The sequence below is a fragment of the Leptodactylus fuscus genome, chromosome 2 (assembly GCF_031893055.1).
Source record: "Leptodactylus fuscus isolate aLepFus1 chromosome 2, aLepFus1.hap2, whole genome shotgun sequence".
NCBI lineage: Eukaryota > Metazoa > Chordata > Amphibia > Anura > Leptodactylidae > Leptodactylus > Leptodactylus fuscus.
In genome coordinates this window covers 106,740,905-106,812,993 of record NC_134266.1, presented here as the reverse complement: position 1 = coordinate 106,812,993, position 72,089 = coordinate 106,740,905, and the positions used below count along the sequence as shown (strand labels likewise).

Below are 72,089 nucleotides of genomic sequence, written 5' to 3'. Positions count from 1 at the left end.
CACCTATGTCACTCACTAACGGGGAGTCCGGTAGAGGATTCCTTGTTAGTGAGTGATAGCTGCTTTCAGCAGTATGTACAAATGTACTTACCGCTGAAAGCTGTCAGCGTGGGCCGCGGTCACGCAGACCACAGCCAACACTGACTGTAGAGTGCAACAAAGTAGTTAAAGTGCCAGCTACACTCGTAAAGTCGATGGAAATGAAGGTCCGCGGAGTAAAATTTAACTTTTATTTTATCGTCAATAAAACAATGCCATCATAGCAGGAGTCTGGCCTGAGAATAGAGCAACGCGTTTCGGGACAGTACGTCCCTTCGTCTCGGCTGATAGCCTGGGGACTGTAGAGTAACCTCTGCCCAGACGCTGATGACTGATGTCATCAGCACTTGCAGCCAGAAGATGAAGGAGGACGCACTGCTGCTCTTCATGGGACGTGAGACTTAAGGTAAGTATAATACTCGGGGTGTGAGGGCCCCTACTGTGAAGCATATAATACTGTGTGTGGGGGCCCCTACTGTGCTGCATATATGCATATAATTCTGTGTGTGGGGGCCCTACTGTTATGCATATAATACTCTGTGGGGGCCCAAAATGGAGCATTTAATACTGCATGGGGGCCACTGTGAAGCATACAGTCCTATGAAAAAGTTTGGGCACCCCTATTAATCTTAATCATTTTTTGTTCTAAATATTTTGGTGTTTGCAACAGCCATTTCAATTTGATATATCTAATAACTGATGGACACAGTAATATTTCAGGATTGAAATGAGGTTTATTGTACTAACAGAAAATGTGCAATATGCATTAAACCAAAATTTGACCGGTGCGAAAGTATGGGCACCCTTATCATTTTATTGATTTGAATTCCCCTAACTACTTTTTACTGACTTACTGAAGCACAAAATTGGTTTTGTAACCTCAGTGAGCTTTGAACTTCATAGCCAGGTGTATCCAATCATATGAAAAGGTATTTAAGGTGGCCAATTGCAAGTTGATCTCCTATTTGAATCTCCTCTGAAGAGTGGCATCATGGGCTACTCAAAACAACTCTCAAATGATCTGAAAACAAAGATTGTTCAACATAGTTGTTCAGGGGAAGGATACAAAACGTTGTCTCAGAGATTTAACCTGTCAGTTTCCACTGTGAGGAACATAGTAAGGAAATGGAAGACCACAGGGACAGTTCTTGTTAAGCCCAGAAGTGGCAGGCCAAGAAAAATATCAGAAAGGCAGAGAAGAATGGTGAGAACAGTCAAGGACAATCCACAGACCACCTCCAAAGAGCTGCAGTATCATCTTGCTGCAGATGGTGTCACTGTGCATCGGTCAACTATACAGCGCACTTTGCACAAATAGAAGCTGTATGGGAGAGTGATGAGAAAGAAGCCGTTTCTGCACGTACGCCACAAATAGAGTTGCCTGAGGTATGAAAAAGCACATTTGGACAAGGCAGCTTCATTTTGGAAACAAAAATTGAGTTGTTTGGTTATAAAAAAAGGCGTTATGCATGGCGTCCAAAAAGAAACAGCATTCCAAGAAAAACACATGCTACCCACTGTAAAATTTGGTGGAGGTTCCATCATGCTTTGGGGCTGTGTGGCCAATGCCGGCATCGGGAATCTTGTTAAAGTTGAGGGTCGCATGGATTCCACTCAGTATCAGCAGATTCTTGAGAATAATGTTCAAGAATCAGTGACGAAGTTGAAGTTACGCCGGGGATGGATATTTCAGCAAGACAATGATCCAAAACACCGCTCCAAATCCTCAGGCATTCATGCAGAGGAACAATTACAATGTTCTGGAATGGCCATCCCAGTCTCCAGACCTGAATATCATTGAACATCTGTGGGATGATTTGAAGCGGGCTGTCCATGCTCGGCGGCCATCTAACTTAACTGAACTTGAATTGTTTGTCCAAAGTACCTTTATCCAGGATCCAGGAACTGATTAAAAGCTACAGGAAGCGACTAGAGGCTGTTATCTTTGCAAAAGGAGGATGTACTAAATATTAATGTCACTTTTCTGTTGAGGTGCCCATACTTTTGCACCGGTCAAATTTTGGTTTAATGCATATTGCGCATTTTCTGTTAGTACAATAAACCTCATTTCAATCCTGAAATATTACTGTGTCCATCAGTTATTAGATATATCAAACTGAAATGGCTGTTGCAAATACCAAAATATTTAGAACTAAAAAGGATTAAGATTAATAGGGGTGCCCAAACGTTTTCATAGGACTGTATAATACTGAAGGTGTGGGGGCATGAAACCGGGGGCAGAGATGGAGGGGTACATGAAACTGGGGGAAGAGATGGAGGGGGGTGGATGAAACAGGGAAGAGATGGAGGGGTACATGAAACTGGGGGAAGAGATGAAGGGGGCGGATGAAGGGGGTACTTAAACTGTGGGGACATTAAACTAGGGACAACTGAAAGGGAACATTAAACAATGGGGATCACTGGAGGAGGACATTAAACCGTGGAAGTAGCTGGAGGGGGACCTGTCCGCCTCTAGTTGCCCCCAGTTTAATGCCCTGCAGTGATGGAAGCCAATAGCCTGGGGAACATTAAAGGGGTTGTGCAGGTTAACATTTTTTTTTTTAATTACAGGTGAAAAAAAACCCCTAAACTTTCTCTCCTGTCCCCAGTGTTTCTCAGGACGGTTCGGTCATCCAACTCTCCTTTCTTCCAGCTGAAGTTCCCTCTGTACGTGACCCCTGAGGCTAATCAGCAGACTAAGGGAAGGGACCTGGCACGTCAAAGCCTTGTGAGGATTTCAAGAAGACAGCAGAGCTGCAGGACCGGACCATGCTGGGAGGACATTGGAGCACTGGAGCTATGCGAGAATGTTTAGTATGTTTTTTGAGGGGGTGGGATGGGTTCAACTCCCTTAGGCTAATTATAAAAAAAAAAAAGAAAAAGATAATACTGGACAACCTCTTTAAAGTGTCGCACATTATGAGGCTTATATTAAAGGGGTCATCCAGGCATAATTTGTTATGGTTTATCCTCAGGATAGGCCAGAGATACCTGATCTGTACGGGTCTGATACCCAGTCCTTGGACTGATAAGCTGTACAGAGCCACTTCTGGCACCAGTCCTATACACAAAACGGGGCCAGAAGCAGAAAGTTCTGTCCACTGTATATCAGCCAACACCTTCACTGCATCTCGGCACTTATTGAAGTCCGTGGGAACTGAGCTGCAGTGAAGGCGGTGGGTGACTAAACAGCGGATGGCGTTTTCTGCTTCTAGGCCTGCATTGTGTACAGAACAGGGGTCTCAAGTGGCTCTGTACAGCTTATGGGACCATGTGTCGGCCCCCTATTGATCAGGCATTTATGGCCTATACTGAGCAAAGTCCGTAAAAAAGATTAACATTAATTTGGACAACCCCTTTAAAATGCATTGCACAGTTTAATGTCCCCTTCACAGAATGTCAACCCTCATCACTGCTCCCACACACTATAATGGCCTCATCACTGTTCTCCTTGCGTGTATATAGCTGTATCAGTATAACTCACCTAAGAGTGGAGTGTCATGTAGTAATGTCCGTCCAGGGCATGTGGGAGGGTGGCATAGAGCCGTATTTAGTGTCTAGATAGGGGCGGAACGGTGGGAAAGTGGACAGTGGAACGCACCGTGCACTCTCCCACTGCTTCTAAGGGGAGGCGTGACCTGCAGGGGCATGGATGGAAGTAATAGTAATGCTATGGGTCTAATGCGGAGAGGATAGACCAGAGGTCTACTATATATACCTAATTTCCCCCTACCTATATGTTTACATATACAGTCCTATGAAAAAGTTTGGGCACCCCTATTAATCTTAATCATTTTTAGTTCTAAATATTTTGGTGTTTATAACAGCCATTTCAGTTTGATATATCTAATAACTGATGGACACAGTAATATTTCAGGATTGAAATGAGGTTTATTGTACTAACAGAAAATGTGCAATATGCATTAAACCAAAATTTGACCGATGCAAAAGTATGGGCACCTCAACAGAAAAGTGACATTAATATTTAGTAGATCCTCCTTTTGCAAAGATAACAGCCTCTAGTCGCTTCCTGTAGCTTTTAATCAGTTCCTGGATCCTGGATAAAGGTATTTTGGACAAACAATTCAAGTTCAGTTAAGTTAGATGGTCGCCGAGCATGGACAGCCCGCTTCAAATCATCCCACAGATGTTCAATGATATTCAGGTCTGGGGACTGGGATGGCCATTCCAGAACATTGTAATTGTTCCTCTGCATGAATGCCTGAGGATTTGGAGCGGTGTTTTGGATCATTGTCTTGCTGAAATATCCATCCCCGGCGTAACTTCAACTTCGTCACTGATTCTTGAACATTATTCTCAAGAATCTGCTGATACTGAGTGGAATCCATGCGACTCTCAACTTTAACAAGATTCCTGGTGCCGGCATTGGCCACACAGCCCCAAAGCATGATGGAACCTCCACCAAATTTTACAGTGGGTAGCATGTGTTTTTCTTGGAATGCTGTTTCTTTTTGGACGCCATGCATAACGCCTTTTTTTATAACCAAACAACTCAATTTTTGTTTCCAAAATGAAGCTGCCTTGTCCAAATGTGCTTTTTCATACCTCAGGCAACTCTATTTGTGGCGTACGTGCAGAAACGGCTTCTTTCTCATCACTCTCCCATACAGCTTCTATTTGTGCAAAGTGCGCTGTATAGTTGACCGATGCACAGTGACACCATCTGCAGCAAGATGATGCTGCAGCTCTTTGGAGGTGGTCTGTGGATTGTCCTTGACTGTTCTCACCATTCTTCTTCTCTGCCTTTCTGATATTTTTCTTGGCCTGCCACTTCTGGGCTTAACAAGAACTGTCCCTGTGGTCTTCCATTTCCTTACTATGTTCCTCACAGTGGAAACTGACAGGTTAAATCTCTGAGACAACTTTTTGTATCCTTCCCCTGAACAACTATGTTGAACAATCTTTGTTTTCAGATCATTTGAGAGTTGTTTTGAGTAGCCCATGATGCCACTCTTCAGAGGAGATTCAAATAGGAGATCAACTTGCAATTGGCCACCTTAAATACCTTTTCTTATGATTGGATACATCTGGCTATGAAGTTCAAAGCTCACTGAGGTTACAAAACCAATTTTGTGCTTCAGTAAGTCAGTAAAAAGTAGTTAGGGGAATTCAAATCAATAAAATGATAAGGGTGCCCATACTTTTGCACCGGTCAAATTTTGGTTTAATGCATATTGCACATTTTCTGTTAGTACAATAAACCTCATTTCAATCCTGAAATATTACTGTGTCCATCAGTTATTAGATATATCAAACTGAAATGGCTGTTGCAAACACCAAAATATTTAGAACAAAAAATGATTAAGATTAATAGGGGTGCCCAAACTTTTTCATAGGACTGTATGTATCCCATATTCATGTCCCACGTATGTCTCCACTGAGTCTCTTGCTACATTATCCTTTGCCACCATCTTCTCCGTTTTGGGGTACACATGACTTTTTGGTCACGTTATACAGCATATTACGTGAGGCTAGATGATGAAAAAAACATTATTTCCAAAGTTTTTTTCCCATTTTTGTTTTCTACTGATAACTGGTTGAGGCCTTTTTTTCCCCTCTTTATTGATACTGGGTTTTTTTTCTTACTTTTTTTTATATTATTCTGTTGTCCCACTAGGGGGGCACAAACCTAGTATACCAAAGTAGTATTCCCTACAATACACAGCATAGCCTGATTTCCTCTTGTATGGGCAGGATCAACCAGGTATGTGTCATAAGCAGAGTAGGGGGTCACTGATGGATATCAGAACATACTGTTCATAGGGGGGAGGATTATACTTACATAAACTTTTTAGGTGTTGCAACAACTAAGGGGATAACACTTATGAAAGGAGGTCAGCTCCAACCACAGGTGCGGGAGCAGGGAGTTGGTTGTAAAGGTAGCCCGCTCGGAGTCTGAGTGGTTGGTATGCTTTCAACCATAATAGTACTGTGGTTTCCTCAAAACCTAGATGGCACCGCTGTTCTATTGTGGCTCATATTTCCAAGGGGTTACAGCAGCAACTTGTTTTATCACTAGTACATATGTTTTAAAATCTTTTAAATACTGTCTTATACAGATCAGGGTCTTTTAAAAAATTTTTAATATATTTTAAAATGCTAATTCTCATGTGTTTTAGTTTTCAACAATCCATAGCTTCAGTGATAGATTGTATTTTTTTTTTTTTGTTCTCCAGCACATTCTTTGTGTTTTAGGCTGAGGCCCCATGTTGCGGAAATGCTGATTTTGCTACGTTTTTTTGAGCCACAGTGAGGAGTGAATTTATAGAAGGGAGAAATATAAGAACTTTCTAGTAAAATTTGGCCTATCCAACGTAACCAGTCATTTTCTTTTTCTGTTAAAGGGGTTGTCTCATCTCAGCAAAGGTATAAAGGTATTCACATATTGCACGAGGGTGGGTTCAGATTTATGGGGCCCATTCCTGCATTTTGGCTAGGATACAATTGTATTGCTTTGACAAATCCATTGCTCTGTAGAGGAGGAAAGTTTAGCCATATTGCTGCAAGTCATACATGCATGCGAACAGAAGTTGACTGTTATCCTCCAGAGTAGCAGAAATGAAGGTAAATCAATAACTGTTAAAACAGTCAGAGATGGTCAAAATCTTGGAATAGAAGGGTAACACCGGTGTTACACAGTAATGTAATTTACTGCACATAGGTCATGTTCTAGAACTCTTCCGTTTTCTTAACTGGAAATAAATGACCTATGCTTTCATTTTTAATTATTTTCTGATCCATGTCACAAGACTATAGTTGGGATTTAGTCAGTGGTTTAGTCTCTGTTACTTTTACCTTTACTAGAGCAACAGACAACAATATAACATACAAGATGTCAGGTATAGCAAAATAATGTTCAATCCTGTCAATCAACCCAGAATTTAAGTTCTTTTACTCAGTCAAATTCATAACCTCCCCTCCAGGAAAATTCTTCTTTAACGTTCAGGGAAACCCAGTGATTCCTTGGTTGGTGCAAGAATTTGGTGACCAAGTCTACATCAGAACTGGTTCACATAGACCAACAAGGGAAAGGAGTTTACTCCTGTATATTTCCCATCTTAAAATCCAGCAAAACTGAAAACTTGTCATAAACCACACTTATGTCAACAACCCCTTAGAGAAGACTAAGTTCAAAATGGAATTCATAAAATCAGTTCTAACATAATGCAACAAAGCAAGTATTTGGCAACAATAGATTTTTTTTTAAACTCGTTTTATTGAAAAGTGCATACCAGACACGGTAATAAGGCACAAATAAGTAACATATTGTACAAGCAAAGGAATTAGGTATCTGTACACAAAAGCATACTCAAAGGAAAAAAAAAAAAGGAAAGAAGAGATGCCACACTACCACTCTCCTCCGTCCGTAGTAAGCTTGCAGTGTAGCCCGTTTACCACAAACTGTCCAACAGGACCTCAAAATCAGATACATGCACAGAGAGTAAGTGATACAGCATATTGTAAACATCAATAGGCAAGACACAACATTAAAACAGTATGATGTGTGAGAACACAACAGATCAGATTAAAGGGATTGTGTCTCCCTAACCCTGAGGCATAAATGAATGTAGAGCTGTGTGCAAAGATGGGGCTGCATACTGAATTACAGGAGAACTGCACCATGACTTCCACACTTTATGGAACCTCTGAGGACACTCTCTCCCCTTGTATACAATCTTGTTAAAGGGAAGAACAGAGTTGATAAGTTGCCTCCTTATCAACACTGCCAGGTCACGGTGCCATCCATCGCAGTGTGATAGCCTTCTAAGCATAGAAAAAGGACTCGCTTGGGAAATTTCTGATGTGATGCTGCCAGATCTCCTCATAAAGTATGCCAAATAGGCACATCCCTGGGACCAAAGGTACAGGCATAGAAAACACCTCTGCCAAAAGATCCAAAACCCCCTTCCAGAAATTTTGAATAGTTGGGTAAACCCAAATCATGTGACAAAAGTCTGACTATAGACTGGTACACCTAAGGCATCCTGGATGAGATAGTTTTCCATTTTAAAGAGACAATAGGGGGTCAAATAGCATTGATATAAAATGTAGATTTATATAATTTTTTTTAGCTGAGGGTGATACATGTTGGGGAGATTCCAGAACCTCCCAAAACATCTCATCCGTAATGGCAACGATAGTAGAACGCCAACGTGTCAGAGACGGGGCTTCCAGGAAGGACACCTTTGCCTGAATCAAGTGTGCATACAAGATAGAGATTAGCCCCCTAGATCCCTGTGAGCGAAGCACCCCAATAAGTGAGTAGCAGAAATCCTTCTGATCTGCCCACGAAAAATGGAGGACAGTGCATGTCAGATCTGAAGATATATAAAGAGTTATACTCTGGGGATATCATGTGAAGTGCCCAATAAGTCAAAAGTTCTAAAAACGCCCTGGGCGTACAGGCCAAGAGAAACCACTCCGTATTGAGACCAGGCCTGGGCTCCTGGCAGAGCAAAGAATTCTGCCAGCCCTGGATTGTGCCATAGTGTAGTCTCAAAAGGTATATCAGAGTATGTTGCCACCTTTTTGGCCTGACACCAGACCTGTCCCGCTAGTGCATGGAAGGGCAACATCCTCCCTGGTACATATTTGTATGCTCTAGTATCAGCCACAGTGTGCGTAGACCCAGGTGGTGATCCAGGTGAGCCTCTAATCCTGGCAGGGGGCTGGAAGTGAGCCACAGTTGGATAAACCGGAGCTGACCCGCCAGGTAGTAAAGGAAAAAAATCAGGGAGTGACGTCCCCCCTCCCCCAACTGTTTGACAGTCTAAGCTTAGACCTAGAACTACCCCACACAAAGGAAACAAGAGAATTCATCTACTAAAAAAATCAAAGCGGTACAGACACAGCTGAATGACTCAAAGCATATAGCCATTTAGGCAATACCACCATTTTTACCAGCTTCGACCTGCTACAGATAAGAGCATGGCAGTCCATACATGAAATTTGGCCCTGAAGTGGGAAAGCAGAGGAAAGATATTCTGTTCCAAAAAGCATGTTGAGACAACAGTCAACCCACCAATAACGTCACCGTTTTGAGTACCCAACCCATGGCAATGTGCATGTACGAGGACTTGGCCCAGTTGGTTCGCAAGCCAGAGTAATCTCCAAATTTGTCAAAAAGTGCAGTTTATGTACTCCTCATAGGAACCTATAACTATACCTCTTTAAACTGGGTCAATTCTAATTAGCAGTGCAAGGGACTCCACTGCTAAGGCAAACAGTAGCGGTGACGGTGGGCAGGCAACAATAGGTTTAAAAGATGTATATCTGCATATAATGGTTCTCAAAACCCATAGAAGATTTCCCACAACTGCAGTGAAGCAATGATCAATAATTCATCATTAGCAGTTCACATAGTTCCCCTTTGATCTTTCCTTTACTAAAGTAGAAAGGATGTTAACAGCACCTCTCAGGGTAAAGCTACATTTACATGATATAGGTACAAAATGGCATCTGGCACCCAATGCACACCAGTTTATGAAGTGTATGAAGGGATGCGTGAAAACAGCCAAAAATAGGACATGACCTATATTTTGATGGTCTGTGACAATGGACCATCAAAATAACAGTCGTGTGACTAGACCCCACTCACTGACATTGATTATAATACCGCTAAAAAAAAAAATTGACGTCACATGGCCAGTTTTCACTGTTATGTAAATGTATCCTGATTGGAGTATTATTCATACCCTGTCTAGCTGACTGCTACTGAAAGCAAGTTCAGAAACTCTCAACGGTCTTCTTCTGACTTTGACTCTTCAAATTCATCCAAGACCTGGATTACTAATCCAACATTTCCCATCTGACCCCGCATCAAGAGGATCCAAGATCTACAAAATGCTAACAAAAATATTTTGAAGCTATCAGAGGACAAAGTGCGCAAACTGAAGTTGTCTGTCAAAGAAATCTCATCTTTAAATCACCAAGGCCATGAGGGTTCTGGGTATGGCGTCCCTTGGTAAAAATCTCACATTGAGAAACTTCAAACTGACATTTTAACACAGTTTCATAAACCAAAAGGTTAGGATTATACATCACTCACCTGCAGAAATTTAGGATTTCTTCAGTTGGTTGAAGGTCACATTCCAGGGGAAGGATCTGGGGAAAAACACCATTGGGGCTAGTTCACATGTAAATTACGTGTGGCTTATTTTGGTCCTGAAAAAAAAAATCGCTATGACTAAGATACAGTAGTTTCGAAACGCGTCAGCTGCTTTTTGTGTAACTTGCTACTGAGGTATACCATCAGGGTTTATGTCTGTACCATCTGTATATCTGCATTTACCCCTTCCCGCCGATGGCATTTTTTGATTTTCGTTTTTGACTCCCCTCCTTCTAAACCCCATAACTTTTTTATTTCTCCGCTCCCAGAGCCATATGAGGTCTTAATTTTTGCGGGACAAATTTTTCTTCATGATGCTACCATTAATTATTCTATATAATGTACTGGGAAGCAGGAAAAAAATTCAGAATGGGGTGGATTTGAAGAAAAAATGCATTTCTGCGACTTTCTTACGGGCTTTGGTTTTACGGCGTTCACTGTGCAGCCAAAATGACATGTCCCCTATATTCTGTGTTTCGGTACGGTTCCAGGGATACCAAATTTATATGGTTTTATTTACATTTTGACCCCTTAAAAAAAAATCCAAAACTGTGTTAAAAAATTTTTTTTCTAAAAGTCGCCATATTCCGACGGCCGTAACTTTTTTATATGTAAGTGTACGGGGATGCATAGGGCGTCTTTTTTTGCGGGGCCAGGTGTACTTTTTAGTTCTACCATTTTCGGGAAATGTTATTGCTTTGATCACTTTTTATTCAAATTTTTATCAGAATCAAAACAGTGAAAAAAACGGCGGTTTGGCACTTTTGACTATTTTTACCGCTACAGCGTTTACCGAACAGGAAAAATATTTTTATAGATTTGTAGAGCGGGCGATTTCGGACATGGGGATATGTAACATGTATATGTTTCACAGTTTTTAACTACTTTTATACGTGTTCTAGGGAAAGGGGGGCGATTTGAACTTTTAATACTTTTTATGTATTTTTTTTAATTTATTTTTTTGCATTTATTAGACCCCCTAGGGGTGTTGAACCCCAGGGGGTCTGATCACTAATGCAATGCATTACAATGCTAATGCATTGCAATGCATTGGAAAAAAATCATCCTCTCTTTTGCAGGCTGCATACACCAGCCTGCAAAAGAGTGGATTTGCAGACAAGCCTGGGAGCCTTGTACAGGCTCCCGGCTGTCATGGCAACATGACGTCGGCCCTGGAACATGCTCCAGGAGCCGGCGATCCCGGGCAAAATGGCAGCACCCATGCGCCGCCCTGAAAATGGCACCTCCGGCGCCTTTGACCCTGGCGCCGGAGGGGTTAATGCCTCCGATCAGTCCGGGGACCGATCGGAGGCATTAGAGCTGGTTGTCTACTGCTTAAAGCAGTAGACACCCGGCGGCTATGGGCGGTCGCCATAGTTACAGACCCGACATGCGCCGTACTATTATGGCGCATGTTGGGAAGGGGTTAATTGGATGACTAAATAAATATTCAAGCTTTTTAATCAAGTGGATCTCGCTGAACTTCACTCTTACCGCAAGTCCATATGTGTATTCACGTTCCGAGCTGGAGGAATCCTTGAGAGCTCGTGCTTTGGATCCCACACATTGTGAAGTGAGTGTTACAATATTATATGCTTGCATTTAAGTGTTATGCAGTGAAGATTGGATTTTCTTTATTATATGCTGGAGGGCTGTGTTTCTTTTCCTGCGAGTACAGCCATTGTATGGAGGCGGATTTTGAGGCGAAATCCGCCATCAAAATCAGCCTCTTTGCCCTGTGTGAACTAGCCCTGAATCACCCTTATACCAGTTGCCTCCCCTGTAGTTGGGGAGCTCAGGAACAGGAAAGATTTCTTTAGGGGAAGTGGATTCCACAGAAGTTACCTATGTTCTTGAGTTTATCAAGCACCAAGCTGAAAGCAAACTGAAGCATATTTTAGACATTCACATCAGTAGGAACCATGAATCTAAAAGTAGACTGGTTAAGTAGGAATGATCTGTGTACAAACTAGTTTTCAATTGCATAATAGTAAGACAGGTGGGGACGTCCGATGCTGGATGTGCTAAAAAAGCAATGAGAAAATTGCAGTTTTTTTCCTATTTCTTCCCAGAAAGAGTTAAAAGACAGGCTAGGTTCAGACTTGTGCCTGATATACATTCGCAGTTTCCATACCCCAATCCACTTTAAAAAATAATGCATAGAGAAAAGTCCTACAAGTAGGACATTCTCTCCAATTTTTTGGGGTGGAAACTGGACAGACACCATTATAGTCTATAGTTTCCGCAGGATTCTATGGGTAACTGCTTTTTTTTTTTTTTTTTTTTTTTTTTTTTTTTTTAAATCTGACTGGGTTTAAGATTTTTGGGTCCCCAAGTGGACTTGAATGCAGGCGTGAATCTAGCGTTCGTCAATGAGATCTTGTCCTCAAAATAGTGCCATGAAACACTACGACTTGCCCCACAAAAAAGAGATGAGCGAGTAGTACTCGATCGAGTAGGTATTCGATCGAATACTACGGTATTTGAAATACTCGTACTCGATCGAGTACCACTCGCTGTTCGAATGTAAAAGTTCGATGCAGAACAAGCATTGATTGGCCGAATGCTATACAGTCGGCCAATCAGCGCTGGTTCTTCTCCTACCTTTAGAAGTCTTCTCCGTGCAGCTTCCCCGCGGCATCTTCCGGCTCTTCATTCACTTTGCCAGGCATCGGGCCCGGGCAGAGTCAACTGCGCATGTCCGCTTGTAGTGCGGGCATGCGCAGTCGGCTCTGCCCAGGCCCGATGCCTGGCAGAGTGAATGAAGAGCCGGAAGATGCCGCGGGGACGCGGCAAGGAGAAGACTTCTCGGAGGATCCAGCCCGACCCTCACTCGTGGACTTGGTAAGTATAATTTGATCAAACGTTGCCTACCCCTGAAATGAGCATTTTCCCCCATAGACTATAATAGAGTTCGATATTCGATTCGAGTAGTCGAATATTGAGGGGCTACTCGAAACGAATATCGAATCTCGAACATTTTACTGTTCGCTCATCTCTAGTAGCTAGACTATATTGTATTCAGTATGTTATTTTTCTTCACAACAGCTACATATAAAATAGCACACTAGATATTAACAGAATTCATTGATTTTTAATTTCTAAACATCATATTCCAGTGAGTTTTTGTTTTTGCAGTGGCTGATCATGTGCATACTTCCACTCCAACAGCCACAATTCAGCAAAGTGAATAAAACTCTGCTGCTCACTAGGCTTGTGTATGTTGTAATTAGACAACCAGACATTACTCTGCATATTGATGAAACATACAAAGAGAATGAACAGGATCTTGAGGTTTATCTGTAGAAACAGAAGATGCCATGTGTAATTTGAAGTTCTGTCCCCTCCTGCCTTCATAAATACTCAGGAAAGCACATTTGATGTGGTTCACCGATTCTGCCTTTAAAAGATATTTGCCTGGAGGATGCATCATATGGAAGGAAATGGACCGAGCAAAGATGCACAAAAGACTCTGCTTTTATCCAACACTAACTTTGTTGCATATATACTCAGCTCTTTTAATGCAGCACAGCATGTCCATTTTCAGTCTTTGATCAATATAAAAAGCAACATTTAGCACCAGATTCATTGACATACAGTATAGTTTCAGAACTACTCCTTAAAGGTTTATTCCCATCTCAAGGATCCTATCTGCTAGCTTATGTAAATTGAAGACTTTTCCTATTCTCTATATGGCTTTTGTAATGCTGCTTTTGTTTTGTAATCCTGTTACGTAGAATTATTCCTCCCATTGTTTACACAGCATTTCCATAACGCCAAACCTGTGTGATAGGGCAAGTGACATTACTCACTGCTCTCACTGTTATCTACAGCTCTGTAGCAGGACAATCAGTTCAGCTAATGCAGTTTACTGATAAATCCCTGTCTTATCTCTCTATGTAAACAACAGATAACATGGAGTCCATTCTCAACAAGAGTGTACATATCATCTGATCTGCATACATATTGTGATATTTCAAAGTAGGGCCGGCTCCAGGTTTGTGTGGGCCCCTTTTGGAGCAACCCATGAGTACTGCAGCAAAAAAAAAAAAAAAAAAATCCCCAAAAATGGGTGATTTTTTTTTTTTTGGCTGAGGCAGCCCTATTGGAGTGGCCTGTAATACAGTACATTCCATACAAGTAGATACAACCTTTTCAGACATCAGAAAGTAAAAAGAAATTTTAGACAGACATCTGCCCAGATTTCTCTTTATTTTCTTCCCACGGCTCATGGTGGTGGATAAAGAGCTTCAGCAGGCTCTTGCGGCTTTCCACCACTGATTAGGCCCAAATAAATGGATTTAATCAGTGCGCAGTCTCAAGCTACAGCTTCCGAATCAGCTGCAGAATCCGCAGCAAGATCCAGCAGGACACTTTTTTTTTCAGGGTCCTGCACTAATTGTTTTCAATGGGAGTCAGAATGATGGACGAATCAGCTGTTTGAATGAGCCGTGGTATCTTTGTAAGTGCCGTGACCCCTTTTCTGTTTATATAGTGTCAAATATCTCATAGTGACCATGTAATGTAACTAAAGCCTGGTCCTTTACATGTCTATGTGACAAGACTGGAATTATATCACAAGGTAACTATAAATAGACAACATGTAATCAAGGCGCCATAGACCCTTCATACATCTGATCAGTGGGTCACTTATCTCTTATTGATGATCTATTCTGAGGATAGATCAATAAAAATGAGATAGAAAACTCCTTAAGGGTGCATTCACACTGAGTAAACGCTAGCTTATTTTGTAGAGTAAAATTACACTTGTAAATTTAGCTATCCCATTGACTTCAATGATATTTTTTTACAAGTGTAAAAATACGCCTGTAAAAAATACGCCTGTAAAAAATACGCCTGTAAAAATACGCCTGTAAAATGTCATTGAAGTCAATGGGATAGCAAAATTTACAAGTGTAATTTTACTCTACAAAATAAGCTAGCGTTTACTCAGTGTGAATGCACCCTAAAGCTGAGGCCCCACGTTGCGGAAACGCAGCTTTGTTTGTTGCAGATTTTGTTGCATTTTTTTGAGCCAAAGTCAAGAATGTCTACAAAAGCAATGGGAACAATATAGGAAGTTCTTATACTTCTACCTTCTGTTCAATCCACTCCTGACTTTGACTCAAAAAACTGCCCCACGTGGCATCCTGCAGCAAAAAAGCGCTGCGGGAAAGAAAACATGGCTGTGACGCATCACATTTCTTCCTGAAGCCCTTTGCACAGATAGTTTGCAGAGCTTTCCTCTGCATACTTTCTGCTTCAATTATATCTAAACTGCCCACATTTCCACTGTTTTGGAAATTACAGCATGTATCTTATTTTACCGCAAAGATGGCGCTTCTCATGGCGAAAATACCACGGGAAAACCCAACATTTTACAGTTCCTGCAAAGTGAATGGGATTCTAGCAAACCCCATTCACATATTGTGGAAAAATATGCGGGTTAGGTTTTTGGAAATTGCAGCATATCAATTAAACCTACAATAAGCACCGGCAGTTTTCCTATAGGTATAATGGAAGCAGAAAGTGAAAAGCGCTGCAGACACCAGTCTAGTTAAAAAGTAAGATATATTAATGGCGGCGCCTGGGTGTGCCAAGGGCTAAAGTCTTGTGGACCCAGGTGAAAACTTTTGTCTGGGGCCCCCTATCCTCTTCCTAGAGCGAATTCTTGATAGTGGCGGTTAGGGGTGCTGAAGCGATCTCTCAGATATTTGAAAGGGGTACAGCTTTAGGACCCACAACGGCAGTTATCAAGAATACAGTGAGTGCCTGGCTTGTAAACAATACTGGGACAGTATTACATGCTTCATAGTGGCTCCCAAACAGTATTATGTGCTCCACTGTGGAGCCCAAACAGTATTACTTGCTCACCAGTGGCTCCACACAGTATTATATGCTCACAGTGCCCAGCCCCCAGAGCCTGAACCCCCTACTGCCCCCTTACCCACACACACATCCTGCACCCTTATAAACTTCTCTTGCCCACACACAGCCTGCAACCCCATGTCCCCTCTCTTGCTCAATCAAAAAGACAAAAAGGACCCGAAAAATGGCAATAAATACAAAATAATCAATGTATAAAATACTAAATTTATTGATTAACAGTTTACACAGAAGCAAGGCAGATGGAAAAAAGCCATGATACACAAAGACATCAAGTGGGGAAACTCATTCGGACAATATGAGCAAAATATCAATCAAAAAGTGATGTAAATAAATGCATGCCATCTAATATCCTCAGGCTATGTAATATGTAATCACCAAACGCTGAAGATCTAGAGAATATCCCATAAAAATACTAACAAATAATATATGTAGCCCCTAATATGCCAATCATGTCAAAAATATGTATATGTCAAAATACTTATCAATAAATGCAAGAGGCAAAGTATATAGGACCTCATTTGCTCAGACATGTTCTCTCCTTACCTTCCATCAGCCTAAGGGCTCGTTCATATCTGCGCCCAAGACTCCGTTCTGCAGGTTTCCGTTTCCTGCACAAAACAGGAAGACGGAAACCTGCCGGCATCTTTCAAACCCATTTATTTGAATGGGGTTGAAAAGTGTCCGGCCGTGAGCATTTTATGCTCTCCGCAGCTATACCGTTTTTTTTATACCGGACACAGAGTCGGACATGCAGTACTCTGTGTTCAGTTTCGCCGCAGAGAGCATAAAACGCTCACCGGCACTCATGGCCGGACTCGGCATGACAGGTTTCCGTCTTCTGCATGCAGAAGCTGAGAGTGCGCTAAATTCAGCGCACTGTCGGCTTTCCCGATCTGTGTCCCGGGTAAAGAGCTATCGGTCCCGGTACCGTAGCTCTTTACAGTCAGAAGGGCGTTCCTGACAGTCAGTCAGGTACGTCCTTCTGCAAAGCAGCGCTTATCGCGCTGTACAGTGTGGGCGGGGAGGAACTCTGCTCACTCTCCTCCCTCCGCTCACAGTGCTCATCCATAGACGAGTATTATCAGGAGGGGAGGGGGCGTTCCTCCCCGCTCACACAGTACAGCGTGATAGGCACTGCTGTGAAGAAGGACGTACCTGACTGACTGTCAGGAACGCCTTTGTGACTGTAAAGAGCTACGGTACCGGGACCCATAGTTCTTTACCGGGGCACAGATCAGGAAAGCCGACAGTGCGCTGAATTCAGCGCACTCTCAGCTTTCCAGCAGTATATAGAACTGCCTGTGCCCAAATCGGTGAAAGGTCCTCTCTTTAAGCCTACTCACATTTACCACAGGATGGAGTCCCTACGCCTCCCCTATTTCCCTGGCAGCACCCCACACAGTCAGCACCTGTTCAGCAAGCTGGGAGGGGGGAATACAGAAGTGAGAAGCGGAGACGCTGCGGGAAAAATCGCGGCATTTTACAGTGCAAGCAAAGGCGATGGGATTCATGCGAATCCCATACCCACTTTGCGGAAAAAAACGCAGTGCGGACACGCTGCGATTTGCAAAGACATTGCGGCTTTGCAAATCACAGCATGTCAATTATATCTATGGAAACGCCGGCGGCTTTCCCATAGATATAATTGTAACAAAGTCCGCGGAGGAAAACTTTGCAAATTTTCTGTTGAAAGCGGTTTGCAAATTTTCACATCGCGGTTCTTTCCGCAGCACTTTACTGCTGCGATTACGGCCCGTGGAGCCTTAGTCTAAAGTAAGTTTACATCCAAACCATATATAGTTAGTATCCCTGTATATATTGCTGTTGCAGTTTCAATGGGCCATATTAAAGTGGTTGCCCTACATATTTTTGAGCAAAATAGGTAAAACAAAAAAAATAAACTTCACTTCATTAATTTTCTGCCATTCTGATGCTTACCAGAAACCTGTTGGTCTGTACTTTCTGTTCCCATCACAAAAAACAGGAACTTCCAACTCAGCCAATCACTGACCACAAAGGTCACCCACTTAAGTCAGTTATTGACTGAGGCATTTCCTGTGTGCTTCCTGGTCTCAACTCAACAGAAACCAATGGGTACTCTTGAATGTCAAAATGACAGTGGAACATTGAGGCATTAATCCCTAAATTTATTAATCCATTGTGTTTAAAGATTTTTTTTTTCTCCAAATTTAAGAAATCTGCTGGCCTACATATTACATTGTATCAGTGAGAAATAAAATTGTCACAGGCTTTGACAACATAGTGCCAACATTAGAAATGGTAAAATAGATTATTGTAATCCGCACATACTTGTAAATCACTTTACTGTAGATATAGACAATCTTAAGATACAAATGGATTAATGTTGACTGAACCCATCAACTTCTGTGGAAATGGCAATCTAATGTGGACACGGACCCAAACATTTTGACATTCTTGATCCTCTGTTTCCCCTGGAGATAACTCTTGGTAGAGGGTTGGGGGGTTAAGGCATCTTATTCCACTGTCATTATTGGAATAAACATATAGGTTTGTCAAAAGAGTAAGCAAATATGTTTATATAGAAGCTGCAGACAAGAAGTGTGATCAAAGTTGAGTTGTGGCCTACATTTTATTCATTCCTAATCTACGGAGGAAGATTAGGAAAGTGGTTGTAGGGAATTTAGACTAATTTACCTGTACTGACAGAGACTCTTAATGATGGACCTGGGGGTTCTGGCCTGGTTCAAACTTCTACCCCACCCCTTGGTGGGACCAAGATTGGAACCACTGCTTCAACCAATCCCTCCTCCCTGATCTTACAGGGATTAACTGTGCAATCAGGGGAGGGGGCAGAGCGCTGGTTTTAACCACATAACACGGGGGGGTCAGACCAAGGCTGGGACTCCCAGGTCAGATCCATCACGAAGAATTTATCGGTTCAAGTAAATTGAATTTCCTAGGTAAGCCCTTTAGGGATTCCTTCAAACAAACTTTTATGAGTGTTTTCTTTTAGGGATCTTGTGAAAGAATATGGCAAAAAATTATTTTCATTTGCAGTTTTTAGTTTCAGTTTGGCCTTTTTTTCTTCCTAAAGAATTTTATGGGAAGATCCTATTAATATTATAAATGTGAAAGTTTGTGAGTTTGTGGGTGTTTGGATGTTTGCATGTTCGGATGTTTGTTCCTCAATCACGGAAAAACCGCTCCACCGATTTGGCTGAAATTTTCCACAAACATAGTTAATACACCCAATTAAACAATAGGCTACTTTTCGTCACAATAGCGCACATACGTTTGTGCCAGGACCCCCACAAACCCCAAACTCACACCACCATCTCTGCAATCTCACACACTTTGGACCATAGCAAGCCCCAAAATTCATATTGCCCTCTACAGCCTCGCCCCTAACCCCACACAATCACATATACATATACTTTACCACTTTGCCCCTCAGCTTAACGATACTCCAGGAGGTTACCTCTTTAACGCTCCGGAGCAGCCATGTTTGCCGACCCCAGTGCCGCACCTCCCATGAGGCGACCTGAAGCGAGCGCTTCAGGCGGCACTGTGCCAGGGCCTCAGGGAGGGCGGCATTTTTGCCAACCTAAGCCAACTTATCACCGAGCGGTGGTTTGGGGAGGTCACTGGAGCAGCGCTGCTCCAGCAGCCTCCCCTCACGCTCAGGCAGAGAGCAGGCAGACTCCGGGCCTACTCTCTGCCGGCGAACGGGGCTAAGCCCCGCCCCTTCACTCGGCCACACCCCTGATCCGCCGGCCACGCCCCGATCCGCCCCCTCTCCCGGCGCGGGGGGGGGGGGGGGAGGCTTTCTGCAGTTAGCCTCGGGTGGCGAAAGGAGCAGGCTCACCCCTGGCCGACCCCCACTGCTCTGACAATCCGCGACACCGCCCACCCATGTCAATACCCCTAGGCGGTCTAATAAATGCAAAAAAAAAAGTTTAAAAAAAGTAAAAAAAATATAAAAAAATAAATAAAAAGGATTAAATTTCAAATCCCCCCCCCCTTTCCCTAGAACACATATAAAAGTAGTTAAAAACTGTGAAACACATACATGTTAGGTATCCCCACGTCCGAAATCGCCCGCTCTACAAAGCTACACAAATATTTTTCCTGTTCGGTAAACACCGTAGCGGGAAAAATGGTCAAAAGTGCCAAACCGCCATTTTTTCACTGTTTTGATTCTGATAAAAATTTGAATAAAAAGTGATCAAAGCAATAACATTTCCCGAAAATGGTAGAAGTACAAAGTACACCCGGTCCCGCAAAAAAAGACGCCCTATACATCCCTGTACACGCACGTATAAAAAAGTTACGGCTGTCAGAATATGGCGACTTTTCAAAAAATAATTTTTTAACACAGTTTTGGATTTTTTTTTAAGGGGTCAAAATGTAAATAAAACGATATAAATTTGGTATCCCCGGAATCGTAACGAAACACAGAATATAGGGGACATGTCATTTTGGTTGCACAGTGAACGCCATAAAACCAAAGCCCGTAAGAAAGTCGCAGAAATGCATTTTTTCTTCAAATCCACCCCATTCTGAATTTTTTCCCTGCTTCCCAGTACATTATATAGAATAATTAATGGTGGCATCATGAAGAAAAATTTGTCCCGCAAAAATTAAGACCTCATATAGCTCTGGGAGCGGAGAAATAAAAAAGTTATGGGGTTTAGAAGGAGGGGAGTCAAAAACGAAAATCAAAAAATGCCATCGGCGGGAAAGGGTTAACTTCAAATACCTCTGTCCCAAAGTCACTATGTACAGTTTCTCACAACACCGTATAGCGGCTCAAATACAAATTAACTTCAACACAAAAGTCTCACGTATTCTCTGAATTACAGCAAAAACAAGATACAAAGTTACATTTCATATCCCATACCTTATACACAGTACGAAAACCTTACCCGCGCCTGTATATACCCACTTCTACAATCACCGCAGACGAAGTCGCGGGTACCAGATAGTGTATAATAAAACAACAGACACACAAAGCTTGAAACAAAATTTTTTTTTTTTAAAAAAATTGTCAAACCTCCACCACCCCACCGAAACCCCATACGGATTGTGAGACTTGATTGTGATGAATTTTATAATTTCTGAATGCAAAACCCAAAATTTACCAAACCCCTGCGGTATTATTTGCAAAAACAAAAGTACAAAACTGCCTTGAAAGGGGTTCCCAAAATTCACAAATAAATACTCCATCATTGCATTGCTTGTTCACATCTGTGCCCTATCTCCATCTGTCGGGTTTCCATCTTCTGCAGACAGAAGATGGAAACCCGACAGACAGTTTCCGGCCGTGAGCGTTTTGTGCTCTCCTGCGGTGAAATCGTTTTTTTTTTTTACCGGACGCAAAGTCCTGCATGTCCGACTTTGTGTCCGGTAAAAAAACAAACTAAAAAACGGTTTCACCGAGAAAAGCCCAAAACACTCACGGCCGGACAGTTTCCATTCAAATGAATGGGTCTGAAAACTGACTGCAGGTTTCCGTCTCCTGCTCAGTTTCGGGCAGGAAACGGAGACCTGCATAACGGAGGCCGGGGAGTAGATGTGAACCCGGCCTTAAAGTGCCGTTTCCACAAATGTAGACAACAAGTCACTGCTGTAGCACAGTAAACAAAGAAGGTTGGGGAGCTGCAGAGTGTAGATACTGGAATGATGGGGAAGTTACTTCTTGCCATTCCTCCCACCTTTGCTAATGCCAGAAAAACATTTTATTAATTTCTCAGTACATTCTTGAACAAAATGGTGTTAGTATTAAAAGATAAAATATATAAAATCAGAATAATCAAGATACAGACTCGATCATGACTCATTTATTAACGTTGTACAACATAGTAAAGTTTATTGTAATCATTATCTCTTATTGTGCAGCTTCTAAAGGGCGTAAAAGATGTAACGTGAATATAAAATACAGCATTAGCTCTGAAACAGTTAACTGTAGTACTGCAGGTGTTGTGTTATTCTCCAATAATTGAATTTTCTGCCTCTCTGCTGCTGCTTATAAACAACATCTCTGCTGTGCAGGAGAATAACCACTGTCCAGAACGGGAGCAGCCAAGCGAGGAGACAGCAAGTGTCTAGCTCTCCCATGAGCCCCTGCAAGAACAAATTACAACATTTCATACACCACCCCTCCACTCCCCCTTCCCCAACCCCTTTCTTCTCATAATGCAATTACACTTAAACAACAGGCAAAGGGTCTAGTGAACGGTTTGGGAATATCAAGATAGTATAGTATGGTATCTTGCATCATAAAAAGGACCAAACAGTGCAATGAATGCGAAAAAAACCCCAAAGACCCAAAATCACTACATTAGGCATAGTATGCCAGAAGACATTTTTTTATACCTCGCATGTAAACTTCAAAAAACATTTAGTACACAAAATATTTTAAAAACATTCTACAAATTTACTGCACTTAAAACGTTTTGCAGTGAGTTTGTAAAAATGGCCATTATAAAAATGTATGTTCTAGAAAAGCAAAAAGCTAATATTCTCTGTATTAAAGCAAAAGAGTGTCCCTTCACGAATATTATATCACCTTTGGATAGCATATCAAGAATAATACTCCAGCAATAATCAAAGCATTTATGGCATCCAGAATCAAGTTTTGCAGAAGTTAAATACCAACAAAAGCAGAACACCAGTGGCGAAGGCCCCTCAATTTATCTGTAGATCACACAAGTGTAACACGTAGCTCATTTTGGATATTCAGTCTGCGTTTAAGTCCATCGCCACACTCTCAAATCGGCTCCTTCTACCCGCTTCAATTCTGTACGGACACGGGATTCATTATCTTCAACAAACTGTACTGCTCTGTCCCAGACTCTCTTCAAGTGTTTCCTGCACATATGAACAAATTCAATTCAATTCAATGTTATCTAGATAAACATATACAAAACTTACAGAACAGCTCACCCACTGTAGATATCTTTCACTAGGTTGTCCGCAGGTCAGCATAAAGAAACGCTGCATGGGCACTTGTAGGATTACAAGTAACAGCATACATAGGAATAGTATCATCAATACTGCATCATAATGGCTAAATTCCAATATCTTTATCTCAAAGCTTAATCTACATATGACAGCCTAAGTGTGTGGAATATCCAAGAATAAGAGCACTATGAATGCTCAAAACTGAATTTAAAGGGGCTCTGTCACTAGATATACGTGTTATGAGCTAAAGATATGCCTGAATAGCCTTTAAAAAAGCTATTCAGGTGCTGCTATTAGATTGTAAAAAGACCCTCCCGTTTTTGTTTCTTACCTCATAAATCGATATGCAAATGAGCTTGATCGTGCACAGTGGGTGTTCCGTGCACCCCTCAGCGTCATAGCTTCTGGACGCCCACCGCTGCCTATAAAGCCCTCCTGCCCATGCTTGTTCACTGCATTGTTGGCGGTTTCTATTGAAATAACGCACCGGAGAGAGCGCTACTGCACATGCTCCAGCGCCAGCTTGCAATGTTCTCTATGGGAAAATGGTGCTGGAGCGTGTGTAGTAGCGCGCCGGAGGGAGCGCTATGGTGATGCGCGTTATTTCAATAGAAACCGGCAGGGCTTGTGGCATAAGAGAGTCTCCTAAGCCACAACAAGCCCCGCCTACTCCTATCATCTCTAACACTAGCCTAGGGAGGTGGGGGTGTGCACGGCGCTTAAAGGCATATCAATGAGAGGACTGGACCAGGAAGAACGGGTAGTGGCAGCGGATCTGTGCAGATAAGCGGACATAGAGCATCCTGCAAAAGAATATCACTGCAGACACGCTGGGGAGCCTTTACAACGCTCCCGACTGTCAGGCCAACGTGACGTCGGCCCAGGAGCATGGTCCAGGTGCCGGCGATCACCGGCAAAATGGCGCCTCCGTCAGCTTTGACGGAGGCTCCGGAGGGGTTAATCCCTCCGATCGGTCCGGGCACCAACCGGAGGCATTAGCATTGGGTGTCTAAGGTGTAAAACAGTAGACAATTCGCGGTTATGGCGGCCGCCCGACTCCCGGGTGGCCGCCATAGTTAAACACCCGGCGTCCACCGTAGTATTACGGCGGATGTCGGGAAGGGGTTAAATATGGTGTATTGATATGATTAGGCATTAAACTGAGTAATATAGTATGATGCTCACCTGTCTTGAGGCATTATCAATGAATCTCTGACATGCAAGATACCAACATATGGGTACTGCTCTCTTGCCAAGGTCCAATTATTGTAGTGTTGTTTTACAACATCTTTAAAAAAAAATAAAAAAATTATAGAACACATATTAGCACAACACATATTAGCAGTTTAAATAATGGAAATATCAATTCAATCCAATTTCGTCAGTTGACTTCCGTTGACAAGTATTAGGGTTTTTTTTTTTTTTTTTTTTTTTAATAACGTACCAATGATTTTCTCTACCATTGCAAACATCTGCTTCTCCTCTTCCTCTAGCTTCTGCCAATGATGTCTTAGGAAAATCATTATTATCCACAGAATGAAGATACCTGGTCAAGGTCATAAAGATGTAAAATCAATGAGGGAAAGTATAGTATCTCATATCCACCACCCAATAATCACCCCATAAACTACAAAAGAGGCACACTATATAAGAATGATACACATTTCTATCAATGATATAAATGAAAAAACATTCAGTGGAATTAATAATAAAGTCACACAACCATATTGTTGGACAAGTAAAGGGGTTTTTTGGGCAGATTTTTTTTTCCGTTTAGAAAGATCTGTTAGCGCTAGTGATGGGTTAATAAGTACATATATGTACCTTTAGCAGGGTTTGAAGTAATTTCTGAGTGTCTCTGGTTGCTGCTGCATCCTCGGTGTTTGTTTAGTTTCCTGCTGTACTGCTTCCTGTGTAAATTACTGCACAAAGTCCCTGCCCTGTCTCTCTTTAGCCTAGCGATCCTGCCCAGTAGTAGCCCCTCCCACCCTCCCTGTCGCCCTGGCTAACCTATTCCGCACACTTCTAGAAGACAGGAAGATTGGGAGTAGCCATTAACCGGACACAGGAAGGCTTCGTAAGTATTGCAGCGGATAGGGGAGGGGGAAGAGTGAAGGTGACGTTTCGTTTCGGAAGCGGTGAAACAAAATGTCACCGGATTATCAGAAAATGTCCATGGAGCGGTCACATGACTGCTCCAGGGATATGCATAACTATACATTTTTTAAATTGAAGTAAATTAGAGGTTAGGTGGGGGAAGGGAGTTTAGTTTAGGGGATAATTATTAGATTAACCTGGACAACCCCTTTAAAACCTCCTCTCAGCCTGGAACCTATCATCTTTTTTACACCCTGTATTACATCTTCCACTTCTCTTACAGAGGAGTTGAGCTATCTGGTAATGTTTAGTGGTATAACGTCAGTGAAGTCTCTCTCAGATCCAGTCAGATCTTCATCACAGACTCCATGCAGGTCTGTACCCTCTACTCTGAGCCAGAATACCACCCATTAAAAGGTAAGCTCCCTGTAGATTAATAACTGGTTTTCAAAGAAACCTAAGAGCATAATCCGGAAATAATAGCCAAACCAGTATGACTCCTACAGAAGAAAGTTTCCCACCCACAGCCAGTAGTTACAAAGTCCTTCTGAAGGAGTCATACTGGCTGGGTTATTATACCCAGATTATTGTAGTCCACAGGAAAGTTGGAAAATCACAAAATACTACATTTGAGGCGCTTGCATTAAGCGGTCTGTCCAAAGGTCCTAAAATAATTTTTCAAGAGAACCTTCACCATTTCCACCAGGCATTGCTTCACCGATTCAGGCCAAGTTAGAAATTTTTCTCTAGTTCCCGCTGTTCCTGAGCAATAAATGCAGTTAGTTTTGGTGCCTGATATGCTATTAGGACTCTGTACTGTCAAGTGGGCAGTGTCTAATATTGTCCACCTCTGAATCACACCCCATTTCCTGCTCCTGTCTGCCACTGTCCACATGACAGTAAAGCAGTGATTGCTCAGGAACAATGGTGGCTAGAGAATAAATTCCTACAGTCCTGGAATCAATGGAGCAGTGCTGATTAACTGTTGCCAAGAACTGGAGTTGGTGAAAGGTCCTCTCTAAGGTCTTCCCACCTAACTCTAGCTTTCTCATTTGCGTTTTTTTTGTAGATTGTGAGCCCCACATAGGGCTCACAATGTACATTTTTTTCCCTATCAGTATGTCTTTTCGGAATATGGGATGGAAATCCACGCAGACACGGAGAGAACATACAAACTCCTTGCAGATGGCTGTAGAAGTGGACTGAACTGCCACATTCATAGAAGTCACTGCACCATAGTTCACTATGAAGCAGTGATGTCCTGATCGGCCAAATCACAACTCAACTGACAGCATTATATCCATTTATTACTGTAACAATCGGGCTGTTTGAGAACTCACTGTATCATAGTAGACCATGATGCAGCGACTCCTATGAGCATGGCAGAGTTCAGTCCGGGTACTATGCGGTAGCAAGGTGGATCAGGGTGGGAACACCTTGGCCTTATATTTTTTACAACACCAGTAGTTAAGGCTAGCATAGTAAACACAAGCATTAATAAATTTCCCCCAATGTAACTATACATATAGATATTCTAAAAGTTTTATTTCATAGTAAATGCAAGAATTTACTAAAATATACAGTATATTTACTAAAAAAAAAATCAGTCAGGACAGCTGAAAGCTTGTTTAACACATAAAGGAAAAATATAGAATAAATGTATTTTACCAAGAAGAGCCATAAAGAGATTAGAAATTGCAGTGTAAAGTGCATTCTTCAGACGACAAACAAATCCAAGCCTTGGTTGAGACGATTCAACACAGAAGACGTTCTCCCTTGTAGTGACAAGCTCTTCAGAGTCCTCCCCCTTTGCCCTAAAAACAATATAAAACATTATCCATAGCAACTGAAATGGTCCCTTCCTATGATTGTAGTCACATAGTGTTCTGAACAGGATTCCGCACAAATGCATCATAAATAAAGTGCAAAAAGCAAAGAAGCTCCAAAAAATGCACAAGTTGCTTAATAAATGTAACCAGATGACCCTAAGCACACAGGTAAGACAACATAGGAGGAAAAACTCTGTGAATGTGTCTGAGTGACCCAGCCAGAGTCCTGACTTGAACCCAATTGAACATCTCTGGAGAGACCTTAAAATGGTTGTCTTCTAAGACTCCATCCAACCTGACAGAGCTTGAGGACCTGTAGAAAGAAAGGGCAGAAAATCCTCAAATCTAGGTGTGCAAAACTTGTGGCATCGTACCCAAGAAGATTGGAGGCAGTAAATGCTGCCAATGGTGCTTCAACTAAGTAATCAGTAAAGGGTCTGAATAATTATGTCAATACAACATTCTGTTTACATTTAGTTGCTAAGGGGAATTGAGTACAGAATGACAGGGGAAAACTTGATTTAAAAAAACAAAACAAACATACAAAAAGAGCTCAGCTCCTTGCTTTGCTGCGCACTCCGGCTAGTGGCTGTGTAGGCGCGATATGATGATGTCACATCGCGCCTACAACAGTATTAGCGAGACTGCGGAGAGAGCGGCGGGGGAGTGAGGAAGCGGTGAGTTTAATGTGTGTACACATTGAAGTGGAACATGAAACTGGGGGCAGATGAAGGGGGGGATGGCATGACACTGGGGACAGAGATGGAGGGACATGAAACTGGGCAGAGATGGGGGACATGAATCTGGGGGCAGAGATGGGGGGACATGAATCTGGGGGCCCGTCACTTTCCTCAGCACCAATCACGCTGTATGTTACACTGAGTGTGAAGTAACATACAGCGTGATTGGCTCATCACCACAACCTAATCTGCATGTCATTACTACTGGTGGTACTGTTTGGCCATCAGGTCGCCCATCATTGACGGAGCCTTGCCCAGCTCACTAGCTGTTCCGCTCAGCAGCTTCCAGGACTTAGAGGGAACATTGGTCTGAAGGTTATCCAAATGCAATGAATAGTTAGGAAGGCCAGTGGGAAAGCTACTCCTTTATAGCAGTGTGTCAGGAATTGTCTGCTCATCAGTAGATACTATGGGAAGAATATGCAAATCTGCCTTCCATGATGTAATTAGGAAGACAGTTGCTGCCTCATTGTTGCAAACCAATAGAGGGCGCTCACTGGAATGTGCAAGTCTGTCTTAAGACAGGATTCCAGTGAAATAACCCAATAATGGCTGCTCCCTTTAGCCTCATGCCCGACCTTCCAAGAGGCCTTTGTTTAGCAATGACGCTGGGATTAATCAGTAGATAGTGACATAGATTTCTGTCTTCCTATGTGGAGAGGGTATGTGGAACAGTCCATCATACAGGAAGTCCAGGAATTATGCATTCACTCTGACCAAATAAAATCTACAGTAAGGTCACATACAGAAGAGAAGGATTGAGTTACTAACGAATAACTAGATAACTAGTAAAAGGACCTGGCTTCGCAAAGGTATATTTAATTTTTTGTTTGTGTAGTGGCCACCTGTTAAATCTCATAATTTGCTGAACTTAGAGTGTGAGTGGAGAAGGTCATGGAGTAGCATTTGTGTCCAGCATGTCATCCTTGACAGATGAAGGGGCTAGTGGAATGTTGGGTGGAGGTAGAAGAAGTCTCGTTACTAACAACAATACGTCAGTGTAGCCAAACTTAGGGCTATGGTCAAACAAGGAACGATCCGGAGTACATGGAAGGATCATACCTACACCTTTCCTTATGGGGAAAAAACTTGGATGAGGGTAAAGCATCCTCAGCCTTTATAAGCAGGCTTTGGTAACATGGAGGTAGAGCACTAACTCCACCTTCATACCAGCTCTCACTCTCTTCATATTGACACTTGATATTTGTCATGCATATTCTATGTTCTTTTAACTTTGTTTAATTTTTGGACTGTAACCTATCTATTCGTTTGAATTAAACCTTCGTTTGCTGTTTTAACCACAAATTGGATTGGACTCCAGCTGCTTCTTGGTATCACCGAAGTACACCTCTTGTCTCATCAGTCAAGTGGTGTGGGACGTTATTTAACACCACCTAAGAATAGGTTGGTTGGTTACTATAGAAACCTGGTGTAAAGCTGTGTGTATGTGAAGACTGAAGAATATGCAAGTTTGTATAGGTCCATAAGTGTCATGTGATCATTTTTATCTCAGTTTGGAGAATGGGAAAGCTCACTGTTGGCTTTCTAGCGGTGTATTAAACCGCATATGCCCCAGATGATGAAAGGTCCTCTTTAAGCACAAATAGGCACCCTAGGGCTCAAGACCTGCATAGGAAATGCCAGTCTTAATGAATCATCCTGAGTGTGCTTTGAGGGGATCTACATGATGCCAGTATTTCAGTGACACAGTCTTTGCATTGTTCCAATGTGGTTAGTTATATTTTTTAAAACACTGAGGTTTCCGTTTCATCATACAAATCTCAATTTCTACTTACCATATACCAAGATGTTTGTCCTTGCTCAGCATCCAATCCAAGGCAGAATCAAATTTTTCTGCTGCATATCCAGTAACATTCTAGTGAGGACATAAATAAATAGAAATCAATCCTAAGAATCCAAGAATTATGGTAATGTGATATGAATGCGAGTCTATAAACCACTTACCTTCACATATTCTTTTGCTCTGTTGATTGGAACACATTTACTACTCAGACCAGATGGGTTTCCACACTCAAAACTACCTAATATGAGAATTTAAGAAACGCGTTCAGGTCAGCATTCGTTGACTATTATGTAACCCTAGGTTTTGTAGGCATTTCAAGATACAAAACTAAAAAGTACCATATACAATGTACACTCAGATTAGCATGCCAAGGTATATACTATTGTGCATAATGCAGTAAATGTATCACTCATCCTAAAACGAGGAGTGACATATACTATTATGTCTGGGTCATGGGCCTTTGATATAACTTGGCTGCCACGTCAACTTGCTACCTGTTTGCAGCTCTTTGCGCATGAACACGGGTAGATCCTGTCATAAACATGATATTAAAATGCAACCAAATATTTTAACAACTTTTAATTTTCTGCATCGGTGTTGTTAATATATGCAGATGTGCATGAAGAGAGTTTCCTCTTTTATATGACAGCATTTTACAAAGCCTGTACTTCATAGCCAGAGAGAAGCGAAAACAAGTAGAAAAAAAATACAGGATTTCATGGAAAGGAGGCAAGATTTGTTAATAAAAGTATATTACAAAACCTATTAATGACAAAAAAGCTACCAGAAAATCAAAGATTGTCTTAAAGTTTAGTTACGCTTTAACCACTCAGAACATAAGCTTGTACTATATGAGCACAGTCGGGGAAACAAAACATTTTAGAATAAGATCTCACGCTGCATAAAAACTGCTTTTTTGTTGCATATTTGGCTGCATTTTTTTTTTTCTTTTGGAGCCAAACCTTGTAGGGGAATGGGAAATATGCAAGAAGAAATTATACTTTCTTCATGAAGCTGAATCTATTTCTAATTTTGGCTCAAAAACCACAGCAAAATCGTTGGACCTTGGCTTAAAAGACTACCTTTTTTTTTTTTTTAGGCGCCGCCCCCTGAGTGGCTGGCTGCCTTGATGCAGTGCTCCAAGCTGGGAGCAAATTTTATCTTTCCTTTCTCACTCTTTTTCTCTGTATCTTCAAGAATCCGGTAACCAAGAAACTAGCACTATGAATTAGCAACTATAAATCGAATGGAAGACCCTGTGGAGTATTTTGTTCCTTTTGTTTCTATTGTAAAGCATGGACTCAAGACCTGGTTCAGCTGGTTTCCTGTTTGCACATGTGCCTGCTACCATCCCCCCAGGACACCATGCGGCATGGAGGAAAACCTACATGGAAGTGTGGACTTCTTCTTCAAGGAGATGATTTTTTTGGCATCTATTGCTGATGTGTGAAGATGCCTACAGCTGACTGATATTTCTTTCTTCTACTGTGGACACGTGGGACTCTGCTACAGCCTGGGAACCTACCATCACCCACCCATCCCCAAAAGTTATGGAAGCTTGGCAAGAAAGCAGCACCATGTATACCTGGATGGTTTCTGACTTCTTTGGGGCAGTAGAACACATTGGTAAGAAGGAAGGAGGAGGAGGGCTTGTGATGAAGGACATTTGGGGCATTTTTTTGTGGTTAAAAGGACAATAGTGCTGATGCAAGATACCGAACTATCAGCTGTGAGCAGGAGATCTCACTACCTACCAAAGGAACTAACACATGTTATCATGATAGCTGCTTATGTCCCCCACCTCTGCAAAATTTCTGCTTGTTATAGCCACATGCTGTGACCCCCCTCCTCGTGTCCTACAACCACAGTCGGCTGTATTATTATTATTAACATCAATCCGCACAGAGAACTAAATGATCCTGCAGTGTGTCTGTGTTTCTTTCCTTTTTAGTTGCTATGATTCCTAGGATTTCGCTATCTGCCATGAGCTTGTATGTGTTTTTCTCTCTTGTTATATACTACTATACATCTATGAAACTGTATCACTGAAATTTCCCCATTGTGGGACTATTAAAGGATTATCTTATCTGTCCTCATCAATGTGCGGTTTTATATACCGCCAGAAAGACAACAGTGCACTGAATTCAGCACACTGTCAGCTTTCGCTGTATGTGCCCCAATGCCGTTAAAGAGGACCTTTCATGTACTTGGGCACTCGCAGTTTTATATACCGCTAAAAAGCAGACGGTGTGCTGAAATCAACTCCCCCCCCCCCCTCTGCATCCTGTACTAATCTATTGACGAGTACAGTCGGGAGAGGGTGTTCCTCACAGGTTAGCGTCATGGCTGTGCGGGAAGGAATGCTCCCTCTGACAGTACAGACCTATGGAAAGTACTGTCAGGAAGGGCGTTCCTCACAGCTTGGCTAGACAGTCAGAAATACCCTTTTCACAGTGAAGAGATATCGATAAGTGCAACAATATCTCTTGCCCCAGGGCACATAACAGGAAAGCCAACTGTGCACTGAATTCAGCACACTGTCAGTTTTCTAGCGGTATATAAAACCATGTGTGCCTGGGGACAGGAAAGGTCCTCTTTAATTTCGGCACCTATATCTCCCCACTGTCAGAAGGGCAGGCATTACAGCCTAGTGACATTGCTGGGCAGAAAGGAACAAAGCTATGCTAGAGTTCTGTTGGGGGTGGGGGCGTTCCTCACAACACAGCAATGACGCTGGGCTGTAAGGCTTGCCCTGCTGACAGTGGGGAGATATTGGTGCTGAAGTTAACGGCACCAATATTTCCATCATTGGGGGCACATTCTGGGAAAACCAACAGTGCATGGAATTCAGCAGACTGTTGGTTTTCTGACGGTATATAAAGCCGAACATTAATGAGAACATGAAAAGTCCTCTTTAAATGGTGTTTCCACTTTTACGTTTGTACTGGCTTTAATTCAGTCCCAGGCTGTTAGGATGATGATGAGGATGATGAGTTGTATGCCAATTAGCTTTCCAAATGACAATTTCTTTCCATATGTGGCAGTGCTTATTAAAGGGAGTCTATCACTGTCTCCAGCTACTTTAAACAGCTCCCATATTACCGTACATGCTGTTATCAGAATAAAAACAATATGTCTTATGCGTTTCAGAGTTCCAGGGATGCATAGAAAACACATTCCTTATTCAAATGAGGATCTTGGAATCCAAGATATTGGGGGGGGGAGGGGTTCTTTTACTACTGAGCATTGCTGCATCATCATTAAACACGCCCATTCTGTATTCAGCTCGTCCCCCTAGACAGTGTGAGTTGACCCTGAATACAGGATGGGCGTGTTTAGTGATGATGCAGCAGATGCATCAGTTAGTGTCCATTAACGTCCATTTTTATGTCTTTATTTTGCTTATTTTTTGTCCTGCTGTCTGAACATGCACAGAAAAAAATAACGTACAGTAATAAAGGACAGTATAACAGACAACCATCCGTTAGCCACAGACAATGTTAAAAAAATAACAGATGCTGAACTGATGGACAGATTTGGTGAAAACCGACAGTAATGGACAATAGGTCAAATCCCATTGAAATCAATGGGATGTTTAGTTTCAGAGGTATTTAATAAAATATATCAGAAAGAGAACACAAAACAAACATCAGAGCAGTCATAATAGCAAAGCAAGGCAAGCATATAGCAAGTAAACAAAACCAAAGTGGAAAGTCCTATACCCACGGGCAAAAAAAGGAATTTTGTTAAAAGCACTATACTTTATTATTATTTAGTTAAAATTTCCTTAAATCAAAATAAACTCTTAAAAAACAAGTTATCCCAGTGTCTACGTTAGGTCTAACTAAAGAACTAAAAAGTATCTACTGATTCATCAGTTTACTCAGCCGTAACACTGTGTGAAAATACAATAGGAAAGATCATCCAATCTTATCGCAATAACCATAAGAGCAAACAATCACTCATGAATTGCCAGCTATTGATGATAAAGCTGCAGGATAAGACTGGATCCCACTGAATAACCAACTGCTCTCAATACTGCTGATACTAATGAGAGTAAACAGTGAGAGTGAACAGTGTAAAGTAGAGTAAACAGTGGCTGGAACCTGACAACTGGCACTAAGACAGCTCAGGATAAAGACAACTCACACTCAACTCCCATAGTTGTACTAAGGATCAGATAAACATTAAACAATGATCCCTAACTACATAGTAAAGACCTAGGAAAGCAGAACACTAACGCGTTTCTAAGTTAATTGTAAAAACTTTTCATCAGAGGTGTTAGTCTAATTTCATAGGTAAGTATCTAGAAGAGCCATTTCATATTGTTCCCCGCTCCCCCTCGGCACTAGTGTTCGGCCGCGAGTGAGCGCGCAGAACATCAGCCCGATATAGGGATATTACGATCCGCCCTTTTCATTACCAAGGCAAGGCAAGCATATAGCAAGTAAACAATTACACATGCAAAGTTAGCTAGGTATAAAAACCAATAACACAAAGGGGGAGGAGGGGTGATGAGTCGTGCCATAGTACAAAGATCAGGGTGGGTGAGAGAGATCCTGCCTGGGGGAAGTCATACAAGCATCACATTCAATCTTGTTGCCGAATCATAACTGAAGACAGTATGGCAGACCTAGGATAACGGACCCATTAATCCAGGGCATCCAAACTATCAAAGTGTGTCAAAGATGGCGGCATTATTTTTTTTTTTGTGAAGCATTTTAGTATCAACTCGCAAAAGAATAATCGGTCAACGAGAGAGACGTCCTCTTCCAGTTGAATGTGATGTGTATTCCCGCAGCCATCAGGATGTACGGAAATAATTTATATTGAGCATATCTGAGGCTAGCGGGGTTAAGAATAAGTAAAAAAAAAAAAATGGAGCACACAATGGGAATGACTGACCAAAAAGCTGTTGTGCCATTGTGTGAATAGCCAGCCAAAAGCGATAGGCATGAGGGCAGGACCACCAAATATGGAGAGTAGTGCCTAAGGCATTAGTCTCTATAATAGGGGGGGTGAGACTGTAGGATAAAAACAATCGATGGCGCACCAAATAGGTCCTATGAAGGACCTACCAACTGCCAATGCTAATAGATGTACAACAGTCAATCCATTGAGATGGAGTTAATGAGGAATCAAGGTCTTGTTCCCAAGCTGCCATAAAGTCCAGTTTGCTGTCGGGGGACGGGTCATTCAGTAAACTGTATATAAAAGACAGAGAGCCCTTATCTATTGCTCTGATCAAAGTCTCTCAAAGCTGGTGGAAGAGGCCATGCGAAGAGACAGGAATTGTCTGAGTGCGGGCTCTAGGGGTCCCACAGGGGAGGAATAGGTAGGGCATAGATAGTGTCTGAAGGAGATAAGTTGCAGGGGGACCTAGATGGGAACCCTCAAAAGCCTGGGATGGATGCAGGAGCACGTAGAAGAAGCAACATCTAGTCTTTTTCGGCATCATTCCACACCCCATTAGTGGGATTTTTAATGGACTTATGACAGTGTGTGAACGGTTGCTAGCATTGAACATTACTAACTGTAGTGTGAATGCCAACTTAAGGACTCGTTCTAGATAAGCAATGCAAAATACAATTGCTTAGCTTTATGTAAATTATGTCTATATGTGAAAGGGCTTAAACATTAAACAGCACTTACTGACAGTACATTTAACAGCAGGCAACCTAGATCTTTAGCAAAAAGTCTCTGTAATGCTATTGCACATTATAACAGGTACTTTGAACAATAAAAACATACCGGCCTCCAAGGACAAAAAATCATACAATTCTGACAAGATCTGGAGAGTAATTTCCATTTGCTTGGCTTTGCAAAACTGTAGAAATAAAGCATGAAATTTCGTAAGTAATAAACATGTGGAAGCACTGGAAGCCATAATGGAAACTCAGTAACAATAGACATGAGCGCTTTAAAACAGTGTCATTTCTTTAATCTCAAATTAACAGAAATTGATAGTTTAGAATATTTTATAACCTATTACACAACTTTAGAAAAATATATAAAATTCTGAGCATAGAACTTCATCAGTAAAGCCCAAAATAAAATGTTACAGCCAAGGATATATTCAGAGTGTAGATACGCAGTCCAAAGTGAGTGAGTATTAGTGTATCTCAAATTAGAATATCATCAAAAAGTTACTGTATTTTTTTTAGTAATGCAATTGGAAAAGTGAAACCCATATATTATATTGAGTCATTACACAGAGAGTGAACTTTTTCAAGTATTTATTCCTGTTAATGTTGATGGTTGTGGTTTACAGCCAAGGAAAACTCAAAAGGCATTATCTCACAAAATTAGATTATTATATAAGACAAACTGTAAAAAAATTATTTAAGTCAGAAATGCCCTATTGCCCTTTATGTCCAGTAAATGCCCTCAATACTTGGTCGAGGCTCCTTTTTCATGAAGGACTGCATCAATGCGGCAATGTGGCATGGAGGCGATCAGCCTGTGCACTGCAGAGGTGTTATGGAAGCCCAGGTTGTATGATAGCTGCCTTCAGCTTGTCTGCATTGTTGGGTCTGGTGTCTTTTATCTTCCTCTTGACAATACCCCATAGATTCTCTATGGGGTTAAAGTCAGGCGAGTTTCCTGGCCAATCAAGCACAGTGATACTGTGGATATCAAACCAGGTCTTGGTACTTTTGGCAGTGTGGACAAGTGCCAAGTCCTGTTGGAAAATGAAAATTCCACCTCCAAAAAGCTTGTTGGCAGAGGGAAGCATGAAGTGCTCTAGAATCTCCTGGTAGACAGCTGCGCTGATTTTGGTCTTTGTAAAACACAGTGGTTCCCCTGGGCGCCTGACGACGATCAACGGACCGGGACATCATCGGAGAGCATCTCCGCTTTAAGGGCGAGTTCACACGGAGTAAAGTGCCGCGTGATGTGGCACATATACGCCGTGTGAGCTTTTGCGGGCAGTATACGCTCCCATTGATTTCAATGGGAGCCGGGATCGTATACGCAGCGCTATTTTGCGGCCACAAAATCACGGCCGCAAAATAGCGCCGCGTATACTATCCCGGCTCCCATTGAAATCAATGGGAGCGTATATGGCCCACATCACGCGGCACTTTACTCCGTGTGAACTCACCCTAACACTTACAGCGGAGATGTCAATTAACTTCGGCATTACCGCTGTAAAAGTTACAGCGGAGGTGTCGGTTGGTATGGAGACCGCTCTGGAGCAGAGCGGCGCCAATATAGTTACAGACCCGGCATCTGGACCCGGCATACATACACCGGGGCGGGTGCCAGGCCGCAGTATCGCCACCTTCCTGGCAGTAGCGTAGAGATGCTGTTCATTTCAAACTGCAGGAGTACTTACGGTACTTCTGCTAGCAGGCCCTGAACGCAGACACACGCCAGGAGCGGGCCTGACCTTACGTGGCCACGTCACCCGGCGTGTGATGGAGTGGGGTGGGTGGGTTTTGCGTTCCGGGCCTGCTAGCAGAAGTACCGTAAGTACTTCTGCAGCTTGAAATAAACAGCATTGCCACGCGATGCTGCGGCCCGGCACCCACTCCAGTGTCTGTATGCCGGGTCTGTAGCTATGACGTACCGTAATGACTCGAGTTTAAGCCGAAGCTGACTTTTTCAGCACAAAAACTGTATATCGAACAAATATCGAACCCCATTATAGTCTATGGGGAAATATGCTTTGTTTCAGGGGAAGCCACACTTCGACTCAGGAAAGTCACCAAGTCCACTATGACACCCCAGGAAATGATTCCAACACTTTGGAATGCAATTGGGACACCAGGGGAAGCATGCCTGGGGACATCTAACATGCCCAAGTACCTGTATTACGCAACTATCTCGTCGGGATCTCTGTCAGCTTGCAATATGCGGGAGCTGACTTTTTCCCATAGGAATGCATTGACCAACGTTGATTGGCCGAATGCCATACAGAGTACAGCATTCGGCCAATCAACGCTGGTTCTGCAGGAGAAGGCGGAGTCTAAAATTGGTCCATTGCAGTCTCCATTCTGGTGCGATCTCAGATGTAGCAGTGTTGAGCTCACAGCTCTGCTACACCGGAGATGCAGCAGAGCTGGCTGTGCGCTGAGCTCTGCTACACCAGAGATGTAGCAGAGCTGAGTTTGTGCTGAGCTCTTCTACACCCGAGTATGATTTGGGGCGGAGTGGGGGATTGGGGCTGAGGTAGGTAGGTAGGTAGATAGGGCTAGTAGCCTGCGGGCTACCTAGGGAAACAAGGAGGGAGTGTAAAAGAGGGAATGATAGGGGGATCATGGCATTTGTAGGCTAGGGAAGCTTGTAAACAAATGCAGAAGATACCAGGAGCTTCCAGAGAAAGCCAGAAATCACTCAAAACACTGGTAAAAGTATTTTGGTGCAATTATTAACCCATTAATAGTAGAGATGAGCGAACAGTGTTCTATCGAACTCATGTTCGATCGGATATTAGGCTGTTCGGCATGTTTGAATCGAATCGAACACCGCGTGGTAAAGTGCGCCATTACTCGATTCCCCTCCCACCTTCCCTGGCGCCTTTTTTGCTCCAATAACAGCGCAGGGTAGGTGGGACAGGAACTACGACACCGGTGACGTTGAGAAAAGTAGGCAAAACCCATTGGCTGCCGAAAACATGTGACCTCTAATTTAAAAGAACAGCGCCGCCCAGGTTCGCGTCATTCTGAGCTTGCAATTCACCGAGGACGGAGGTTTCCGTCCAGCTAGCTAGGGCTTAGATTCTGGGTAGGCAGGGACAGGCTAGGATAGGAAGGAGAAGACAACCACAACAGCTCTTGTAAGAGCTAAATTCCAGGGAGAAGCTTGTCAGTGTAACGTGGCACTGACGGGCTCAATCGCCGCAACCCAGCTTTCCCAGGATCCTGAATGGAATACACTGTCAGTGTATTCCCGTATACCCGATATATACCCCCGATACCCGTTCCAACGGTGTGCCCCCCCACCTTCACCCCAGAAATACCCTGCAAGTCCCCTAGCAATAGAATTGGGGCTATATACACCCACTATTTTTGCTACTGCCATATAGTGCCATTGTCTGACTGGGAATTCAAAGAATATATTGGGGTTACGTGCACCCACAATTTTTACTACTGGTATACAGTGCCAGTTTCTGACTGGGAATTCAAAGAATATATTGGGGTTATAAATACCCTCATTTCTTGCTACTGGTATATAGTGCCATTGTCTGACTGGGAATTCAAAGAATATATTGGGGTTACGTGCACCCACAATTTTTACTTCTGGTATACAGTGCCAGTTTCTGACTGGGAATTCAAAGAATATATTGGGGTTACAAATACCCTCATTTCTTGCTACTGCCATATAGTGCCAGTTTCTGACTGGTAATTCAAAGAATATATTGGGGTTACGTGCACCCACAATTTTTACTACTGGTATACAGTGCCATTTTCTGACTGGGAATTCAAAGAATATATTGGGGTTACGTGCACCCACAATTTTTACTACTGGTATACAGTGCCAGTTTCTGACTGGGAATTCAAAGAATATATTGGGGTTATAAATACCCTCATTTCTTGCTACTGCCATATAGTGCCAGTTTCTGACTGGGAATTCAAAGAATATATTGGGGTTACGTGCACCCACAATTTTTACTACTGGTATACAGTGCCAGTTTCTGACTGGGAATTCAAAGAATATATTGGGGTTACGTGCACCCACAATTTTTACTACTGGTATACAGTGCCATTGTCTGACTGGGAATTCAAAGAATATATTGGGGTTACGTGCACCCACAATTTTTACTACTGGTATACAGTGCCAGTTTCTGACTGGTAATTCAAAGAATATATTGGGGTTACGTGCACCCACAATTTTTACTACTGGTATACAGTGCCAGTTTCTGACTGGGAATTCAAAGAATATATTGGGGTTACGTCCACCCACAATTTTTACTACTGGTATACAGTGCCAGTTTCTGACTGGGAATTCAAAGAATATATTGGGGTTACGTGCACCCACAATTTTTACTACTGGTATACAGTGCCAGTTTCTGACTGGGAATTCAAAGAATATATTGGGGTTACGTGCACCCACAATTTTTACTACTGGTATACAGTGCCAGTTTCTGACTGGGAATTCAAAGAATATATTGGGGTTACGTGCACCCACAATTTTTACTACTGGTATACAGTGCCATTGTCTGACTGGGAATTCAAAGAATATATTGGGGTTATAAATACCCTCATTTCTTGCTACTGCCATATAGTGCCAGTTTCTGACTGGGAATTCAAAGAATATATTGGGGTTACGTGCACCCACAATTTTTACTACTGGTATACAGTGCCATTGTCTGACTGGGAATTCAAAGAATATATTGGGGTTATAAATACCCTCATTTCTTGCTACTGGCATATAGTGCCATTGTCTGACTGGGAATTCAAAGAATATATTGGGGTTACGTGCACCCACAATTTTTACTACTGGTATACAGTGCCATTGTCTGACTGGGAATTCAAAGAATATATTGGGGTTATAAATACCCTCATTTCTTGCTACTGGTATATAGTGCCATTGTCTGACTGGGAATTCAAAGAATATATTGGGATTACGTGCACCCACAATTTTTACTACTGGTATACAGTGCCAGTTTCTGACTGGGAATTCAAAGAATATATTGGGGTTACAAATACCCTCATTTCTTGCTACTGCCATATAGTGCCAGTTTCTGACTGGTAATTCAAAGAATATATTGGGGTTACGTGCACCCACAATTTTTACTACTGGTATACAGTGCCAGTTTCTGACTGGGAATTCAAAGAATATATTGGGGTTACAAATACCCTCATTTCTTGCTACTGCCATATAGTGCCAGTTTCTGACTGGTAATTCAAAGAATATATTGGGGTTACGTGCACCCACAATTTTTACTACTGGTATACAGTGCCATTGTCTGACTGGGAATTCAAAGAATATATTGGGGTTATAAATACCCTCATTTCTTGCTACTGGTATATAGTGCCATTGTCTGACTGGGAATTCAAAGAATATATTGGGGTTACGTGCACCCACAATTTTTACTACTGGTATACAGTGCCAGTTTCTGACTGGGAATTCAAAGAATATATTGGGGTTATAAATACCCTCATTTCTTGCTACTGGTATATAGTGCCATTGTCTGACTGGGAATTCAAAGAATATATTGGGGTTACGTGCACCCACAATTTTTACTACTGGTATACAGTGCCAGTTTCTGACTGGGAATTCAAAGAATATATTGGGGTTACAAATACCCTCATTTCTTGCTACTGCCATATAGTGCCAGTTTCTGACTGGTAATTCAAAGAATATATTGGGGTTACGTGCACCCACAATTTTTACTACTGGTATACAGTGCCAATTTCTAACTGGGAATTCAAAATGCGCAAGGCTCCCGGAAAGGGACGTGGACGAGGCCGTGGGCGAGGTCGGGGGAATGGTTCTGGGGAGCAAGGTAGCAGTGAAGCCACAGGGCGTCCCGTGCCTACTCCTGTGGGGCAGCAAGCATTGCGCCACTCCACAGTGCCAGGGTTGCTTGCCACATTAACTAAACTGCAGGGTACAAACCTTAGTAGGCCCGAGAACCAGGAACAGGTCTTGCAATGGCTGTCAGAGAACGCTTACAGCACATTGTCCAGCAGCCAGTCAGACTCTGCCTCCTCTCCTCCTATTACCCAACAGTCTTGTCCTCCTTCCTCCCAAAATTCCCAAGCTTCACAGAACAATAACCCCAACTGTTCCTGCTCCCCAGAGCTGTTCTCCGCTCCCTTCATTGTCCCTCAACCTGCCTCTCCACGTCACGATTCCACGAACCTAACAGAGGAGCATCTGTGTCCAGATGCTCAAACACTAGAGTCTCCTCCATCTCCGTTCGATTTGGTGGTGGATGACCAGCAACCCACCCTCATCGACGATGATGTGACGCAGTTGCCGTCAGGGCATCCAGTTGACCGGCGCATTGTGCGGGAGGAGGAGATGAGACAGGAGTTGGAAGAGGAAGTGGTGGATGATGAGGACACTGACCCGACCTGGACAGGGGGGATGTCAAGCGGGGAAAGTAGTGTGGATGTTGAGGCAAGTGCAGCACCAAAAAGGGTAGCTAGAGGCAGAGGTCAGCAGCTTAGGCGAAGCCAGGCCACACCCGGAATCTCCCAAGATGTTCCAGTTCGTACCCAGCCCCGAAAAACTCCCACCTCGAGGGCACGTTTCTCGAAGGTGTGGAGTTTTTTCAAGGAATGCGCCGAGGACAGATATAGTGTTGTCTGCACAATTTGCCTCTCGAAATTGATTAGGGGCTCTGAGAAGAGCAACCTGTCCACCACTTCAATGCGCCGTCATTTGGAATCCAAGCACTGGAATCAGTGGCAGGCAGCAACGGCAGGACAAAGGCCGCCTGCCGTTCACGCCACTGCCACTGCCTCTGCCACTGCTGACTGTGCTGGCGATGCACTCCAGAGGACGAGCCAGGACACCACTTCATCTGCCTCCGCCACTTTGTTGACTTCTCCCTCATCCTCCCCTGTTACTGTCTTATCTCCTTCTCCTGCACCATCAAAGGCACCATCAGGCGCTTCTTTACAACAACCCACCATCTCTCAGACATTGGAGCGGCGGCAGAAATACACTGCTAACCACCCACACGCGCAAGCCTTGAACGCCAACATCGCTAAACTGCTGGCCCAGGAGATGTTGGCGTTCCGGCTTGTTGAAACTCCCGCCTTCCTGGACCTGATGGCAACTGCGGCACCTCGCTATGCCGTCCCTAGCCGTCACTACTTCTCTCGGTGTGCCGTCCCCGCCTTGCACCAGCACGTGTCACTCAACATCAGGCGGGCCCTTAGTTCCGCGCTTTGCACAAAGGTCCACTTGACCACCGACGCGTGGACAAGTGCATGCGGACAGGGACGCTACATTTCACTGATGGCACACTGGGTGAATGTAGTTGAGGCTGGGACTGCTTCCCAAACTGGCCCGGTGTACCTCGTCTCCCCGCCTAACATTCCTGGCAGGGACACGAGAAGAACACCACCCTCCTCCTCCTCCGCCACCTCCTCCGCTGTTAGATTGACCCCAGCTACGAGTTGGAAACGTTGCAGCACTGGCGTTGGTAGACGTCAGCAGGCTGTGCTGAAGCTGATCAGCTTGGGGGACAGACAGCACACTGCCTCCGAGGTGAGGGATGCCCTCCTCAATGAGACGGCAATATGGTTTGAGCCGCTGCACCTGGGCCCAGGCATGGTCGTTTGTGATAACGGCCGGAACCTGGTAGCAGCTCTGGAGCTTGCCGGACTCCAACATGTTCCATGCCTGGCCCACGTCTTCAACCTAGTGGTGCAACGTTTCCTAAAGAGCTACCCCAATGTTCCAGAGCTACTGGTGAAAGTGCGGCGCATGTGCACCCACATTCGCAAGTCGACAGTAGCCGCTGCTAGCTTAAAATCTCTCCAGCAACGCCTGCATGTGCCACAACACCGGCTTTTGTGCGACGTCCCCACACGCTGGAACTCAACGTTTCAGATGTTGAATAGAGTGGTTGAGCAGCAGAGACCTTTGATGGAATACCAGATACAAAACCCTAGGGTGCCACAAAGTCAGCTGCCTCAGTTTCTCATCCATGAGTGGCCATGGATGAGAGACCTTTGTGACATCCTACGGGTGTTTGAGGAGTCCACAAGGAGGGTGAGCTCTGAGGATGCGATGGTGAGCCTTACAATCCCGCTCTTGTGTGTTCTGAGAGAATCCCTGATTGACATCAGGGATAACTCAGATCACACAGAGGAGTCAGGGATAGCATCCGATCCGTCACAGCTGGAGAGTAGGTCCACACATCTGTCCGCTTCATCGCGTTTAATGGAGGAGGAGGAGGAGGAGGAAGAAGAGTTGTCCGATGATGTGATGGTGATACAGGAGGCTTCCGGGCAACTTCGAATCGTCCCATTGTTGCAGCGCGGATGGGTAGACATGGAGGATGAGGAGGAAATGGAGATTGAACTTTCCGGTGGGGCCAGAGGAGTCATGCCAACTAACACTGTGGCAGACATGGCTGAGTTCATGTTGGGGTGCTTTACAACCGACAAGCGTATTGTCAAAATCATGGAGGACAACCAGTACTGGATCTTTGCTATCCTTGACCCCCGGTATAAAAACAACATCTCGTCTTTTATTCCGGTAGAGGGGAGGGCCAATCGCATCAATGCTTGCCACAGGCAATTGGTGCAGAATATGATGGAGATGTTTCCAGCATGTGACGTTGGCGGCAGGGAGGACAGTTCCTCCAGTAGGCGACCAAGTTCTCACCGGTCCACACAAACGAGGGGCACACTGTCTAAGGTCTGGGACACCTTGATGGCACCCCCTCGCCAAAGTGCCGCCACAGAGGGTCCTAGTGTCACCAGGCGTGAGAAGTATAGGCGCATGTTGCGGGAATACCTTTCCGACCACAGCCCTGTCCTCTCCGACCCCTCTGCGCCCTACACGTATTGGGTGTCGAAGTTGGACCTGTGGCTTGAACTTGCCCTATATGCCTTGGAGGTGCTGTCCTGTCCTGCCGCCAGCGTCCTATCTGAGAGGGTGTTCAGTGCAGCCGGTGGCATCATCACTGACAAGTGCACCCGTCTGTCAGCTGAGAGTGCCGACCGGCTCACTTTGATAAAAATGAACCACCACTGGATAGAGCCTTCATTTTTGTGCCCACCTGTGTAAAGCACCCCAACATGAAACTCCATGTCTGTACTCAACCTCTCCAATTCCTCCGCATCCTCATACTCATCCACCATAAGCGTTGCACAATTCTGCTAATACTAGGCTCCCTCCAACATGATTTCCCCCAACTCTGCTGGTTAGAGGCTCCCTCCACCCTGATTTCCACCAACTCTGCTGGTTAGAGGCTCCCTCCACCCTGCTTTCCCACAACTCTGCTGGTTAGAGGCTCCCTCCACCATGAATTTGCCCAAACTGGGCTGGTTAGAGGCTCCCTCCACCATGAATTGGTCCAAACTGGGGTTTTTAGAGGCTCCCTCCACCATGAATTTGCCAAAACTGGGCTGTTTAGAGGCTCCCTCCACCATGAATTGGTCCAAATTGGGGTTTTTAGAGGCTCCCTCCACCATGAATTTGCCCAAACTGGGCTGGTTAGAGGCTCCCTCCACCATGAATTGGTCCAAACTGGGCTGGTTAGAGGCTCCCTCCACCATGAATTGGTCCAAACTGGGGTTTTTAGAGGCTCCCTCCACCATGAATTGGTCCAAACTGGGGTTTTTAGAGGCTCCCTCCACCATGAATTGGTCCAAACTGGGGTTTTTAGAGGCTCCCTCCACCATGAATTTGCCCAAACTGGGCTGTTTAGAGGCTCCCTCCACCATGAATTGGTCCAAATTGGGGTTTTTAGAGGCTCCCTCCACCATGAATTTGCCCAAACTGGGCTGGTTAGAGGCTCCCTCCACCATGAATTGGTCCAAACTGGGCTGGTTAGAGGCTCCCTCCACCATGAATTGGTCCAAATTGGGGTTTTTAGAGGCTCCCTCCACCATGAATTGGTCCAAACTGGGCTGTTTAGAGGCTCCCTCCACCATGAATTGGTCCAAACTGGGGTTTTTAGAGGCTCCCTCCACCATGAATTGGTCCAAACTGGGCTGGTTAGAGGCTCCCTCCACCATGAATTGGTCCAAACTGGGGTTTTTAGAGGCTCCCTCCACCATGAATTGGTCCAAACTGGGGTTTTTAGAGGCTCCCTCCACCATGAATTTGCCCAAACTGGGCTGTTTAGAGGCTCCCTCCACCATGAATTGGTCCAAATTGGGGTTTTTAGAGGCTCCCTCCACCATGAATTGGTCCAAACTGGGCTGGTTAGAGGCTCCCTCCACCATGAATTGGTCCAAACTGGGCTGGTTAGAGGCTCCCTCCACCATGAATTGGTCCAAATTGGGGTTTTTAGAGGCTCCCTCCACCATGAATTGGTCCAAACTGGGCTGTTTAGAGGCTCCCTCCACCATGAATTGGTCCAAACTGGGGTTTTTAGAGGCTCCCTCCACCATGAATTGGTCCAAACTGGGGTTTTTAGAGGCTCCCTCCACCATGAATTGGTCCAAACTGGGGTTTTTAGAGGCTCCCTCCACCATGAATTTGCCCAAACTGGGCTGTTTAGAGGCTCCCTCCACCATGAATTGGTCCAAACTGGGGTTTTTAGAGGCTCCCTCCACCATGAATTTGCCCAAACTGGGCTGTTTAGAGGCTCCCTCCACCATGAATTGGTCCAAACTGGGGTTTTTAGAGGCTCCCTCCACCATGAATTGGTCCAAACTGGGGTTTTTAGAGGCTCCATCCACCATGAATTGGTCCAAACTGGGGTTTTTAGAGGCTCCCTCCACCATGAATTTGCCCAAACTGGGCTGTTTAGAGGCTCCCTCCACCATGAATTTGCCCAAACTGGGCTGTTTAGAGGCTCCCTCCACCATGAATTGGTCCAAACTGGGGTTTTTAGAGGCTCCCTCCACCAAGAATTTGCCCAAACTGGGGTTTTTAGATGCTCCCTCCACCATGAATTGGTCCAAACTGGGTTTTTTAGAGGCTCCCTCCACCATGAATTGGTCCAAACTGGGGTTTTTAGAGGCTCCCTCCACCATGAATTGGTCCAAACTGGGGTTTTTAGAGGCTCCCTCCACCATGAATTTGCCCAAACTGGGCTGTTTAGAGGCTCCCTCCACCATGAATTTGCCCAAACTGGGCTGGTTAGAGGCTCCCTCCACCATGAATTGGTCCAAACTGGGCTGGTTAGAGGCTCCCTCCACCATGAATTGGTCCAAATTGGGGTTTTTAGAGGCTCCCTCCACCATGAATTGGTCCAAACTGGGCTGTTTAGAGGCTCCCTCCACCATGAATTGGTCCAAACTGGGGTTTTTAGAGGCTCCCTCCACCATGAATTGGTCCAAACTGGGTTTTTTAGAGGCTCCCTCCACCATGAATTGGTCCAAACTGGGGTTTTTAGAGGCTCCCTCCACCATGAATTTGCCCAAACTGGGCTGTTTAGAGGCTCCCTCCACCATGAATTGGTCCAAATTGGGGTTTTTAGAGGCTCCCTCCACCATGAATTTGCCCAAACTGGGCTGGTTAGAGGCTCCCTCCACCATGAATTGGTCCAAACTGGGCTGGTTAGAGGCTCCCTCCACCATGAATTGGTCCAAATTGGGGTTTTTAGAGGCTCCCTCCACCATGAATTGGTCCAAACTGGGCTGTTTAGAGGCTCCCTCCACCCTGCTTTCCCACAACTCTGCTGGTTAGAGGCTCCCTCCACCATGAATTGGTCCAAACTGGGCTGTTTAGAGGCTCCCTCCACCATGAATTGGTCCAAACTGGGTTTTTTAGAGGCTCCCTCCACCATGAATTGGTCCAAACTGGGGTTTTTAGAGGCTCCCACCACCATGAATTGGTCCAAACTGGGGTTTTTAGAGGCTCCCTCCACCATGAATTTGCCCAAACTCTGCTGGTTAGAGGCTCAATCCACCCTGATTTTCAAAACAAATGTTGGTGCCAACCTCAACTTACTACAAGGGCCAAATTCACTGCTGGTGACAAGCTCTCCTCACTGCAAGTGCCAAATACACATGTTTCAAGGTGTTTTCCTACTGTCAGAGAGGTGGTATTGAGTGTGTAAAGTGTGCAGTTGTTAGGCTGTGATGTTGGGGTAATAGAGGGTCTTTGGTGTGTTAGATGCCCCCAGACATGCTTCCCCTGCTGTCCCAGTGTCATTCCATAGGTGTTGGCATCATTTCCTGTGGTGTCATAGTGGACTTGGTGACCCTCCAGACACGGATTTGGGTTTCCCCCTTAACGAGTATATGTTCCCCATAGACTATAATGGGGTTCGAAACCCGTTCGAAAACACGAACAGTGAGCGGCTGTTCGATTCGAATTTCGAACCTCGAACATTTTAGTGTTCGCTCATCTCTAATTAATAGCACTAAAATACTTTTTAAAAAAAATTTTTTGCCTATATTATATACATATATAATATGTTATAATATATTATATTATAACATATTTTGGCTCCTTTCTGTGAAATCGTGCATGAAATGGTTTCCCTTGTTTCTCTACATTGTTTTCACTAGATGTATGGATTAACGTATAATACCGGGAAGGTAACACAAATGCTGCAGGAAAAGTAAGAGTTGTTTCTTTATATATACTTTAATTTAACATGCAATGGGCTTTCAATCATTTCCATACAGGAGCATCTTGAACGAACACATGAGTGAACACAGTGGGGCAGATTTACTACTGAAAATGCATATATTTGCACCAAAATACCCCCCAAAAAACTGAATATGCCTGTCACTCCACATTCATTCACCCTGTTTAGGCACTATCTAATGCTTTTTGAGCCTTATGTGTAAAGGGGGTGTGGCTTAAGATGCAACACTGGGCTTTCACTGAATATGGGTATATTTTAATACACCCATAGTCAGTGAATTTATTTTTGGAAATTAAGAAAACTAATAAGAGATATAAAGGTAGACTAGAGAATCTAAAGGTTCACCAGATTTATCAGTCAACATTAGACACCGACAAATCTGGTGCAGTTTAAGGCCGGGGCCCCACATGGCGTTAACGCTGCAATGTGCCTACGGCTGAAACACTGTGGAAAAAAATTGCAGTGTTTTACAGTCAGGGCAAAGTGGATGGGATTCTGGCAAATCCCATGCCCACTCTGCATAAAAAACCACAGTGCGGAAAAGCGGCAATTTCCAAAACCGGCACGGTTTAGGAAATTGCAGCATGTCAATTATACCTATGTAATTGCTGGTGGTTTTCTCATTGGTATAATTGAAACAGAAAGTCTTCAGAGGAAACATCTGCAAACTTTCTGTCTAAAGCTTTGCAGGAAGAACCACGATGCGGTACCACTGCGGTCTTTCCCGCAGCACTTTTTTTTTGCTGTTGGATGCCATGCAGGACCTTAGCCTAAGACTGTCTTAGGCTAGGTTCACAGCTGCGTCTGTACTCCGCATAGGGATTTCATTACCCAATCCGCTTTAAAAATGCGGAGAGAAAAGTACTGTAAGCGGCGCTTTTCTCTCCGCGCTTTTGCCCTTTCTATAGTATATGGGGCCCGCTGGTAAGCACTTTTTAAGTGGATTAGGTTTCCATTCGGGGGATCCATTTGGAATCCAGAGTATGGGTGTGAACCTAGTGTTACAAATAAACCTGCCCCAGTGTCTCATTCCGATTTCTAATAAGCCTTAAAGTAGAGCTCTTACAGGGAGGAATTCTTTATAACAAAACATTTATGTAGCACTATATAACAATATAAGCTTTCTACAAAAAGCTCAGAGAAAATAAAGTTCATTGATAATGGCTGCTTTGAGAAAAAATCTGCAACGCCCTAATGCTATTTACATAACATAAATACACAGTACACAAAACACTTGGATATAGTATGGGTATTAAAATTTATTGTAAATACATCACTGCTATAATGGTTAGAGTTGGACAGGCAGTAATTTGCAAAGATCTGCAGATAGATAAAAATTACATACTCTACCATAGAAAATAAAATAGAAAAGAAATCCATAAAAAAAAAAAAAAAAATACAATTACCGGATCTTCTCTGCCGTTGCAGTCAGAAGGAAGCAGTTTCACTGGAAAAAAGAAAATACATCATGAATAATGGCTGTTCTCATTTTAGATGCTTTCTGTATTGAACATCAAGCAAAACTTCTGGCTATTTCCTTCCTTACTGATAATTAGATCTCAGCATTAAACATTTCTTGTTACTGTTTAAGTGGTAGAAACATTAAAAATGCCCAATTAATTTAAGTCTAAAAATTATTTTACTAGACATTAGCGCTACCCGTCACTAATGAAGTTTTGACTTTATGAGGTTTTATGCTGACAGGATGCACCACAGATACCCTTTCAATTACTCTACATTCACGCTAGGTTTCTGGGTTGTTTTGGGATGTTTTTGGCCATATTCCCATGCTTTCTGCAGACAAGAGGATGATGCAGCTTCATTATTTGTCCCTTGTTCTGTGACTACATACAGTAGGCAGAAAAAAAGTTACTAAGAAGAAGGGCTTGGCAATTAGGACCTAAATGAATTATTTATTATGAATTAATCTGTGTTTTACCTTGATTACAATTAATAACGATTATTTAGGCCTCTTTTAGAGTATGACTAGTATCATTCAGACTAAAAACGTCTGACTGATGCCAGAGACCATTGGAGCCTGTGATTGGAAAAGACAGCAAGGAGTCACGCCGCAGCGTAGGAGGGGCGAGCAACAGTTTTTATAGGTTTACTCACCTACCCTGGGCCTCCACTTATTACACAGTAAGGTTTGAAGAGACTCCATAGTATAATAATGGCAATTTTGGTTCAGACATGTTTTGTCCAAACGAAACTGCAAATATTGTAATAACTGCTATTTTTCTGAGCAGCTGAGCACGACCCGTTTATTGGTGTAAGTTTAAGTCCAGCCACGCTTGATATATATTTTCCTGCAAATGTTTTTGCTCTTTATAGCTGGAAGACCTCTCTCCCATTATTTTGGTTTTATTGAATATGAAATAAAGAAACAATTTTAAGAGATGCCTAGGGTGAGTGCCCCTGCTTCTTTCTATATTGCTGATATTGTAATAACTGAACTGAAATGACCAATGTGATTTTATCATGTTGGTTGTCCTTAATCTTCAATTTCCGTTATTTTCTTTTAATCACCCAGCTCTACCAAAAAGGTACCCGATTTGCTCATGGCAACAATACTTCATAACTCTCCTAAAATGTCTGGGAGGCTCCTGGAAAAAAGATCTCCTGAACTCATGGAAGTGGTTGGCAAATCTTCCAAAAACAGGAGAAGCCTTTAGGTAAGTGGAACATACAGCTGCAAACTCACATTCAGGTGGTGGTGTGGCATGATATAAAGGGAGAACTGTCTCCTAAAGGTAACACAGCTATGGTAAAAGACATAACTACAGTTATTAACTGCCCTGCAATCCCTTGCCTCATGGACTCAACAATTCTGCATTATTTAACATCTATTTTATTATTTATTTTTTAGTTTTGCAACAATAATCTTAATCAGCTGTTTTCACATCCATTTGCATACAGCAAACAATAAATACAATAGGGAGCTGCCTGTTCAGCATCCCTCTCCTGCACGAGTGCTGTTACTGGGCCGGACCCTGCATCAATCAAATGCCATCTTGGGCGCCTCTCCACGTGTGACTCTACGCCATCTTCTCATCTACGGCAATGGCATGGAGCCACCCTACAAGTAAGACTCTCTAACTCTTATCAGGCTGTCCTATTCAGCTCCCTGGTCTCCAATGTCATATCTGGATCCCCAGCACCCCCCTGATGAAAAAGCGATGAAATCAAATATACCCTGAACTGGTATCATTAAAAAGTACATATTACCCTTCCAAAAAAAAACGCTAATGCATCCCTGTACATAGAAATATAAAAGAAAAAAAAGGTAAGGGTGTCAGAACATAGCGACTCCAAGAAATTCACTTTAAAGTGAATGTTTAAAGGGGCTCTATCATTGGGAAAAGTCATTTTAACTAATCACATCCTTGCATAGGCTTTAGAAAGGCTATTCCACATGCACCTTTTGTATGTAAATCACCTCAGTGGTTTTTGAATGAGCCCATTTTTATTCATATGCTAATTAGCCTCTCAGGGCACCCTGGAAATCACATTGTGCACCCTCTGCTATTCTTTCCTATGTAGCCTGTGCTGCTGCTGATGACTTCCTGCTTCCTGTTTGCACACACAGATAGGAAAGAATAGGAGAGAAGTGCTGCTGGGAACTTCCTGTGCTGGTTGGAAGCTAATTAGCATATGAATAAAAACGGGCTCATTCAAAAACAACTGAAGCAATTTTCATACAAAAGGTAGGTGTGGAATAGCCTTTCTAAAGCCTATGCAAGGATGTGATGAGTTAAAAATGACTTTTCCCAATGATAGAGCCCCTTTAAAAAAAAAATCAAAAAAAAATCCATATTCGCTATTAAACCATGTGAGTGATGTAATCAGAGTCCTGGAGCTTGCTGGTCTGAGGTGCACTATACTGTGCGTCACAATCTATACCCAATAGTAGAACAGGGTGTAGAATACATGACACATGCATATGCAGGGCAGCGCACCTCACAATACAGAACTGTGGAATTCAGGGCAGGTCTGTTAAAATCTCTCTTGCTGAGCAGGTTATTGCAAGAAGTAGGTCTTGATGTTATGCTCAGATGTAGTCTGCCACACTCATTTTCATGAAAACCAAGCAACCTCTCTCCAGAACAATTTTACTCATCGCACTAACCACTATATGGTTCTTACTTTTCTAGGATGTTAGAAGGCTTGTACATTTAGGTACAATCAAGTTTTATTAAAGTATTTAAATTCTTTTTACAACAATCAAGAACAAGTAAGACGTAATGGAAAAAAAAAGGGCTTTATGCCCAAGCGTCCAACAGCAGAGACACGAGACATCGCAAAACGTAAAAAGTGCAAGTGATACTGTTAACTATAAATCAGTACAAATAAAGAGAGCAAGTGTACACATATGAGAAAATGGTGTGCTAGGTCATACTGGATAAATGTATGTTCCCCATAACTCAATAGTACTAGAAAGAAATAGCCTAATATGGCATATCAAAGTTTATCTAAGTTCACATTTTATGGATTTGCTATAGGTAAATCTGTAGACATCCAGGACTCACACTTGGATTTGTGTTGCAGATGTGCCAGTGAATCCTGTAAAATGGTCTTATTGTAATTTAATAGAGCTGCAAGACTTATTGATAGATCATGAAAAACATCCCCTTTGACTATGCAGCAATTGGTCACAGGATGGTGGAATGAATGTCTCTACAGAATTATTATTATTATAATAAAGATTCCTTGCCACTACCACCAATCTATCCTATTTGTTCTATGGCATTATTTTCATAATTATTCAGACAAGAGTCTATATCTGGAGAGAGATGTTTGTTGTTAAATGGCAGACAGTAATTTATTTCCCATAACCATTCTCTTTTTTTCTCCGCAGACCGAATTTGCCATTAATATATTTTCATATTCCAGTCATTCACAACAACTGCTATTTATTTGGGGTTTTTTTTCCTTCAGTTTTATATCGTTTACTGTACTTAACAAAAATCTGATATTTTAAGTGTGTAGATTTTGTTGTAACACTTTGAAAACAAGAAAAAGGGCTTTTTACACAATGCATGGCTTCAGTCGAAGTATCCCCCATTTAGGTTTCACCTCCTCACCTGATATTTTTCCCTTCACTTCCACAATAGCCTAGATGACAAACAGATCAGGCCATTAGCATTTTAAAGATTCTCATCTTTAAAATGCATTTTAAAGCATCAAGATATGTTGATGCAGTCCAAAGATATAGAGCTCCAAATTGTCCCCCCCCCCCTCCTGGCTAAGCAAGCAATTTGCGAACTATATAACAGGAAAGGGAGAGGTCCATGAGCAGCCCAGCAGTGCGAACAGAGAAACAATCTGACTCTGTGCATAACTTGTATGTGACACCAGGAGGGGGAGTGGGGGGTGGCAGGGACTCTTCTGTCCCTATTAACCCTTCTCCTGCCAATCAGAGAGCATACTATACTTTTGATGTCCGATTGTCACATACAGGTATAATATAATTCCCCCCTGAGCTTTACTAGTGGGGTATTCTTATGTAATACCCTCTAAACATAATCAGGAAGTTTATTGGCGCTGTGACCCAGACGTTTACCATTGTCCAGGTCGCAGAGCCAAAATAAAGTCGCACCAAACACACATGTACAAAGTCGCGAATAAACTTTATGTAAATTTTTATGTAAAGTCCTATTTAATTTACATGCACAAAATGAGATGGCGCATTTCTGTGATTTTGGTGTTTCATTATCACTTGCACCTGTAAATATATACTGGTGTGGTATATATGAACTCCTCATATCATGCAGTTTTTTGGACAGTACATTTTGTTTGCAGAAAGGGATTGCTTGAGCCGCACTTTAGTGGCAAATTTGATTTTTTTGTGCAATTTTTGCTAGCAATCTCTGTTTGCCACAACGTTGCATGAAGATGGATGTATATATGAAATATTAAATAGTGTTTTGATATACGGTATTCTGTGTAATCTGTAATAGATTTTGGTATCACAGTTTGCAAGGTGCAGTATAGATTTTTAACATATTAGTGAATAACAGCAAAATCCTGCCTATCTTCTGTATTAGGGTTTTTGGGAGTCTGAGTTTAAGATCGGTCCACAGCAGTCTCCATTGTGGTCCGATCTCAGATGTAGCCGAGTTCAGTGCACAGCCAGCTCTGCTACATCTCAGATGTAGCAGAGTTCAGCACACAGATTTGCTACATCTGAGATGTAGCAGAGCTGGCTGTGCGCTGAACTCTGCTACATCTGAAATCGGACCACAATGGAGACTGCTGTGGACCGATCTTAGACTCCGCCTCCTCCAACAGAACCAGCGTTGATTGGCCGAATGCTGTACACTGTATGGCATTCGGCCAATCAACGCTGGTCAATGCATTCCTATGAGAAAAAGTCAGCTCCCGCATAGACGCAAGCTGCCAGGGATCCCGACTAGCATATAATGGGCTGCTACGAGATGTGCTTGCAGGTGAAGTTTGAAAGTGATGAGACCTTGCCAGCCCGAGCTAAATGCGAGAGTAAGTTCAATGCAAACACATCGTGGCAGCGCACCATATGCTAGTTGGGATCGCTGGCAGCTTGCAGTATGCGGGAGCTGACTTTTTCCCATAGGAATGCATTGACCGTACTCTTGCATGTATCTCGGGCGGTCAAGGAAGGTATATAGAGCCCCAAAGAGCTGTTTGAGTAAGATTCCTACCTAAATAAAGCTAATTCCTAGCTAACCCTGCTAATACATCTATCCCTGTCTCCCTGTCACATAGTTCACAGTCTCATATGACCCGGATATTATATCCACTATTTGTATAAAGTGGAGGTCACCTGATTTAGCCAGCTAATTACTTTTTCCGATTTTTTTTCGATGCCTACATTTTCCTACTTCCTATCACACCTCCCCTGCACAGTTATTGGTGTAAAAAAGCGCCAGGGAAGGTGGGAGGGGATACGAACCCCCCCTCATCAATGTTAACGTGCCTTCCTGTCCAGGAATGACTTCTCCCCTATTTGTCTCTTCAAGCACTTGCGCAGACTGGAAATGGCATGGCAGTAGAGATGGCACTCCAACCTGTGCACAGTGAATTAGAAAGGAGCAGCTGTCTCCCAAAGTGGAAGATAGGCAAGTATGATGCGATTGTGGTGGGGTGTTAGTAGTGGGCGGGATAACTTAGCTAGGGAGACAGGGAAGTAGGTATAAGAGTGGGGGGACAGTGACAGGGAGTTAGTGTGGATGGTAAACAACAAACTACATAGCAGGAAGCTAACACCTGGTAAACAAGTGCAGAAGATACCAGGAGCTCCCACAGAAACCTAAAAATCACTCAGAACACTGCTAAAGGGATATGGGGGAATTTTAAACCCATTAATAACACTAACAGACCTTTTGAAAAAAAATCAGCATCAACATCGGAGACTCCACTCTGTCGCCCAACCTTCTTACATTCGGACTATAAGACGCAACTCTCCCCCACCCCACCCTCCATTTTCCTCCTAAATTTTTTTGGGGAAAAAAGCACCTTATAGTCCGAAGAAAACAGTACAATATGCTGCAATACTAATGTATAGTGCTATATTGTATAATCTATTGGCTTCTAAGGGAAATCTTTACTATAACCTTCTCTTCTGAAACGTTAAAAAGAAACTGCACAGCTCACTACATGGGGACTTCACCTAAGGCCCCAAATTGTGGAAACGCAGCATCTTTTATTGCAGATTTTGTTGCGTTTTTTTTTTGAGCCAAAGTCGAGTGGCTTGAAAAGAAACGAGAAATTATAGGAAGAGCTTCTACTTCTCTCTCGTTGAATCCACTTCTGGCTTTAACTCAAAACAACGCAATAAAATCTACAACAAAAAAAAAGATGCATTTCCGTATTGTAGGACCTTAGCCTAAAAGAGTTTTCTAGCTAAAAAGATTTATGGCAAGCCAAAATGATATGTCACCTGCATTCTAGGTTTCAGTATGATTCTTTGGATACCAAATTTATATAGTTTTAGTTACATTTTAACACCTTAACAAAAATCCAAAACCTTGCAAAAAAGTCGCCATATTCTGACTCCCATAACTTTTTTATATTTCTGTGTACAGGGATCAACAAGCAAAAAAGAGAAGGTAAGTATGACACCTAATATGTATGTAAAAAAGTTTTTTTTATTATTTCACATATTATTTAAATACATTAAATCATATTTTATTAAATTACAAACCGTATTTAAAAATTTGGACATAGAAGGAAAAATCTACATATACAAAGAAAACTGGGTCGAGTGACGTGCAAAGATGGAAAACTGTCCCTATAGAGTCCTTTTATCTCACATAACAACAAATATACAATGTTGAAGGTGTACAAATCAGCCCAAGGCTGAGTATCAACCAACATGTATTTTGCACACACTATAAGTATTCAGTATTTAGTAACCACTTCCTTGTAAGTCAATGGCATTACAGCTTACCCATTCTGGAGATGTAGATAGACTCTATCCTGACGAAGGCTGTTGCCGAAACGGGCGTCGGGCACTGGGGAGTGAGTGCTCGTCCCTGATAGAGTCTATCTACATCTCCAGAATGGGTAAGCTGTAATATCATTGACTTACAAGGCTATTTATGGTATGGGTAGTTACATCCCCACCTAGTGAGGGTCCCAATGCTGTGTGTTTACTATAGAAGTGGTTACTAAATACTGAATACTTGTAGTGTGTGCATAATACATGTTGGTTGATCCTCAGCCTTGGGCTGATTTCTACACCTTCAACATTGTATATTTGTTGTTATGTGAGATAAAAGGACTCTATAGGGACAGTTTTCTATCTTTGCATGTCACTCGACCCAGTTTTCTTTGTATATGTAGATTTTTCCTTCTATGTCCAAATTTTTAAATACGGTTTGTAATTTAATAAAATATGATTTCATGAATTTAAATAAGATGTGTGAAATAATAAAAAAACTTTTTTACATACATATTAGGTGTCATACTTACCTTCTCTTTTTTGCTTGTTGATACTTTGTATATGGTAAGGACATTAATCATTTAGGGCCTTGCAGAGTTGATAGGGGACCTATGCATTCCTTTATACATTTTCGGTTGCTTATCTATGTGTTCTGCTTTTTGTTTGTTTCTGATCTGTGTACAGGGATGCCTAGGGCGTATGTTTTTTTTTGTGCAGGGCCAGGTGTAGACATTTTAGGAAATGTCTATTGCTTTGATCACTTTTTATTTTATTTCCACATTTCAAGTAATGTCTTTTTAACAGGAAGACTGTATGGCCAAGGCTTCACACTGCAGAAACTCGGCATACTTAGCTGCTGTGGAAACGCAACAGAAAAAAGTGATTGAGATTTGGATTCATCTATTCGACACATTACAGAAAAAAAAGCGCTGAGGGAAAGCTGTATTAAAAAAAAAACGCACTATATTAATTTTAGCTTCGGAATTGTAATTTCCCTATATATTTAGCAACCGGACCTGTCCAATAGTTCTTCTGTCTAAAGCAGTGCCAGAGAACTTTGGGTGCCACTATTCTAGCATGCAACCTATAGCCCTATAGGAGCATACAGGGATAACCATATTTACCATGGTGCACTCTGTGATTTGTCAGTTTAGCTTCATTTGCTAAAATTGAAACAGCAAAATAAAACCGTGTACGGTACATGAACACTGCTTGATACAAAGCTATGTTCATGTTACAAAAATACTGTATACTGAACTTACTGCTGTCGTCCTGTGATGTAGTCAGGATGCCACATTTTACAATGAGGATACCAGTGAAGACCAAGAACAGGATCACACAGAGCACCCGCAGCAGTCTGGATAAGTAATACTCCAGCTTTTTGGACCAGACTGGTTGTGAAACTTTTTCTGGCCTGAAGCCAAAGTTTGTCTTTTGGGAAAAAGATTCCAGTGCAGGCTTGCTGCTGCCAAGATAGGAACTTGTGCTTTGGTCCCTGCTGCTTTGTCTGTACCTCACCTCATCAGTTAAAGATTTAGGAAACCCAAGGGTCTTTTTCTCAAAACTATCACTAAAATTCCTATCATAAATAGGAGTACTTCTGTCATGGTCGTCAGTAGAATGCCTATTATATCCAAGAGGGCTTCTATCAGGATTGTCAGCAGAATACTTATTATAACTAAGGGAGCTTCTATCAGGGATATCAGTAAAATACCTATTATAGCCAAGAGCACCGCTATCAGGGTTATCAGCAGAATACCTATTATAACTAAGGGAGCTTCTATCAGGATTACCAGTAGAATACCTATTATATCCAAGTGCACCGCTATCAGGGTTATCAACAGAAAACCTATTATAACTAAGAGTGCTTCTCTCAGGATTATCAGTAGAATACCTATTATAACTAAGGGCGCTTCTACTATCAAGGATATCAGTAGAATACCTATTATAACTAAGGGCACTTCTATCAGGGTTGTCAATAGAAAACCTATTATACCCAGTGCCATCTACTCTCCCATCTGTCCTCTGGCTACTCTCTCCATGCATGGTTTTCCTAGATGCTGTTTCTTTAGGAGACTGGTACTGTCGAGAAGACTGTCTTCGCCGGTCGGGTGTCTGTGCCTCCGTGGTCTCATCATCATCATCCTCCTCCTCGCTGTCATGGAGTGGCTCCGGTTTCCGACTCCTCCTGACATTTTGAGTGGTTCGGCTGCTGCTTTGTGATTTCTTAGCCTCTACACGTAACTTCTCAAGCTTCTTCTCCAGGACCCTACGTGTGGTATCTGTTATAGGTCCCGGCGTATAGCCAAGGGATATCAGCTCTCGTCTAAGCTTTTCGTCGGACATCTTTCCAGGACGCGACATGACGTCACTTCCTGCGCGGCTCTAGTCTATTTCCTGTATGAAAGCGTAGAAGCTGCAGAAGCCATGTTTATGCCGGGCGCTGTGAACTGTGAGCCCCTACGGGGACAATTAGGAGAACCAAAATAAAAATGTATACACACATATACGTGCTGCGGAGGGGGGAAGGGGGAGGGAGTAGTTTTAGGGTTTTTTTTTTTTTTTAATTTAGTACCAGGAGTGGGACATAATATTGTGGGGGCAACTTCAGGGGAACATTAAACTGAGTGTCAACTGGATTGGGACTATTAAACTGGAGGCAGCTGGAGGGGGACATTAAAGAAGTTGTCTAGGCTTATAATATTTTCTAAATTAGTTAGTCTCCCTACCTAATTTAGAAAATATTATAAGCCTGACCAACCACTTTAATGTCCTCCCTAAATAAAAACAAAACATACCTGTCCCCAATGCTCCACTGTCCTCTCAGGGTGGTATAGTCCCGCAGTTTGGCTGCCTTCCTTCTGTTGAATTTCTTGCCAGCTGTGACTTTCCGTCTTCCTTCTTGAGGCTACTGAATGGCCTCAGCGGTCCCGTGCAGTGGGTACTTCTGCTGGAAGGCAACAACGGCATTCCTCCCAACTTTCAAAGGACAGAAAGAGGGACAAAATATGCATAGTGTGCAAATTTAGCTCTGTCCACTTCTAAATTGACTCCTCCCATTTCAATCCATTTCTCTTTATGCTCCCCACACAATAACCCTAATATTATATGCCCCCACATTATAATGTTCTCCTCAGAGTGACCCAACAGTACAAAGTTTCTCTCCTGATAACATCCACAGTTTAATGTCCCTTTCCAGCTGCCCCCATGGTTTAATGTTGCCCTCCAGCTGCTCCAGTTTAAACTGGGGGAAACTAGACGGGGACATTAAACTGGGGGCAACTAGAGGGGGACATTAAACTGTTGAGTTAGCTGGTGGGGGACATTAAACCATGGGGGCAGCTGGAGGGGGACATTAAACTGGGGCAAATAAAGGGGGACATTAAACTGTCTCCAGTTTCCCCAATTTAATGTCACCCACCAGCTAACCCCACAGTTTAATGTCCCCCTCTAGTTGCCCCAATTTAATGTCCCCCACCAGCTAACCCCACAGTTTAATTTCCCCCTCTAGTTATCCCCAGTTTAATGTCCCCTTTCAGCTGCCCCCACGGTTTAATATCCCCCTACAGTTTCCCCAATTTAATGTCCCCCACCAGCTAACCCCACAGTTTAATGTCCCCCTCTGGTTACCCCCAGTTTAATGTCCTCCTCCAGTTACCCCCATTTTGATGTTCTCCTCCAGCTACCCACCCTGGGTTTAATGTCCCTCCTCCAGTTGCCCCCAGTTTAAAGGGGTTGTCCCATCACAAGGATCCTATCTATACTGCTATTTTATGTGGATTTAAGACTTTTCCTAAATGCATTGCTTTATCAAAACTGCTTTGTTTGACCGCTATCTTAATTTATTCACTTCATTGTTTACACTCCGTTTCTATGGCCCTTGGGATTATCTTCTCATTTGTCAAGTGATGTAGCTGCCTGCTCTCAGGGGGGAGAGGAGTGGGCTGGGAGCAGCTGAGCTGTTTGTGTCTTTTAAGTAGCGGAGCTTCTCAGAGAGCTCCGGGATTTCTGAGCTCTTATCAGTCGGTTTAATTGAATTTGGCTGATAAAGGCTGAGATAGGGAGTCCATTACCTCTGTATGTAAGGCAAACTGACTCAAATACAGCTCTGCTACATCAGCTTCACACTGTGGTAATTCATTTACAACCAATCCCATGCAAGTGAAACCCCGCCCACCTATGTTCCAAGCAAAGCAGGAAGTGAAGAGAGCACAACAGCCTGCAGGTTAGTGAACAAGCGTTATGGGAATATCCCTTTAAGGATCCCTGCCCTCCATCAGATGCCAGCAGAACCCAAAAGATCCTGTCTCCTTTGATGCCAACGGCACACCAGAGACTCCTATCCCACCCTAAACATCAATCCAGTCCTCCAGACCCTCCATGATATAGTCCCATGTAAATGCATCACTCACCCCTCAGCCTCCTCCAACATGCAGTCCCATGTAAATACATCACTCCCCCCTCAGCTTCCTCCAACATGCAATCTCATGTAAATACAACACTCCCCCCTCAACCTCCTCCAACATGCAGTCCTATGTCAATACATCACTCACCCCTCAGTCTCCTACAACATGCAGTCCCATGCTAAATAATTCTCTGACTCCTGTTCTATCCTGAAGTCCCACGAAACATCTCACTGATTTCTCTTCTTCCAGAATACAGCACAGAGCTGTGATGCGCCCTCATCTCCGGATGCAGATGAGTTGAATCCGGGACATACCTCCTGCCACCCGGGACCGAGGAACACGACCCCAAATTCGGGAATGTCCTGCAGAATCTTGGACGGTTGGGAGGTATGCAGCAGGGGTGCAGGACCGGACCATGCAGGGAGGGATCCGAGCACCACGGACAGGAAAGTATGTTTTGTTTTGTTTTTTTCACCTCCCCTGGCCTAATTAATAAATATTTTAGTCTGGATAACCCCTTTAAACTGTGGGGACAGTTGGTGGGGACATTATACTGTGGGGGCAGCTAGAGGTGGACTTTATACTGCAGGGGCAACTGGGGGGGTATACTTTATACTGTAGGGGGTACAATAAACTGTAGGGGTAGCTGAAGTGAGACATTAAACTATCAGGGTACATTGTCAGTTGGGAGGTATGGTTTTATCCTGCATAGAGACCACTGTGCAAGAGATTTGCTGTGTGGGGAGAACTCAAAGGGGTTATACTGTGTGAGGACCACAGTATGTGGGGCCATTACAATATTATACAGTGTATAAAGTGTATTATAACTCAAGTAAATTATTATAACTGAAGTAAATTTTCTGGCATGAGTTCTAATTTAAATCTATGCCAGTTCCTAACTAGTGTTGATTTCCATTCTGATGCCTTTTAGTGGCAGCGCCGCACCTGTAATGAGGCGAGGTGAGACGCCCGCTTCGGGTGGCGCTCCGGAGGGGGGCGGCAGCTTGGGCAATGGTTTTTTTTTTTTTAACTTTTTTTTCGGTGAACTCTCCTTGCGCTGGTTCAGACGTCTACGTATCAGCGTAGGCGGCATCATTACGCTGATACGTAGACGTCAGACTGCCGGGAGAAGCGGATGCGGGAGCATCAGCGAGGTCGGTGAGTATAGCAATTTTTTTTTTGTTTTATAATAGGCCGCTAACTGCTGGAGTATCCCCAGCAGGCAGCGGCCTATTTACCAACCTCCCCGGACCTGTTCACTGCCGCCCCCGCTTCCCCTTGTACTATAGGCCGCGGAGGCCGGCAGTGAGTAGGCCCGGGCCAGGCTGCGATCCCACTGCCGCTATTATTATACTCGGGGGTCTTTTCAGACCCCCCGAATATAATAATCGGAGCCCCAGGGGAGGTGAGGGAACGTAATAAACAATGTTACTTAGCTCTCCGGGATCCAGTGTTAATCCTAGCGGGCTTTGGGCCTATATGGTAATATCCCAGACGTCACGTGGTCTGGGATATTACCATATAAGCCCGAAGCCTGTGCTAGAAGTAATACCCTGTTACTGCTAGCACAGGTTTTGAGCCTGTAGGGCAACAGGCTGTTACTACTAGCACAGGCTTTGGGCCTGTATGGTACTGCTAGCACACGCTTTGGGCCTATATGGTAATATCCCAGACCACGTGACGTCTGGGCATTACCATATAGGCCCGAAGCCTGCTAGGATTAACATCGGATCTTGGAAAGGTGAGTAACATTGTTTATTATGTTCCCTCATCTCCCCTGGGGCTCTGATTATTATACTCGAGGGTTTGTAAATAATAATAATAATATAATAATAGTTGCAACTGTGGGGCATAATAGAGCTTGAAGGGTCCTCTGTGGCCCCTATAACCTCTATTATTCCCCACAGTGGCCCCCGGCAACCTATAATATGCCCCACAGGCTGTTGTGCCACTGTGGGGCATAATATAAGCTGCAGGGGCCGCTGTGGGATATGTATATATATATATATATATATATATATATATATATATATATATATATATATATGGGTTGGGTGCGTGAAGAAGTGAGGAGTCAAAGATGTCTGTGTTTCAAACTTTACAGCGTCAAGTCACAACTGGGCCCCCAGCTGGATTCCGCTGCCTTACACATTTCAAGATTTATACAAGCGTAGTGTATTGCAAGTATACGCGGTATATATTTTGAGCGTATAGCAAGTACGATCTGTACTGTGTGGCAAGTATACCCCTTGCTTCAAACCCATATGGGACAGGTATATTGGGCTCACAAACCGATGTATACACGGGATCTATTTTGAGCGTATGTGAAGTACGGTCTATACTGTATGGCAAACAGACCCCTTGCTTGACACCCGCATGGGACAGGTATATTGGGCTCACAAACCGATGTATGCACGGTATCTATTTTGACCATATAGCAAGTACGGTCTATACTGTATGGCAAGTGTACTCCTTGCTTCAAACCTGTATGGGACAGGTATATTGGGCGTACAAACCGATGTATACATGCGGGCCCAGGTCATGGTGGTCCAAAGGCAAGAGATGGGAAATGTGGGAAGACTTCTCCTGTGAGTATTACTGCACAAAATATTTCTGCATTGTAATTATTGTAATGTTATCGCTAGCACCACCAACCGCCCTGCTTTCTAAGGTGGATGAAAGATCAAAAGATAAACAACCCCCCCCCCCCCAGGCTCAATACAGTGGGGCGTCTTTTGATCGTCCACCTCAGGCAGCAGAGAGTCTAGTGGTCCCCACATGGTAAAATACTCTCTTTGCTGGCTGTCACACAGTATAATGCCTCATTTACACACAGTATAATGTCCCACGGTGGTCCCTTCTCCAAATATAATATCCCACATTTTCCCCTCCACACTATATAATGTCCCATAGTGGACTCCATATAATATATTGTCCCATAATGGCCCCCTCACACAGTATAATGCCCTATAGCGGCCTCTCCACATGGTATAACATCCCATAGTTGCCTCCATGCAAATATATTTCACAGTGGCCCCTCCACACAGTATAATGTCTCATAGTGGCCCCTATACAGTATAATGTCTCACAGTAGCCCTTCCGCACAACATGGTATCCCATAGTGGCCCCTCCATACAGTATAATGTCCCTTAGTGCCAATCTACTCTACTCTACTCTACTCCCTGCTTACTGCAAATATTGCAAGTTTTGGGGGTTAATTGCCATGAACTATAATTATACCATACATACTCGAGTATAAGCCGAATTTTTCAGCCCAGTTTTTGTGCCGAAAAAGCCTCCCTCGGCTTATACTCGAGTCAGCAAAAAAATTAAAAAAAAAATATATATATATATATATATATATATATATATTTTTTTTTTTAGGGGGGTGGGGTGGAGTCTATGACCAGCCACAATTGACTGAATTCCAAGTGGGGGAAGAAAAAACAGTCCTCAAGCTCAGGGAAGGGGCAGACAGACAACCAAAACACCCCCTCCTCTTTCCCAGCACCTAGCATCTACTGCACCCAAAAACGCCGACCATTTTAATTTTTGAAATTTTCCAGTAGCTGCAGCATTTCCCCCCCTAGGCTTATACTCGAGTCAATAAGTTTTCCCTGTTTTTTGTGGTAAAATTAGGGGCCTTGGCTTATATTCGGGTTAGCTTATACTTGAGTATATACAGTACTTTATTCTCTTCAAACCAGAGTATAAAGAGCAGAGGTCTAGAAGAGGTGATAAAACATAAAAATTTGTGTTACTCACCTCTCTTGGGCCACAGCGCCAGTCTTCAAACCTCTTCAAAGACATCACAGACCGCGCAGGCCTGTAATTGTTTCATATCAGTTACGCCAGCATCATTATGTGGTCTGTGATTTCATTGAAGAGCGGTAGATCCCAGTAGAGGTGAGCTACACTGTTTTTTATGTTTGTCCACCTCTACTGAGCCTCCACTTATTTACACTTTGGGCTCTAAAGAGACCGCCAGGTTAACATTGCAAGACAAATCTAGTGAGGTTCACCCAAAAAATAATCCATTACCACTCCTGCCCTCCTGGAGGTCTGAAGGGAAATGGAGGAGGCTGTGAGCAGGTGCATAGATTGGTAAGTAAATAGAGGCGGTTACCTCCTGGTGTAATCCAGCATGTAATGACCTGTAATAAAAAAAATGGCAGCACGAGGCTCACTGTGCCCCCTAAGGCCCACTCCAGAGCATCTTCATGAATAGCTTGTTCCCTCCAGCAGTCAGGGCCTTTATTAAGACTGGCATACAGCCTTAATAAACTGTGTTCTACATTGCTACATATGTATACTCTTAGACATGCTCAGTGAAATAGGCCATTTTAGGGCTGTGCTTTAGTGTTTAGTCACCTTACGCTAGGTTCACACTTTCGTTCGGGTTTCTGTTCAAGGGGGACCATAAGACGTGTGACACCTAGAGATGAGCGAATAGTGAAGTATTCGATATTCATTTCGAGTAGCCCCTCAATATTGGACTATTCGACCGAATATCGAATCCCATTATAGTCTATGGGGAAAAAATGCTTGTTTCAGGGGAAACCACTATTTGACTAATGAGAGTCACCAAGTCCACAGGAAATGATGCCAACACCTCTTGAATGCAATTGGGACAACATGGGACAATATGGAAAGTGGAAAAATACTTGGAAACCTTCTTTCCTCTACATTAATATGGACAGAAACACAAATTTAAACCTAAAGAAACATTAGCATGCGCTCATCACAATCCCTGACTTGATAGCTGCATTAACCCTTTCGCTGCCAGGCACGTACACTGTACGTGCTCCCAAGGTGGCACTTCAGTAGCGGAGGATATACTTAGTATGTCCTCCCTACTAATGCCGATATCTCTGGACTGCATCAACATATCTTGATGCTTTAAAATGCATTTTAAAGAAGAGACTCTCATCTTTAAAATGATACCAGGGACTTGATGATTTTACTTACAGTCTTGGAGCAATTCACTGTTGAAAACACTATTTGGCATTGAGATCCAACTGCAGATCTCAATTCCCGACAGCGTTTCAACAGTGAATTTCTCCAAAACTGTACATCCAATCATCGAGTTCTTGATATCATTTTAAAGATGAGATTCTCCTCTTTAAAATGCATTTGAAAGCATCAAGATATGTTGATGCAGTCCAAAGATATAAAGCTCCAAAGTGTCCCCCCTCCTGTCTAAGCAAGCAATTTGCGATCTAACAAGAAAGGAAGAGGGACACGGAGCAGTGCAGCAGAGAGAGAGAGAAACGATCTGTCTCTCTGCATAACTTGTACGTGACAGCAGGAGGGGGATGGAAAATAACATTTTTATGTAAAGTCCTATTTAATTTGCGTGCACAAAATGGGATGGCGCATTTCTGCGATTTTTGGTGATTCTTTAACACCCGCCCCTTTAAATATATACATGTGTGGTATGTATGAACTCCTCACATATTACAGTTTTATGGACAGTACATTATGTTTGCAGAAAGGGATTTCTTGAGCCGCACTTTAGTGGCAAATTTGAATTTTTGCGCAATTTTTGCTAGCAATCTCTGTTTGCGGCAAAGTTGAATGAAGGTGGTTGTATATATAAACTATTAAATTGTGTTTTTATATACGGTATGCTGTGTACTCTGAAAAAAGTTAGATTTTGGTATCACAGTCACAGTTTGGTAGGTGCAGTATAGCTTTTTAACATATTAGTGAACAACAGCAAAATCCTTCTTGTCTTCTGTATTCGTGTTTTTGGGAGTCCGAGCTCTTGTTGTAGTTAATGTTTGCGGTACATATAGTATATATACACATTGTATACACCATAAGCTATTATTTTAAAAGTATTTTGTATATGCATGTGAGATTGAACATGAGTTTTAGGTGCAAATATGTGTTTTAGCGTATTTTTTCAAAAAATTATTTGTGTTGGTCGCAAAGTTGCATGAAGGTGGATGTGGCTATCGATGACCCATTAAGACATTTGTAATCTTCAGGTTGTCTACTTTCAAGAAATATATAGGGTTTAGGGGTTCACTTACTTTTCATGGTGTGTAATCCCTACATTTTATAGGATGATACTTTTTTAACATTTCCAGCTTCAAAGCAGAATTTTGTTCCTTCCAGTTCTAGCGATTTTCTGAAGACACGTGCATGTGGGTTCAGGCCATAGTGATATGTATGAACTCTGCACATGTTGAACTCTTATTTTTAGGAGGTTTGGTGCATTTAATTTTTTGTTTGGTTTCCGCTTTTAACAACTAATATACATTTATTTGCATTTTTTCATAAAACATTCACTTTAAATCAAAATTGCATGAAGGTGCCTGTTTGTATACAGTACCAAGTGGCATTCTGACAATGTTGCAGGTGTCTACTTTAAGAAAATATATAGGTATGGGGGGGTTGGATGCTTTTTTAATGTTGCAATTTAGGTTTGATTTGTCCATCTCAAAACTGTGAAAATTGCTCTGGCTACTGGAGGTGCAAAATTTCCAGAGACCCTTGGCAGCGAAACGGTTAAGCAGGATGCAGGCTACAACGCTGACGAGGCCCGAGCACCAGGAACAGGTGTTACAAGGGCTAGTGGATAATGCTTCCAGCTGCTTTTCCACCAGCCAGTCAGCCACTACCTCGAGTCGTGTTCATACCCAAGAGTCTGCCCCTCCTTCCCCCCAACATGCCCAATCTTCCCAGAAGAGTCAACCCACCCTTGCCCCCTCCCAGGAGCTACCAGAATAATTTCTGTGTCCTGATGCCCAAACATTGGAGCATCTGCCCAATATACCTGTCCCATACGGGTGTGGAGCAAGGTCTAAAATTCCCACAGAGTATATATCTTATTTGCTCTGTGCACTAACTATATACCGTCCCGGTATACTTGCAAAAGATTATGCTTGTATACATCCCTTTGTTCACCCAATATACCTGTCCCATACAGGTGTCAAGCAAGAGGTCTGCTTGCCATACAATATAGACCGTACTTGCTATACGCTCAAAATATATACCGTGTATACATGCAATACACTCCGCTTGTATACATCGGTTTGTGCGCCCAATATACCTGTCCCATACGGGTTTGAAGCAAGGGGTAAACTTGCCATACAGTATAGACCATACTTGCTATACAATCAAAATATATACCACGTATACTTGCAATACACTACGCTTGTATACATCGGTTTGTATGCCCAACATACCTGTCCCATGCGGGTGTCAAGCAAGGGGTCTGTTCTCCATACAGTATAGACCGTACTTCACATACGCTCAAAATAGAGACCGTGTATACATCTGTTTGTGAGCCCAATATACCTGTCCCATATGGGTTTGAAGTGAGGGGTATACTTGCCACACAGTATAGACCGTACTTGCTATATGCTCAAAATATATACCGCGTATACTTGCAATACACTATGCTTGTATACATTCTGAAATGTGTAAGGCAGCGGAAGAGGACGGGGGCGTGGAAATCCAGCTAGGGACATTTCTCGGCCTCAGTGATGATGACGAGACACAGTTGCCATCAGGGCAGGCTGTGGTTATGTGCGCTTTGCAGTAAGATGAGAGAGCAATTGGAAGAGGAGGTGGTGGACAACAAAGCCACTGACCCAACCTGGACAGGGGTGATGTGTAAGCAGTGTAGATGTGGAGGCAAGCGCAGCACCAAAAAAGGTGGCTAGAGGCAGAGGCATGTCCAGAGGCACAGGACAGCTTCACAGAAGCCAGGCCAGAGCCACTAAGGCCCAAGATGTTCCCTGTACTAGCCACTCACCCAAAAGTCACCCATGGTGGCCACGTCCCTCGTGTGTGTAGATTTTTCAACGTATGCGCGGAGGACAAACTGAGTGCAAATTGCACACTTTGCAACTCAAAGCTGAATAGGGGCTCTGAGAAAAGCAACCTGACCACTTCAGCCATGCACCATCATTTGTAAGGCAAGCACCAAGCTCAGTGGGAGAGAGCAAACACAGGACAATCGTCGGCCAGCGTTGCCGACACTGATTCTTCCACTGTTTTCAGTGCTGGCGTTGCAGTCCAGACCATGAGCCAGGACTCCTCCACATCTTCCTCTGATACTTTGGGGACTTCACCCTCATCCTCCCCTTTTCCTGCCTCTTCTTCTTTTGCCTGCACCATCATGCGGCTGTTCCCAGCAAATCTCCATCTCACAGGCATTTGATCGCAGGCAGAAGTACAGCGCAACCCACATGCCCAAGCATTAAACGGCCACATCTCAAAACTGCTGGCCCTGGAGATGTTGGCATTTCTGCTTATGGAGACTCAGGCCTGATGGCAGCTGCAGCACCTCGCTATGCTGCCCCTAGCCATCACTACTTCTCTTAGTGTGCCGTCCCCGCCTTGCACCAGCATGTGTTCCATAACATCAGGCGGGCCTTGAGTTCCGCGCATTGACCACCAACGCCTGGACAAGTGCATGCGGACAGGGGCGCTGCATCTCTGTAATGACAAGCTAGGTGAATGTAGTGGAGGCTGAGGCGACCTGTCTCCTCTCCCCGCCCAAGATTCTTGGCAGGGGTTCTCACAAAGCCTCCTCCTCTGCCGTAACATCAACCCCAGCTGCGAGCTGGAAATGCTGCAGCACTGGCGTGGGGAGACGTCAGCAGATCGTGCTGAAGCTCATCAGCTTGTGCGACAGGAAACACGGCCCCCAAGGTGAGGAATGCCATCCTAGAGGAGACAGCAATGTGGTTTTTAATAGAGATGAGCGAGTACTGTTCGGATCAGCCAATCCGAACAGCACGCTCGTATAGAAATGAATGGACGTAGCTGGCACGCGGGGAGTTAAGCGGCCGGCCGACGTCAAAGCGGAAGTACCAGGTGCATCCATTCATTTCTATGGAGCGTGCTGTTCGGATCGGCTGATCCGAACAGTACTCGCTCATCTCTAGTTTTTAACAATGCACCTGGGCCCAGGCATGGTCGTGCGTGATAATGGCCGGAACCTGGTAGCGGCTCTGGAGCTTGCCAGACTCAAAACACTTTCCATGCCTGGCCCAAGTTTCCAAGTTGGTGGTGCAAAGGTTTTTAAAAACCTACCCCAATGTGCCTGAGCTACTGGTGAAAGTGCACCGCTTGTTCTCCCACTTTCATAAGTCTACATTTGCCGCTGCTAGCCTGAAAACCCTCCAGCAATGCCTACAGCTGCCTGAACACAGGCTGTTGTGCAACGTCACCCGACGCTGGAACTCAACATACCATATGTTGAGCAGGGCGTGTGAGCAGCAGAAACCTTTGATAGAGTACCATCTCCAAAACCCAAGGGTTCCTCAAAGTCCTAAAAGTCAGCTCCCTCAGTTTCTGCACCGTGAGTGGCGATGGATGGCAGACATATGTGAGATACTACGCGTCCACCAAGAGGGTCAGCTGTGACGACGCATTAGTGAGCGTAACCATCCCGCTCCTCTGTGTGATGCGAGAATCCCTCTTCGCAATTAGAGATAACAGATTACATGCTGAGGAGTCCGGGATAAGCAGACCCATCACAGCTAGATACTCAGAGCACACTCTTGTCAGCTTCTCAATTAACAAAAACACTTGCATACATCAGTTTGAAGTATACATGGAGGGTATATAGATATAAGACTTGTATACATTAGTTTGTATAAAGTATACACGGTGGGTAGATAGATATAGCATTTATCTACTACGGTATATACCGGATGCAAGGTAAACTGCTAGCTTCTCACCCCTATGGGACACACATGTACTGTATACCAGTGGTATGGAATTGGAGCCCTAAAAAGGGCTTTTGTTTCAATTCGATGCAGGATGAGTGTATATACACTCATCAAGCAGTGTACCTCTGACAATGTTTCCTGCCTGCCTAGCATAAGCTAATCCCTCTCTAGCCCTCAGCATGTCTCTCCCTATCTAACTCCAAGCCGCAAATGACACGAACATGGCTGCCTCTATTCTTATAAATCGGAGGTCACCTGATTTAGCCAGCCAATGACTTTTTCCTATTGTTTTTTCGATGCCTATGTTTTCCTGCTTCCTTCCAAAAAAATCACCAGGGAAGGTGGGAGGGGATACAAATTTTTTCTGCATTTACCGCGTGGTATTTGATCGAAATCGAATATGTCGAATACCGTAATATTCGATCGAATACCTACTCAATCGAACGGTATTCGCTCATCTCTAGTGACACCATAAAAGGTCTGCCACAAAAGTTACTTTCCTAAAAGCAAGGTTGATGAGTATAGTTTTACTTTTTGTGTTAATGGGTTTTACTGAGTTTGTTTTATCAGGACACACCCCTTCAGGGTTTGTGTGATTTATCCCTGTGTTGATGCACTGTGTTACATCTACCAGACTGTACATTTGACAAAGGAGCATCCTCAAGCTCGGAAATGCGTTATTTTTTATGGTAAGAAAAATGGAACTTGTTTGAAGACGTCCTCGTAAGTGCAGCTCTTTTTCTACCCCTCCATTTGTTTGATTGTACAGTCCTATGAAAAAGTTTGGGCACCCCTATTAATCTTAATCATTTTTAGTTCTAAATATTTTGGTGTTTGCAACAGCCATTTCAGTTTGATATATCTAATAACTGATGGACACAGTAATATTTCAGGATTGAAATGAGGTTTATTGTACTAACAGAAAATGCGCAATATGCATTAAACCAAAATTTGACCGGTGCAAAAATATGGGCACCTCAACAGAAAAGTGACATTAATATTTAGTAGATCCTCCTTTTGCAAAGATAACAGCCTCTAGTCGCTTCCTGTAGCTTTTAATCAGTTCCTGGATCCTGGATGAAGGTATTTTGGACCATTTATTTCTACAAAACAATTCAAGTTCAGTTAAGTTTGATGGTCGCCGAACATGGACAGCCCGCTCTCAAATGATCTGAAAACAAAGATTGTTCAACATAGTTGTTCAGGGGAAGGATACAAAACGTTGTCTCAGAGATTTAACCTGTCAGTTTCCACTGTGAGGAACATAGTAAGGAAATGGAAGACCACAGGGACAGTTCTTGTTAAGCCCAGAAGTGGCAGGCCAAGAAAAATATCAGAAAGGCAGAGAAGAAGAATGGTGAGAACAGTCAAGGACAATCCACAGACCACCTCCAAAGAGCTGCAGCATCATCTTGCTGCAGATGGTGTCACTGTGCATCGGTCAACTATACAGCGCACTTTGCACAAATAGAAGCTGTATGGGAGAGTGATGAGAAAGAAGCCGTTTCTGCACGTACGCCACAAATAGAGTTGCCTGAGGTATGAAAAAGCACATTTGGACAAGGCAGCTTCATTTTGGAATCAAAAATTGAGTTGTTTGGTTATAAAAAAAGGCGTTATGCATGGCGTCCAAAAAGAAACAGCATTCCAAGAAAAACACATGCTACCCACTGTAAAATTTGGTGGAGGTTCCATCATGCTTTGGGGCTGTGGCCAATGCCGGCATCGGGAATCTTGTTAAAGTTGAGAGTCGCATGGATTCCACTCAGTATCAGCAGATTCTTGAGAATAATGTTCAAGAATCAGTGACGAAGTTGAAGTTACGCCGGGGATGGATATTTCAGCAAGACAATGATCCAAAACACCGCTCCAAATCCTCAGGCATTCATGCAGAGGAACAATTACAA

General features: G+C 43.3%; 1 protein-coding gene across 1 annotated transcript; it reads right to left on the bottom strand.

The window, feature by feature from the left end:
* Positions 1 to 22,627: 22,627 nt before the first annotated feature.
* On the bottom strand, positions 22,628 to 58,429 carry LEMD2 (LEM domain nuclear envelope protein 2). Its single transcript, XM_075264296.1, has 9 exons — positions 57,344 to 58,429; positions 49,066 to 49,106; positions 35,224 to 35,299; positions 29,634 to 29,710; positions 29,465 to 29,544; positions 26,768 to 26,913; positions 24,447 to 24,548; positions 24,188 to 24,290; positions 22,628 to 22,909 (listed from the first exon to the last, which is right to left on the bottom strand). Exons 1-9 carry the CDS (start codon positions 58,425 to 58,427, stop codon positions 22,789 to 22,791), a joined length of 1,830 nt encoding a protein of 609 aa, XP_075120397.1. The 5' UTR covers positions 58,428 to 58,429; the 3' UTR covers positions 22,628 to 22,788.
* Positions 58,430 to 72,089: the final 13,660 nt, after the last annotated feature.

What these genes read in the sequence shown, in the direction of transcription:
- LEMD2 (XM_075264296.1), bottom strand. Translation starts at nt 58,427, where the DNA reads ATGTCCGACGAAAAGCTTAGACGAGAGCTGATATCCCTTGGCTATACG. An exon ending in TTTTTTGTCCTTGGAGGCCG is followed by an intron (nt 29,711 to 35,223) that starts GTATGTTTTTAT and finishes TTCTCATATTAG; the next exon opens with GTAGTTTTGAGTGTGGAAAC. An exon ending in GAGCAAAAGAATATGTGAAG is followed by an intron (nt 29,545 to 29,633) that starts GTAAGTGGTTTA and finishes TGTCCTCACTAG; the next exon opens with AATGTTACTGGATATGCAGC.